We start from the raw sequence: 61,568 nt of genomic DNA, 5'->3' as shown, positions 1-61,568 counted from the left end.
AAGGAACTCCTATCTCCGTCACCCCCACCCTCCGTATCCTTGGCCTTTACTTGCAGGATTCCGAACGCAACGATCATACCCTCAAAACACTCAAGGCCTCCACGCAATCTGTGTTGCAACTTCTACGTCGCGTATCCTCTCTGCACAAAGGTTTAGACGAAGCGGACAGCTTGAAAGTAGTGCATGCTTTTACACTTAGCCGCATTGTATACGCCACCCCATATCTTAAGCTCAACCGCATGGAAACAGAGCGAGTGAACGCCATGATTCGTCTAGCAACCAAGGCAGCCTTAAACTTACCCCGCAGCACTAGCACAGCCAAGCTCATTGAACTAGGCATGCATAACACCTTTCAGGAACTAGTAGACGCGCACCTCCAGACACAGTATGTAAGACTTGCCGCGAGCGCAACTTGCAGGCATATCCTCGCTTCCCTTCGCATCAACATTCCCGCTAATCAGACATCCCTTATATCCATTCCTCAACACATTCATACCCCCCTCGTTGTGAAACCCCTTCCTCGGAACGTTCATCCCCAGTACCACATCCCTCGCCGCTTTGCGCGCGCTAAGGCCCTACACAAGTATTATGGACAAGCCCAGGACGCCATTTGGGTAGACGCCGCGTGCACAACTCATGAAGCTATAGCTGTTGGTTACAATCCAGCCCTAGCACAGCCCCTCACAGACCGCCTTCCCTCGGGCTGTACGCCTGAGGAGACAGAGGAAACCGCCATCGCCCTAGCCCTTGTACATTCCAATGCAAACTACATCTTTAGCGATTCCAAAACGGCTCTGTTCAACTTCGCGAGAGGCAGGATTCACGCCCCTGCTTGGGAGATGTTGAACACCCCCACCAAAAATTTACCACGCAGGGTAGAGCTCCAGTGGGTGCCGCCTCATTCTGGGAATCCGGGAAACGAGGCGGCCGATAAATTGGCCCGAGGTTTGATTTGCCGGGCTCAGGACGGCCTCGATCCCGGTTTCTCGAGAGAACGGGCGCACACCTTTGCAGAGCTCACGCAAATGCCCGTTTGGACCGTCGGACTTACCCTCCTCCACACCCCTCCCTTACCCATTCCCATAAGATCCTCTGGAGACGCCTCCAGACCCCCTCTCTCTCATTCCCTCAGCTGCTATCTCTCTACTGTGGCACCTCCCCTGCATGCACCCTGTGCGGCGACCCTCACGCCACACTCTCCCACATCCTTTTCGGCTGCCCTGCTGATCCTCCCCCGCAGGGACAGCCCGCGTTATCAAGTTGGGAGGACTGGGAGGTCGTGCTCTCGTCTCCGGACCCGCCATCGCAGCTTGCTGCGGTGCTTCGGGGTGCCGACGTCATGTCCAAACACCACATGAACGTTCCGACGTAGAGTGGGACCGTGTGGTGGTCCGGGGACCCAAGGGGGGTCAACACACTTGCCATAATAAAGTTTTTCTCTCTCTCTCTCTCTATTGATGCAATACGGCTGCCGAGATCATGCATGGCTCTCTTACTTTCAACTTGGATCAGTTCTATTGCACTCAACTTGGCCTTAATCGTATCTTGGCCATCTAGGAGCATCTGCAGAGTTTCTGCGGTAGACGGACCTGGGTTAGGCTCAACATCACCACATAGAAGTAGCAGCAACAGATGAAAGGAAATACGACGCAATAACCGAAAACGACGACGCGAGTAACCTTTCGGTTGCGAGCGAGTTCTGAGACAAGCAAATAACACATGGGGTGGAACCGGCAAAACGAAATGCGCGCGAAAACAGTGCAAGTTTGTGCTACTAACCTGCAAAAACAACAGAAGAAACGTGAGCGGCAGTGCTTCAGCCATGCCGGTTCCACGCCCCCCTGGTTGACTGCCGGATCCCGGTATTTGTAGGCTGTCGATAAGGCAATCACTGCACCAGTGTTCATAGACCGGTACGGCACATCTGTCGAAGTCAGCGGCGACGCACGTCGAATCGTCCCTGGCAGCAGGAGACGAACTTGCGTTCCTTGATCCGTCGGCGCATATCCCAGACGAAAACGGTGAACTCGTAGGCTATGAACACGAAACGGCGCAACCGCAACATTCCTTCAAAGCTGAGACGCCATGTGTCCACAAAAACAACAGGAAAAACGTGAGCGGCAGTGCTTCAGCCATGCCGGTTCCACGCCCCATTCCTTATTAGTTTTGTAGTATTATTTACGGCTCATTTCGTTTTCTTCATTCCTTTAAGTTTTGTAGCATTATTTGCGTCTCACTTCGCTTTCTTCACTCCTTTAAGTTTTGTATTATTTACGGCTCACTTCGCTTTTATAAGTTTTGTAGTATTATTTACGGCTCACTTAGCTTTCATCCTTCCTTTATAAGTTTTCTAGTAATATTTACGGCTCACTTCCTTCATTCCTTTACAAGTTTTAAGTATTAGTTACGGCTCACTTCGCTTTCTTCATTCCTTCATAAGTTTTGTAGTATTATTTACGGTTTGATTTGCGTAGTTTGATTTGTAGACTGTTTTGTTGATTGATTTGTTTGATTGCGTAGATTGGTTTACGTAGTATTTACGGTTTGATATTTGCGTAGTTGATTTGTTCCTGAATTGCTCTAACTGAAATTTGGACCATTGTGTCATTTTTCAATTTCTTTGTTTCGTTCGCAGACAACTTTCAAAGCAATGCTCGATATTTCACATAAGAGTTGGGTTCTTGAGATTTTTCTTTTCACTTCTCCTAATTTGTTCCTTTCGTCCTATAGTATGTCCAAACCTGCCAAAGCCTCAACAGACGCTGTAAGAACATTGTAAATGCGCAAAAATATCAAGTAAAATACAGTAAAATGTAACGTGTGAACCAAGCCATCAGCTGGGAGCAGTAGACCAACATGCTATATCTAGTTTTTCTAGTGAATTCAGTGAACAGAAAAAAAAAACAGATTAACAGACCTTGTGCCTCGAATGAAAGCGGCTGTTTTTACTGCACGACCTGTTTAGACGACGGCGTTGCCTACGGCTGGGGGGCAAGTGCGCTCCACAATGAGAAGCGCTGAGCAAAAAAAAGAACAACAGCCTTCAACTCGTTTGACTTTGCCCGAGCTTTATTCCCTGGTGAAGGCGTCGTCCCCGAGGGTATGGAGCACCCGAATGCCACGCGCATTGACAACCTTGCGCAGTCCCACGGCTAAGGCGGCCACAAATCTTTCCACGTAGAAGGGCTGGCGGGGCAATAACCAGCCGTCCACGAACCCCATGTGGCCCCCGCGCGGTGTCACCACGGCGGCCAGCCAAGGAGAGTTGAGCACCTCGTCCTCGGGCAGGGTTCTCTCCGGGTTCAGCGAGTCGTCCGCCGATACGAGGAGGACCAGGGGACGCCGCACCGTGCCCAGCCTTCCCTGAAAGAGATTCGATCTAGGGTTACTATAGGGCAGCAGTACAGCGTGCCTGCGGTTCTTCAGCTTTCAAGTGATCATCTCTTGGACTACAACTGTACTTCGTAGATTCAGACTTCGCGCGGTTAGCCATGATTCTATATCCCCTTTTCAGACGTTTGTCAGTTCTGTCCCAATTTTCTTAGTGAAGCCACCGCGCAGCACGTCCTATGGGCTGGCCCTAGTGATTTATCGCCCCGCCTTCGCTATCTTCAAGGAGCGGGCTTATAGCCACGCCGGCCTGCTGACTTTGGGACACGGGGTATGGGGTCCGATCACCACTGGCCTTAAAGAAATCTGGAGTTAATTATTACATTCGAACTTTAATGAGTCACATCGACTACTGCCGCAATTAAAGTTGCCGTCAATGTTTCTAAAGCGCCGGAAAACTGTGGATCTATATATAGTCGTCTACTATCCTGAGACAAACCGCACACTTACGCTTTCTCAGTTTCGCCCCCTCCGAAACACAGCGTATATTGCGGGGATAGCTTCATGATAGAAATACTTCGCAAAGCTTGTGGCGTTGTTCTTTGTTTATTGTTCCTTCCCTTAAAATAGTGTAACTGCTGAGAAGAAAAACATTCACGTCAGAGGAGAATCAAACTCGCCATCTACTGAAAACTCGCAGAAGAAAATTAAGGTTTTGATGAACGCTCAATTCCTGAAGCCTGCTTTAGAAATTACGCGACTACTCAAAGTAAAAAAGTTCAGTTTCACCTCCTCCTTCTAAAGGGCGTAATTTGTTACTTCCTCCCCTTCACGTACCTTTAGAGTGCACTTTTCATAAAAGTCCTCCACCGATCGACAGCCAAAAGCCGGGGCGGCGTAATGCTTGTCAAACGAGGCAAGTGTCCAACACCGGAACACTTCGTCAGACCGGATGTTCTTCTGCGCAGAAAACATTGTGCGGTCTAAGAAGACTCATAAAGAATTGCGTCACACTTGCTACAAAAAAGGAAATCAATTGAGGTTAATCCTTCTTTAGAAGGAACATCTTGTGCTGTAGATGCCGGATGTGAAGCCTATGTTATCGTAGACCGGATACTTGTTGCTTATTCACGACTGAAAATTCACAGCTCAGCACAGATTATTCATTATGGCTGGCCTTCGCCATTGAAAGCATGCTGGTTTACAGGAGCTCACAACGTTGCAGCGTTTTCCTGCGTTCGCATTGCCAACAGGGCAGCCTCCTACGTTTGAGAGCTAGCTGCCCAGCCGCTTTTTGCGAAACGCGCCACCGAACGGATATATTTTTCCCAGCTTCTCATAGCCGTGCCACACCGGTAGATGTGGTGCCGCATGTACTGCATGGCGCAGGTATTAACGCAGCTAACACGAACCACGCAAGCCAGTTCCAATATCCTAGACCTTATTATGACTACTTCTCCCGATGTTGTTCATTCACTCAATTTTCTACCAGGTCACAGTGACCACAGTGTTATTCTATTCTCGTTTGCAGGCACCGTGACTAACTGCACGCCAGGGCAAAAGTTCATTCAGAATTACAAGACGTCAGACTTCGTTTCGATAAATTGAGAACTCGGAACATTTTCGAATGGATACGTACCAAATTTTTCTGCACGTACTCTCGAAGAGAACTTGCCTTTGTTTAATAAAAAGACAATTCCCAAACGGATTAATACATACCCCTACGTGTAACGTCGGGCAGACAGCGATCCCCGTGGTTCAACATTTCCTTAAAACGGCTACTAAATAAAAAGAAGAGATTGTTTCGTAAGACAAAATTTAGCAGTAGGCAAGATGTCTGGTTTGCCTATGTGAGAGCAAAGTCTATACAATAGTGCAATAAAGAGCGCTAAACAAGAAATTTTTCAAAAGATCCTGCCTACTTGCTGGTTACACATCCTAAAATGTTCTGGAACTTTATTAGTGGCTCAAAACCCAACGTGATAACTTTATATGCGATGGAAATTGCGTTCTTATTCCTAGTGAAAAATGTTGTGATGCAGTTAATGGATTATTTTCAAATGTATTTTCGCGACTGCAGTCTTTTTACCTGCCTGTTATCGATTACATGAATTATCCTCCAAAGGCACTGCACTTACTGACTCGAATTGTGTGCAGAACTCAATTAGGAACTTAAAACTCTCTTCGTCCTTGGCCATAGGCGGTATTAACTCGAAGTTTTTGAAGAGTACCGACCTGTGCTCTTTCATAATCCTTCCTAAACTGTTTGCTCAATCTTTGTATTCTTCAGTGTTACCAAACGATTGGAAGGTGGGCAAGGTGGTACCTTTACTTGAGTCTGGTGACGCGATTTCAACCTCTAACTATAGACCAAGTTCATTGTCTAGCATTCCATGCAAAATCTTCGAACACATAAACTATTCCAACATGGTTAATATTCTTGAAAATAACTCATTCTTTACACCACATCAGCTTGAGTTTCGCAAATCATTTTCATTTGACTCACAGCTCACATCCTTCACTGATGACCTCGTTGCTGCCATAGACACTGGATCCTACATCCACAGCATATTTCTATATTTCTCCAAAGCGTTTGATTTCCTTAACCTCAATTACTTTTTTAGAAGCTCAGAAGGGTTAACAGTTATCCCAACCTTTTAGCATGGATCGAATATTTTCTTCTCAACAGAACACAGTTTGTATATGCCAATAAGTGTGATTCTTCGCTCTCTCTCCAGTTTGCTCCGGTGTACCCCCAGGTTCTCAGCTGGGACCATTTAACAACTTGCCTGACCACACTAACTCTTCAATTATGTTGTTCGCCAATGACTGCGTAATTTCCAGAAGGATCTCTTCTATCTCTGAGTCCGCCCAACTTCATTCGCACATTAACAGTATATCAGACTGGTATACAACACCTCGAAAATCCGCCTTAACCCTAATAAGTGCAAAGCAATGTGAGTTCCCCGGAACGCGCCTTCTGTTTCTGATTGTCTTCTTTGACTACCATGTCGAAGGTATTTCCCTAGAACACGTAACATGTTACAAATACCTAGGTGTTTACATAACCGACAATCTTTACAATCTTTACATAACCCACAACTTCATTTCCTGGAACGTCAATCGCATGCTTAGATATTTGAGGCAAAATTTTACTACGGCATCGTCCATCTTAAAACTTTTACTCTGTGAATCACTCGTGCAATATTCATACTTCACAACTACTCTCGTTCATCCAGTGTCTAAAATATGAAAGCTACTCTGAACCTTCCACTTCTTTCCTTACGAAGAAAAGTGTCTCACTTATCTCTCTTGCTCAAAATTTATCATCACAATCACCATCCTATTGTAGCGCTTCTCGCTGAACCTGAATATACTTCACACTGTGGAGACCACCATCGTAAAGTAGGCATCTCCTTTTGTCACATGAACACATATTTTCATTCATTTATTCACAAGACAAGCAATAAATGGAACCACCTGTCCACCTCAATTGCCACAATTACCGACTCTGTTTCCTTCAGATCTGCTCTTGAAGAATATGTTTACTCCCAGTAATCTGCAGTCTGCTGCGTTGTTGTTGTTGTTCCAATTTATTCCTGTATGTATATTTCATGCATCCACTCCCTTCAGTTATGCCCCCAGGAGCCTTGAAAATATTAAACAAATAAATAAATAAACATTCTCGGCAAAAATTCTGAAACTTGGACAATTGTAGAATACTATCATGGAAATATTGAAACTCCATTCTTCTTTCCTTTAAAGTGTTTCCATCGGTCGCACCGAACAGTTAAGACTGCTATAGAAAACTTATGGAGAACGCTTTAGACGATAGCGAGAACGGCAATAGAAAAAATATATTCAGGACTGCCGTTGCGTGATATACGGCTGCTGTAGTGCAATCTTACACTCTCTGAAAAAAAATGCCTTGATCAACTGTTCCCCACTCAAAAATAGTTTTATCCACAATTGATGGATGCGACTACATTGCAGAGCAACGTGTTTGGCGTTCTCGATAAACAGGAACGCAGCGGTCGGAAACAAAAACTGTCGTGCCTGCAGACATTAGTGGCCCTCCTTTCGAGTGTCTCGACACCAGGCACACCCTTTAAACGGCGGTTTCGATGCAGCTACTCGAAGTTCCAGTGATGTGCACCACTTTATCAAAGAACAGTACCGCAGGGCACAATCTCGAATTAGACTTTGCAGAGAACATAGTTACGTTAATACAAAAACAAAAGCTGGCAGCCTCATTTTAAAGTGGGTGCCAGCCAGGTTGAATTTCAATAATGGGTTCGTATTCCACAGCGACCTGCCGAAGCTGGGATCAGAACAGAGGGTCGTGCTTCTTAGCTTTACATTACGCACAAGAAGAAAAAAACAGTACAGTTGTCCAGACACCTGTTTAGGGCGCTCGAGCGACGTGCTCTGTTGATGTTTTTTGGCAGTCGCGATGAAGCTTTTTAAATGTGGATCATAATTTCACCACCCTTATAATCTTGTTCTTATTCAGACTTCCGTGACGTCATAATGGTTTTATTTTCAAGTCTAACTCCAAATGAGTGTTCCAGCCTAGCACAGACATTCACGGTCGTTGGCGCAGAAGTGAACCTCAAAACCATTTCTTTCGTATTTTATTTAACTTTATCAGCATGCGGAGGTTTTGGGTAAATGGAATCTTCGCTAATCAACAAATTTAGTTAGCTCAGCAAGGAGCAAGTACTCCACAGTTTAATGCGCGACGAGCTGACTCGACACATCGAGACCTCATCAATAAAAAGACCTCGGTGTTTCAAGAGGAAGCTAACAACGGTGACCTCCGTGAGTCAACCATCATTAAGTTTCTAATTCAGCGCGGAAAGCGTAGCGTTACATTATAAATTCAAAACCTAATTTTCATTGCCTAAATCATTTTTCTTTCATATATTTCATGACATTGACGCCAGCGCTCGTGCAGACGAAAGCTCCAATATAGATGAAGAAGTGTGTGTTGCGGAAGTGGTGCGGAAGCGCACATCCTGGACTACGCCGCTGATGACCCTCGGCCACCAACGTGACATCCGGTGCATGCGCTGGGTACGTTGTTAATGTACCGTATGCGCCCTTCGAGCCGCAATTCAAGCCGCGGACAAATACCCCAGTAAGACGTGCCAGTACACCAGGGCTGTCGCTGATTGCAAGGCCTACCTCCCGAATTTGGACCGCTCCCCGCTTCTCATACATCACGAAGGCCAGGGCTACCAGAATGACACCTCCAACCACAGCTCCGTCAGTCCTGCTCCACCACAAGCGGGAGCCACCCCATTTCCACGATCAACCACACGAGGACGCCGAAGAGGGGCCGGACCAGCACGGCCGGGTGGCCTTCTACAATGGTTGTGCCGCTGACTGCAAGATGCGCCATGTTTATTTCGCCCTGGAAGACTCCCCGAGGACACGGTATGAAAACAATGAATCTGTCCATCGAACTTGGGTTATGCTCAAAACCGAGTTCCTCTAAGTCCCCAAGGACAGCCCGTTCCGCAAGGAGAACGCTGCCCTGCTTTTGAAGGCCCGAAATCAACTCCCCAACCAAAAGTGTGACGGTGTATGCCGAGGAAAAGAAGAGCCTCTTCCACGTGTGGACCCAAGCATGTCGGAGGAGAGGAAGGTGAGCTTCCTGATGAAAGGGGTTAATAAACGGCTGCTCACCGGCCTGGTTTGAAGTCCTCCAGTGACTGTGGCTGACTTCGTAAAGGGGCAACAGCATCGATACTTACTACCACTGTGGAAGGAGCCACGATGAATTCCACAGAATCTCTACGCGTGATTATTTGATCCATAGTGCGAAAATAACTGGCGAAGCCCTTTCCGGTAAAGGGAGAGCCTCAGGTTGCCACGCTTGCTGACGTTGTTGGTGAGGAGGTTCAACAATTCTTTAGGCACGAGAGCACCATTACCCGGCCCTGCGCAGCCAATTAATAGCGCCCCAATCTCAGCTACGCCGCCGTCCCACGTCGCTTGATTCCGTCTCAGCCGAACCTACGTTACGACGCACCTGCCTCCGCTGCTACACAAACTGAACTTCTCTAGCCGAACTCTCGCCAGCGCCTAGGACGCCGCAGAACGCATGTCTGGAGAGTGCCAGACAATCAGCCGCTGTGCTACCACTGCGGTGAGACTGGACATGCTTGGCGCCGCTGTCCATACAAAGAGACTGACCTTAGAAGGTCGTCCGTCCTCTGTATTCGTCAGATGTGTGGAGAACGACCGCTGGAGATCGCGGATTAGATCTCTCAAGCGGACTCCGTACAGCGCCGTTTCTCTCTATAACCATCTCCGCGTCGCTACAGTTCCCCAGGACGAGACCTGCAGTCTCGGAGTCCCCGTAGACGAAACTAGATGCAGCGTCCTCTGGAGGTGCGGCTGCTCAACGACAAAATGAGCAAGATCCTAAATCACCACTAGACAATTCCCAACCAACGCCCAATCGCGATGCCGTACCGACGATTCATCACCCGACGTACCTCAAAACTAGCCGATGTTCTGACACACCCCTCCGTGGCCACGACGCCTTTCCTTGAGGCCGTACTCCTTCGACACAGCACAGCCAAGAGCGAATGCCTCCACATCCCCAAAGTAAGACACCATCAACTGCCGACATCTTTATTTCCGCTGACGGCGCCGCTCTAACCACGCTGGTGGATATCGGCGTCGATTATTCTGTGCTCAGTGGACCATTCACCGCGGCTCTAAAAAACGTCCCAACCGCTTGGGACGGCCCACAGCTGCCTACTACAGGGGGACATTTGATCACACCTACGGGAACGTGCGCACGTCGCGGATAACCGTGCTAGCCGAAACATTCCTGGCAACGTTCGTAGGGCTAGCCGAAGGCCCCCGGGACGTCAGACTCGGCAAGGACTTTCTGACCGGAAACAGCCCTGTTATTCATCTGCAATCGAAGTCCATCTAATTCTCCTCCGAAATAGCCATATCCATCAATAGTGTTCTCCCAGCGGCGCTGCACATTCTAGACGAACACGTGACCATGCCTGCTCGTTCCAGTGTAATGTTAACCGTCGGCTCCAAGAGCATGCGGCAAATTGACGGTGTCCTGGAAAGCAAGCAGCTGTTGCTTCTGGACAGAGGAATTCCCGTTGCGAGGGCGGTTGTCTTCCTTGAAGATAGCAAGGTCAAAGCTCGACTCCCCAATTTAAGCAACACCAACACCTTAACAAAGGGACGAATGTGGCTTCTATTGGCGCTCTTAGTGAAACTAGGTGTGTGCACAGTTTAACAACGCTTACACAACAGAGCCTGACACACTTGCTGGTGTTAAGTAGAACATTACCCAGCCCTGGCACTCGGTCAGAAAGACAAGGTGCGGGAACTGCTCAATCGCTACCGTGGTTCCTTCGCGTCGTCGCCACGCGCCGGGCGGACGCATCTTGCGAAACATCGCATTATTGCAGATGAAAATGTCCCACCGCTCCGACAGTCACCTTATCGAGTGTCTACTAAAGAACGTGAACGAAATTCTCGAAAAGACGTTATTCGCCCTTCTAGGAGCCCGTGGGTGGCACTTGTAGCGCTTGTGAAGAAGGACGGCACCTTACGATTTTGCATTGACTACCGTCGGTTAAACCGCATCACTATAAAGGATGTGCATCCACTGCCCAGAATTGACGACACCTTGGATCGCTTGTGCAACACCAGGTATTTGTCCTCCATGAACCTGAAGTCTCCATATTGGCAAATTTAGGTAGACGGAAGGGCCCGCGAGAAGACGGCATTCATCACTCCACACGGGTTGTACGAACTTCAGTGTTGTCATTTGGTCTTTGTTCGGCATCCGCGACTTTCCAAAGGCTCATGGACACCATTCTTGTGGATGAGAAGTGGCAAACTTGTCTGGTCTGCCTGGACGACGTCATCGTTTTCGCCCCGTTTTTCGAAGAGCACCTCCCTCCGTGGCCTCGAGGCGGTACTGCAGGCTTTAACCTCATAAGGCCTTTACTCTAAAAGCCGAAAAATGTCATTTTGCATATGAAGAGTTCAAGTTTTTAGGCCATGTCGTGAATCAAGAAGGGGTCCTTCCTTACTCTGAAAAAAACATAAGCCATGGCAGTTTTTCCTCCGCCGCGTGACCTGAAGGAAGTTCGTCGCTTCCTCGGGCTATGCGCGGATCACCGCTGCTTCATGGAGAATTTCATTCAATTGCCTCACCCCTTACTGATCTGCCAAATGCGCATGTACCGTTCAAGTGGGAACCACCGCAGGAGAAAGCGTTTTAAGTCCCCCCCCCCCCCCCCCGTGCTGGAGCACTTTCATGAGCTTGCAGACACAAGGGTCCACATCGATGCGAGCAACGTTGGTTTGGGCGCTGTCCGCGGTGAAGTTTAGCAAGATAAACAACGTCTCATCGCCTATGCCAGCCGCGCACTCTCGAAAGAAGAAGCCAACTACTCTGCCTCTGAAAAAGGATGCCTCGCCATCGGGTGGGCAGTATCGAAATTCAAACATTACCTTAATGGCTGCTGTTTCAAAGTAGTTACCGATCGTCACGAACTATATGCTGGCTGACCAACCTGAAGGATCCCTGCGGCCGCCTCACACGATGGAGCCTTCGGCTTCAAGAGTTCGATATTGCCTTCATTTACAAATCCGATCGCACACCCGCAGACACCTACTACTTATCTCGTACACCCGTGCAACCAGTTCAGGCCGCCGCTGCTGACGACTAAGTATTCCTGAATTCAATGCATACAAGCGGTTTCGCCGAGCATCATCGCGCCGACCCCGATCTCCGCGATGCCATTCGTTACCTTGAAGGCGCCAGCCGCAGAGTTTCTATAGCCTTCAGGCGCGCTTTGTCGTCTCTCTGCATGCTTAACAGTGTTCTCTTTAAGAATAAATCCGCTACCAACACTAGGCCACACTTGCTGGTCGTCCCCGTGACCCTACGAAGCGAAATTCAACACGCCTTCTATGACGAAGCAGCTTCCCGCCATCTTGGTGTGACTAGAACACAAGCCAGAGTTCAAGACAAGCACTACTGGCTCGTCTGGGTCCTGACGTTGCATATTACTTCCGCACTTGCCGGGACTGCCAGCACCGCAAGGTTCCGCCCGTGAAGCCAACCGGATTCCTCCAGCCCATTGAGCCGCCTTCGCAAGCATTTCAAGAACTAGTCAGAGGAGTTTGCCAAGACAACGTAAAACTTCATACAGTACTTGTCGAAAGGTCGCATATAGTGGGAGCATACCGGGAACGGAAAAACCGGCCGATCATAGCGAACTTTTCAAGATGGAAAGCACGAAAGATTGTGTACTACTTTATTCGCACTGTGCAGGAAAAACGGCGTCTTCTGTGTAGTTATACGAAAGAAAAACGACAAAGCAAGGAATTTCGTGTACGTCTCAAATATAGTAAGGCAGCTATAAATGGCGAACGTATATCTTGCAATTTGACACGAAGCAACCTGTATAACTGAGAACTTCTGCGCATTTCAAAGACGGGGAGTGACAAGCACAAGACACAATGAATATATATCGACGATTTGGCTGGACCTAAAAGACTTTCTGCGCTCTTATTAAACTATAGAAGCATTAAAAATCAGGCTGGCAATTTCGCGTCTTTGGTAGCAACTGTGCAGCCACACGTTGTACTAGGCACCGAGTCCTGTTTACACAAAAGTATCACGAACTGTGTAGTCTTGCAACGGTGGCTTACAGCCTACCGCAAAGATAGACACCGACATGGCAGAGGCGTGTTCATTTCAATTTCAAACGACTTGCCCAGTGAAGAACTTCAATTTGAGAATGATGCGGAATCAGTGCGATGTCGAGTGCACCTCCCAAAGGCCCATAAACTAGTGCCTGGGTCCTTTTACCGCCCCCCCGGTAATAGCGAAGAACCAATTAATTGCCTTCCTGATATTTTATTGGTGCTTTCTGGTGCTGTTGTTATGGGCCGTGATTTTAACATCCCGGACATAACCTGGACCACTGATGGAGCAGTAACTAAACAATCACAAATGAATATTTTATTTCACTGGCTAATCCTGTTAAATAATTACACCAAATACGTATTGTCTCCTACTAGACAGCAGGCTACACAGGATCTTGTCCTCTGCAACAACCCGTACATTGTGGCCAAAGTATCAGCGCAACCCGGCCTCAGTGACCACGATGCAGTAATTACGAACTTAAACATCCCGGTGCTTTCGAGAACTATGCAACACCCATGGCGGTTGTTCTTATATGGCAAAGGTAATTTTGACGCCATTGAGTGAAAGTTGGGGTCATTCTTGCCAATCTTCCGCGTCTGTCCCAAAGTAGTGATGCAGAGTGTTTATAGTCCACCTTCGCAACATTCTGTTGGAATAACTCCTAGACAAATACGTCCCAACAAAACTTCTACGGGAAAAGGAAAAAAATTAGCCGTTGTTTAATTCTGAAATACGTAGACTAATACGAAAAGCTAGAAGCGCGTGCAAAAAATGTTCTAATAATAGCAGTTCAAGGAACCGTCAAAGTATAAAGGATGCGAACCGGATGCTAAAGCTGGCAACCAAGAAATCAAAGCACTTATTTTCGACTGATTAAACGCAGATCTGAGAAAAGAAAACCCTAAAGCCATTTGGAAATACATAAAAACAAGTAGAGCCGATGACACATCCATTCCCGGACTAAAATCGAATGGCGCTACTCTGAATACAGAAGCCGAAAAGGTTGAAATGTTTAATCTGTATTTCAAATCAGTGTTTCCTCAGGAACTAATAAATACCACAACCACATTACTTCTTTCTAACTATGCCTCCGACCGTTAGATGCCCGAAATAAGCTTTGATGCATATGGTATCGACTGTCTCTTAAAGGAATTTGACATCTCGAAATCTATGGGTCCTGATGGAGTGCCACCATATGTTCTGAACAAATGCCACAGTATAATAGCAGAATACCTCTGTATTATATCTGAAGCCTCGCTTGAGACAGGGTTGGTTCCATAGGACTGGAAGGTCACAGTTGTTAATCCGATCTTTAAATCAGGTGATAAGGTATTTTTGACTCCAGCTTCCTGCAAGATTTTTCAGCTTATAATGTACAGACAATTATTCAAATACCTCGAATGCTTTTTTACTGGATTGCAGACAGGTTTTCGTAACGGTCGCTCATGCAACACGCAATTAGTTGAGTTATAACACTTTATAGGTAACTCCCCAGACAAGAATAAATACGTAAATGCAGTATTCCTCGACTCCAGGAAAGCGTTTGACACTGTATCTCATCACTTATTAAATATTTACCTCGCATCTTTTAAAATACGTTATAAAACAAAACTGTAGGCGCCACCACTTAAAGGGATACTGAGGCGGTTTTCGAATCAGCTAATTTTTTAGGGTTTTGAAGTAGTGTCATTGCTGGCGCAATAACCAATTAACCAGTGGCGCAATAACCAATTAAAAACGCGATGTTCAAATCTCCCGCGCCCCGCGCGAGCGTAGGAGAGGAGAACAGCGGAGAGGGAAACCTCGTCTATGTCGGCCAACGTGACGTCACGTTGAGGAGCCGGAGATACTTCGGCGCACCCGAGCGAGCTTTCAGCGCGCGTTGTTTCTCGTGCTGCGTGCGTTGTGACGTACAAAGCGTGTCAGCCGACCTTGAGAATCAGATTGAACACGAGGTACTACTCTGCGTTCGTGTCCATCAACAAATACGGCCGAGATTGTGTCGTCTTCCACTGTTTTTAGCAAGATCAAAAGCTCGCATCGCAAGCGCTCGCTGCTGTGACGAAGAATTCAAGCTGACCAAACCAAGCCTACTCTGCTTGAAGCACTTTCGTAAGAGCGGCTACATGCAGAGCTTATCCCTTAGGTGACCTCTGGAGATTTCTGTCGAAAAGGCGCGGCTGAACCATGACACAGTTCCTTCGATTTTCTCGCGCATGAGAGGCGTGTCACCATTCCGAAGGAGCGCCTCTTTTAAAAGTAGAAGCATGCTCACTTAGCCCCGGAAGAAACCTTATAGAGGCTTAAGCATGTGTCGCTCTCCTCGGCTTAGGTGATGGCCAGACCACCTGAGGCGTGCTCAGTAAGGCTCGGTTAGTGATTTTATACTCGGTTCGACGTGCCCAAGCAAGCAAGCAAGCAAGCCGAGCAAAGCACAATAAAGCAAAGCAAGCAAGCATCGAAGCTCTTCATATGTGGCATCTCGTTTAATCGTAGCTAAGCGATTAAAATGAAAGTGTTCGACGTTCTGATTTCGGATGCAAATTTATGAGAGAAATGAATGCCAACTGAGTTTTTGCAAAAACACACCGCAACCTTACTCGGTTTCTTCATCAAGTTGTGGCAGCGGGCGAGTTGCAGCTAGCTTGGCTTTTAAACACACATATAGTTGGCAACTACTTCATTGAACCTAAACTGCAAATCTAGGAAGGGCGAACGTTTCCGAGGCAGCGATTAATATTTTCTGGCATCTGCTGAACGCGCCACGAGTGAAGCAGCAGCCTTGTGCGCGTATTTGGCTTGGTTTCCAGCGCACAATGATTGCGTCACTATCTTGTGGTCACATGCCTCGCAGTGCTTGGCCACTGCGCTTCGCTAATTTTGACACCAACTTTGTGCTTCTTCATCGTTTCCTTGAAATACTTTCTCGCCCCAACCTGCAACGCCGCGTACTGAGAACAGGATTTTTTGTACACAGTGCTTTGGGCCTTTTCTTTAGGGTGACGCTCTTCCGGGCGAGCCAGGAGGCGTCCGGTGGTGGTAATTGACTTGAGTATTGTTCGCACCCCTTCCTTTCCGAGAATACGAGCCGAGGTTGTGCTGGCACCTTTTACGCATGGTCTGCATCGCGTCTTTGACGCTGGTGTATGCTTGTGCTAGGCGTAGAATTTTTTGCATGTGTCTTTTTTAGTTTCAGGCGATACGTGGAATGAGCAAACTGTAGTATCCTTTTCTTCGGAGGTCATTAAAAAAATATAGTCGCCGTATTCGCTTTTACAACGACACGGAAAGCTGCGATCTGCACTCAACGCAGCGCCAGATCCGCATCGGCACCTTCTCCAGTCCTCAAAGTGACGTCACGACCTCTCTTGACCAATCACGGGCGGCGGCGCGCCGCGCGGCGTGCCCCGCGGCGCAGGCCGCATATTTCGGCTAAAAAAGGCAATTCGCGCTAGTTTTTGCCTTATTTGGATGCGATATTCCAGTATACAGCATAAAAAGCTATAGGATGCCGCTGCCAGCCCTATTTTCAAAAAAAGTGCTTCAGTCTCCCTTTAAACGAGCGTAAACAATGTATGGTCCTGAACGGCTGTAGCTGACGTACATAATGGTATCCTCAGGAGTGCCCCAACGCTGTGTTCTGGGCCCATAGCTGTTTCTGATTTTTATTAATGACATTGTAGACGATATGCAGTCCCCCCTAAAAATATTTGCAGATGATGACTGCGTTGTGTACAGAGAAATAAATTCACCATAAGACGTAGCAATTCTACATAACGACATCCACACAATAGCAAATTGGTGTCTGCGCGGGAATATGAGTATTAACATTAATAGATGTATTTATGTTCTGTTCTCAAAAAAAAGCTAGCACCTCAAACACAATACAAAATTGAAAACATAATCAGAAACACGTCAGAATGCAAGTACCTTGGTGTTTATTTTACGCAGAAACTCAAATGGAATGCACACATCCAGCGGTCAATATCTAAGGAAAGTAATATGTTGTTTTTTATTCGTAGAAATTACTAATCAGCGTCCAAGGACGTTACAGAAACACTATTTTTTGCATGTCAGATCTATTCTCGATTATGTATGCATTATTTGGGATCCATGTCAGGACTACTACATACATTAAATAGAAAAACTGCAAAATCAGGCTGCAGGCTTTGCCTCCAATAATTAGAACCCTTTTCAAAGTATCACTGAAATAAAGGCCGTGCTGTGATGGAAAACTGTAAGCGCCAGAAGAAAAAAAATTAAGGCTCAAATTCCTCCACAGTATCTTATATAATGAAAAGGGCATTGATATGCGCAACTATATATCGGAACCAACCTACCACCAGACTCGGCACGACCACTCCAAGAAGGTGCGCGAACATGACTGCAAAACAAATGCGTTTGCGAAATCATTTTTCCTAAAACAGTGAATGAGTGGAACTAGCTTCCAGAAGAATGGGCTGCAGTCTGCGATAACCATGACTTTTATTCTGCACTGTATTCATTAGTGTAATATGTCTTCATTATTTTTTGTGTGTATTGTTTTGCATTACCTTTATGCTGACCTTGTTTTTTTGCGAGTTATTGTGACAGTTACATCATTCTAAAGCTCTCTCCACTGCGATAATGCCCCTGTGCGACGCCGGTATTCTGCAAATAAATAAATAAACAAGTCGGCATGAACTTGCTCGGACCCTTTCCTACATCAGGCTACGGGAACACGTGGATAATAGTGCCACTGATTATCTCACCCGTTATGCAGAGACAGCGTCTCTGCAGGGTAGCACCGCCATCGAAGTAGCCCAGTTCTTTGTTCATCAGATCGTCTTACGCTATGGTGCTCCACAAGTTGAGGGTGCCTTTTCCTGTGAGCTCCTGCATCATATCCTAGTTTTCAATCCCACCAGTCACCATAGCACCACTTCTTGTCATCCCCAAACTAACGAACTGACGGAACGCCTCAACAAGACGCTTGCAGATATACTTTAAATGTACGTGGACGTCGAACATAAGACCTTGGACGAAGTCCTGCCCTACGTCACGTTCGCGTATAATACACCCGTACAGGAGATCACCAACATGCCACCGTTTATCCTCGGTTATGGACGTCAGGTGACAACAACACTCGATGCCCTCTGCCTCATGGCGGCGACCACCCAAATGGCGACGTTGCAACCTTCTTAAATGCGCCGATGCTGTCCGCCAACTCGCACGGCTTCGCATTCAGGACCAACAGGGCCAGAATGCTACAGCCTACGGAGGCTGTTCGATACCCTCCAGTTGATCTTGTCTGGGTTTGGCCAACAATACGACGACGCGGACTGAGTGGAAGGCTAGCGCCGCTATTTCGGTCCGTACCGAATTGTGCGACGCCTTCGAGCCCTGAATTATGAAGTCGTTCGGAACGAGACTCAACCATCTCGACGCCACCACCGCCCCGAGGTGGTCCACGTGGTTCGCCTGAAGCCCTACTACGCAAGGACACCCCAACTCTTCTCGACACCCCTTGTTTTCGTTTCAGCATCGGGTGGATGCTTACGGAGGAGGGGGGCTAATGACGCGAGCGCTCGTGCAGACGAAAGCTCCAATCAAGAAGAGAAAGAAGTGAGTGTTGTGAATGTGCTGCGGAAGCGCACGTCCTGGACTACGCCCCTGTTGACCCTCTTCCGATTAACACCAACGTGACATTATATCAGGAGATGATTAGCTGATGAAGTGGTGCGCGTGCTTGCCAAATCATCCCTTTGTTCATCTATAGGGCACTCACCGCTCTGCGGACGACATCTTCGTTCTCTCTCAGGCGGCCCACGAGTCCGCGCGTGATCCAAGCGTTGAAGATGACGTTGGACCTCCAGGGGTTGGTCACGACTCGGGCAGCCACAGCGGGCTGGAAGGGCGGCGAAACGGCCAGCGCCGCGTCCAGCTGCGCGTGTTCACCCAATATCGACAGGTAGAGGGCGACCAGCAGGCCGCCCAGGGACACGCCCACACCGAGGAGGCACTCGTTCGGGTAGCGATTGCGAACCATGCGTACCACCTGCAGCGACGACCGGTGGCCATGTCATTTAATGGCTGTCCCGTACTTAATCGCTCAAGTTAATAAAACGGTGAAGCTGGAAAGCGCGTTCCTGGTTTCACTTACGACCATGGAACCCATGCTCGCGATTTTGGGCGGAGCCTAAGTGTCTTAAGTCTGCCATCGAACTTACAGAATTTATGTATGTGGGGTTTAATGTCCTGGATATGAATGGGGGTATAGACGCCGAAATGAAGGGATTTCGGTTACTTTAGACCACCTGTTCACATTGACGTGCGCTTACGTCGCACAGCACACGGACAATTTTCGCATTTCGCCTCCATCGTAATGCAGCCGCCGCGGCCGACAATCGATCACGCGACCTTGAGCTCAGCAGCCGGACGCCAAAGACACTGAGCCACAACGGCGGGTTTAGTTCTTTGGGAACATCTTACTAACCTGCTATTTAATACTATTAAACTGTTTTGACTTTGGCGAAGCTGGAAAGTTTCTTTAATTGCGAAGACTGCCGGGGGTATACTTTGATCTGTGCTTTCCACTGTTATTTGGTAGCCATGGAGCTAAGTGGTCAGCTATGGACTGACTCCTGGTATTTGTTCATGAGTCGCTTTATCTCCCAGACTTTGTGCAGCGCTGCCAAACTTTTACTTTTCTCCGTCTCAAGTTTTAGAAAACATGTAATGGTTCTTACTAAAAATCACGGTGAAATTTTCGAAACAATATTGTTTCGACACGCTATGACGAGAAAAAAAAATGATTGCCTGCTTCTCATTCAGGCAGTCCCTACATTATAGCACGGGGTTCTGAAATCCCTTGTCAGTGCCCGGGAGTCCCCCGAGGCTCCGCTGAGTTTAAGCACTGCAAGTATAAAAACTTTGTCCCGTCGCGGTGGCTCAGTGGTTATGGCGCTCGGCTGCTGACCCGAAAGACGTGGACTCGATCCCAGCCGTGACAGTCGAATTTCGATGAAGGCGAAATTCTAGAACCCTGTGTACTGTGCAATGTTAGTGCACGTTAAGGAACCAAATGTGGTGGATATTTCCGAAGCCCTTCATTACGGCGACCCTCGTAGCCTAAGTCGCTTTTGGACGTTAAACCCCCATAAACCATAAAATTAAAAAATTCAATTTAATTTCGTATTATTCTACCTTGTATCGCAACGCATGTTTTCAGTGAAGGATTTCCGAATAGTAAGAAGGTGCTAACAGACGCGACCGGAAAATAAGCTTCCACTCCAACTGCCAGAAACCCTCCGATTACGGACATTAAAAAAATTAGGCAACAAGAAAAAATGCATTTTCCGTTGCTGCGAAACAAAAGAAAAACGCTGCTTGCGCATAGGAGAAATGCTATACAGTGGAGCAGGCATATCCAACTGCGATCCCCAATGTCAAATACTCTTTTCTTCTGCTGACATTCCAACAAATATTTTGACTTATAATTCGAGAAAATTATGCCAGGAAATAAATGAGTAGAAACCGAGACTTAAATCCATAGACTGATGCTGTTTTTCTGGCATTTTGCAAAAGCATTGGGCTAAGTACCCAACAGGCTTTCATTGCTAAAGCTAGCCCAACTAAATTAAATCCTAATGTTTCATTGTGGATCGAAGCAGTTCTCACTAATCACTCCCAATTTTTCCTCCTTAATGGTCGCAGCCCTCTCCCAGTAGAATCAGGCGTTTGCCAGGATTCTGTACTAGCATTTCTCTTGTCCTTATGTCTCTATAAACGACTTACCCTGAAAGCTGTTTTGAAATTTACGATTGTTCGCAGACGACTTCGTGCTCTACCAACACCTTCGGTTAATGGCAGCTACAAAATCACCTTAACTGCGTGCTTCCATCTAGCGATGGCAAGCTAAGTTCCTTGGTTCCCAACAAGCGAGAACTAATGTCTTTTCATCAGCGGCTTAATCCCAAAGTTTTCACTTACACAGTTGCTAACGTCCCGCTTGAATCTGTACACTCATACCAATACCTAATCGTCACATCGGGCCAGGAGCTCATCTGGCGCACACACGTAACGATTGATTGATTGATTAAAAATATTTCTATTTATTCAGTATTCTCAGAACATGTGGGTGAGCCGCCTAGTCCGGTAGTCCATTGGCTGCTGCTGCTGCGCTGGCCCTCTCCACCAGCCAGTGCTGACGGTCAGGATCATCGCTGAGCAGAGTAGCCTCCCATTGCTACTCTGAGGGGTTGGCAATGGGGTCAACTAAGGGATTAAGTTGGCATGCCAACACCATATGGTAGAGGTTAGCTACCTCTCCACAGTGTGGGCACTGCGGAGAGTATAGTGTAGGGTACCACTGGTGTAATTTAGCTGGTGTTGGGTATGTGTTAGTTTGTAGTCTCCTAAGGGTGTTGTCTTCGAACGAAGCGGCGTCTTCTAACCGATCACTGTTTTTTGTAGCGTCATCTACGGCACGCCTCTCAAACTCAACTTCTCGCCTTCAGATCACTTCAGAGACCAACACTAGAATACGCATCTGCTGTCTGCAGTTCGCACAAAGAAATTCTCATCAGCACACTGGAATAAGTTCAGAGTCACGCCACATGGTTCATTCATCGTCGCATTTCTTTTCTTAGGCAGTTTCATAACCTTTCTACAGTTGACTTGGCCCAGCAGCTCACATAACCCCACCAGCTGGCATAGCACCGCGCCAGCCATTTACTACAAGTTACTTGCTTACGGGCCCGCAACGTCACGTTTTCCGCCCTTTTTTTTGCTCCTAGTGCAACCGACTGCAACGACCTTTCCCACGAAGGAGCTACCATCACTTGTATATCTAGGTTAACGCTTCAAGGTGCACTGAAGAGGAATCTGAACTCGTGTTTTTCCCGCGGGGACTCAATCTACACGTTCCCAGCATTCTTAGCAACTTCGATTTATTGCCCTGTGTGGCTGATTTCCCCAATTAAATCGGATTACCGTCCGTCTCCCGCCTTTTCTTTCCCCGCATGCGGTGGGAGAAGTCGAGCAACGCATGGAGTGCCTTTCAGGCAGTCGCGTGGTGACTTTGCTTTCGTTTTTGTCTTGTTTCTTTTGGTTTCCGTGAATAAATAGGTCTAGTCAGAGACTACATAATGCAAATTAGACCCATAGAAATAAAAATACGCGTGTGCTCTTTGCTTTTGCCGATCACTACGTATGAACTCGCCGATGGCAGAGCGACAAGCCGCCACGGGATTGGTTGAAAGGTTGGTCGACTCCACCCACCGTTTGCGGGGAATTAAAAAAAAAATGCCGGAGCCCGACGTTAATCCGGTTTAAATTCGAGAAATCGGCTGCACAGGGCAATAATTCGAGGTTTCCAAGAACGCTTGGGAGCTATAGATCGAGTTCCTGCGGTAAAAATACGAGTTCAGATTCCACTTCAGTGCACCTTTAAGTAATCCCTTCAATGATTCCATGAGGCAGTCATAGTTATACAATCCTTCTACTTTCACCCAGCCTTTAACACCACCAAAGTGGGATGTTTAAGCTAATAAACTGAAGTCAAATAGAAACTGTGCTCCAAAGAGCCACCTTCGCTAGCCTTTACTCGTTATAACCGGGGTGCTTTGGGTAGGTTCGATCAGCTGGCGTCCGGTGTCGGAGCTCATGCTTTTAAAGCAGTCTGCATCTAGAAAACGGACATGACCATATTGCACCTTCACTATAATAAGGGAGTAATTACTCATTGACATCCATCCGAGCGCAGCCATACGGCAACAAAGGAAAGCTAACACCTTTCTGAGAAACATCGCAGTTTCTAGCAGTAAGAATTCTTCCTGGTCCGGGGTTCGATCCAAGGACCACCGCTACACCGGAGCAGTCGCTCTACCAACTGAGCTAACGGGGTCGGCAATCTTATGGTAGGGCGAGAGCGAATTGATCAAGTAACTGAAGTGGGAACAGTGTTGGTCAAATGATTAGGGGAATCCGCCAAGGCGGAGTAGACTTGTAATTAGAGAGTAATTACTCACTGACATCCACCCAAGCACAGCCATACGGCTACAAAGGAAAGCTCTACTTTGTAGCCGTATGGCTGCGCTCGGATGAATGTCAATAAGCAATTACTCCCTTATTACAAATATTCTCCATCTTTGGGGATTCCCCTAAACATTGGACCACCTTGACTCTAGTGCTTATAGCTCTCCGGATTGGCTAGCACGTAGGCACCACCTGCCCACAAAACGTACCGTCGAGCAAACACTGAAAACTTTTGGCTCCGATTACCCGACCCTGCTGTCCTCCACAGAGCACCGCAGTGCAGCAGGGTAAGGATCGAGCAGACACCTTCGAATGTAGTACCTCGGCGAAGTCTCTGGCGCTGGCCGCATATGTGATGCGGTGATTGGCGAGGGCCAAGCCTCCGCAGCCGCGCCCGTTCACCACCACGCAGGGGAAGCCAAGCGCGGCGAGAGCGGGCAGCAGAGAGCGCCACGGCCGGCTCTGGCTGTCCGTGTATCCTCCTGCGACGAGCAGCACCACGGGGCCTGGCGCCTTCTCGTTGAGCCAGTCGAGCGCCACCTGACCCCGGTCCGAGAGGACCATCACCTCGCGGCGGTAGTTTACTCTTGGGAGCCGCCACTGCGTGAGGGTGCACATCGCATCTGCTACTATAGGGCTGCATTTCTTGCTTGTGTCCCGACCACGGCAAGCTATATATGCCGTAAATTTCTAAGATCGCGCGTCCTAATCATCAGTGTACCTGCGTCCATTGCAGGAAAACGGTATATCTCTCCAATCGACCCTCTCCTCTCCCAGCAGCAACCATCTTATCTACGCATCCTCATCTCATCCGCTTGCCTGACTCTGTCGCCCCTTGCTACGCTTCCCGTCTCTTGCACTCCGTTCCGTTACAGCAAGGAAAGATCGGTTACCTTGCCTTCGCATTAAATGCACTGCCATTCCCGGGAATGGTACGTTATTGATGCAGCTAGACAGGCGACTCGCTCTAGACGAATGACATCATGTCGGAAGTCGCTGCGGCTTGAAAGCATCTATTGACCCTCCAGGAAAAAAAATAAAAAGTGCCTGCTCCCTATCTTGTGCACATTCTACACCCAAGTCACGTTCCTCCTATCTTGATATGCTCAGCGTGTAATCGTACCAGAAACGCACTCCACCAGCTTTTTTTCCCCAACCACTTCAAATCTGCCACCAGCAGTGAGTGCGAATGAGCCCTGAGCGCTGGTAAGCCACGGTTAGGGCGGTGTCCGCCTCATCGGCCAAGCGCGGCATTGATTCCCGCTGCTGAGAGGCGTGCGTTGCACTCACGTGGTAAAGGTGCCCCACAATGCGTTGGAGGTTGGCGCCGACGCACCAGACCGGCGTGCGGTAGTAGCTCCTGACCAAGTCCTCCATCTGGACACTGATGAAGCGGCGCATGTGGCCGCTGCGGCACACCAGCCGCGGCTTGCGCACCACCGCCAGCACGTAGTAGACTACGTAGGCGGAGCACGCCAGACACAGCAGCAGCCCGGCCTTGGGGGGCGCCTTGAGAAGTTGCACGACGGCCATCGCCGGCTGGATCGAACCGCAAGGTCGTCTCGTCTCGAGCAGCAGTCGTCTCGAGCAGCAGTCGTCTCGAGCAGCGAGCGCATTGGCACGCGCCTGTCGGCTGAATAGCTTGCAATACGTGCTGGCAGCGACGCCTGCGGAAACAAGGCATGTCCATCATTACCTCTTTTCTTTTTCTTTGGGTGAGTGTGCCAAGGAATAATTTAAGAAAGAGAGAAGGGTGTGTAGGACAGAAATCTAAGTTAGAAATCTAGAAATGTTCAAGAACTCACGCTGCTTTCCCGCGCCGTGTAAAATCGTTGTAGAACAGGAACACGCTTCGCGCCACCAGGGTCGCACTAAAAAATGCGCTTGGTGTCTTTGTGCCTTTCGGTTCTGTCTCAACAATACCTCTACGCGCAAGTCTTTTCAGGTTTCGCGCCTTTTTCAGGTTAAGGTTTTGCGGCCCACTGCTGAGTCACATTACGCCCTCACATAAAATGTATGGCGCCATCCTTCCGCCGCCCTGTGTCGACATGGGCCAACTCATCCTCCGTAGAGGGATCGGGCCACCTGAATAGGACGTCAATAAAAGGCATATTTTTATTATAAAGCTTACGAACACTGAGTTTTACCTTACCTACCCTGCAGACTAAACCTCGCGCCATCACATTTCAAGCTGTTTAATAAGATCAAGAAGCACCAGACGCTAACATGACTCTAATGCAGCGAAGTGGTTCAAGAGTGCAGCGAGCCACTAGTGACAACACGACGCATCGAATGCCATGGTGTCATGTCGAGAATTGAAGTCCCCCTGCGGAGACGCTCCGAATTTCAGAAAGACGCCGCTAAATAGGAATGCCAAATCAAATCACCTTTGATTGAAAGAGTGGAGCTCCAAGGTTCGAATTCTGTCAATTTTACCGAAAGCGGAGCTTTGACGAGCCAGAAAACTGCCTAAAAACGAAAGGCTGTAGCTACGGCTGTCGAAAATGGCGGTGAGCGCACTTGGTCATCTGGATTCTTCGCCTTTCATCATTAGCGCATTGCTTTTGAGTGCAATTCTATTTCGACATGGACAAGAAGCATCGTGATGTAGCAGCGCGCCGAGTACTGTTGAGGTACACGAATAGGGCCTTCGTGAAGCCTCGTGCGCGATATCTGCTGAAGGGCTAGATAGGCGCCACTGTCAGTGAGGTTCAGGCTTTTCCCGAACAGTGAGGCAGGGATTGGCGCTGATGATGATGATGCTAGTGAAGATAATGTCGCGCGCATCACCTTTGCCACAGGTAGGCATATGACAGGATTATGACAGGCTAAAGTACACATTAGACAAGAAAACAAAACTGACGATGATCATGGCGATGATGATGATGATGATGATGATGATGTACTGTTATGGACTGGTCTATAACGACTGGGGCAAGACAGTGTGATAGCGCCATCTGGTGGTTAATAATGTAAAAACTGGTCCATGCGGTCAGCGGGAAATTCGGTGTTGTCTTGGCATGTTGCCTCCGATTCGTGGAAATTGTTTTTTCCGCTTTGCCAGAGGGATGACGCCGCGAAACCGGGGTTTCACGGCAATTGAAATGTTTTAAAACGGGGAACGAACAACTGTTGAGAAATTTACAATTTTTTTTTTACCACCGCTGCCCCCTTTTTCACGCATTAAAGAACGCCGGTAATGTCCCATTAATTCAATCTGCAGTCTTACTTCACTAGCTCTATCAAGGACATGTTCCGAAAATTTTTTGTCGCATCATTCCCTTACGGCTGAAGGCGAGCAGACTGCGTAGTACTATTTCCTGAAGCCATAGGTTGAGAACTTTCCGGAAAACTTCGCCTCTGGGGCTTCCATGAAGCTAAAAGCCCGCAGTCCCCTCTAATTTTGAGGTTTGGCACACTGAAGTTCAATTATACATTTCGAGTGGCGCGACAGTTCATGTGCATTTGCGAGGTTGACTCCTAACAGCTTGAGATTAGAACAGAGACCGAAAACGCCATTGTAAAGGATATCGCATTTGAAAGCAGAACCTAAGCAAAGAAAGGGGAGGCAAAACAAAAACTGCAGAGCTCAAAAGAACCTTTTAATTTTGATGCTCATCACCCATCTGGCCCATCTCGAATTGAAGCCAGGGGTGGCTTTTCATGGCTCAGAAGAGAGAGGTGTACCCCATGATCATTTTCCAGTGCCCGCTTCCGAGGGCTAGAAGGAAACTCGTGGGTTAAACGTGCCCAGGAGCGGAGCCCTCCTGGCTGGCAGGTCACGGCCATTCGCACCATGGCTTGCGCCCTCCTTGCCGGGCCACTGCTCAAGCTCCCTACATGGCCTCGTCTTCCTGATCCTTCTTGAAAGGCTGATCACCTGGCATTTCGGCCGCCTGGGCAAGACTGTCCAATCCTGCGTAAGAAGAGACAGCACCGGTTACGGCAAGTCGTGAGAAGTTGTACGCACCTTTCGGCTCAAATGTTGCGCTACGGAACTAAAAATGGCACACCGGATGTCTAGGTAAACGGTACACTAGAGAGCCAGATGTACCTCGAACTGATATTTGGCAGTAACAACTATATCAAACATACTATTAGTGCTCCTTTATCCTCTTATGCACATTTGATTAACAATTGGATTTGGAGACGCTTTTCTTTCGAGGTTTCCTTTCTCATACTTAATGTAATGAAAGTAAATGACTCATGTGCTTTCGTATTTCCCTAACGTGGATCCTCACTAGCGCAAGTAACCCACCATATATCTCTATAGGCTGTGCTGTTCGTTTCACTTCGACGCTCCAGCGGTAAAGAATAAGGAACGATTACAGATGAGAGCTTCAATTACAAATGACTTTCATGTCTTCAAGGTAACAGCATTGGTCAGGACCAGCACTCATCGCCGCCGTCGGGCAACCGTCGACGAAAACATGACACGTGTGTAAATCGGCGTGGGTTATTTCGTGGGAACTCCACGGTCGTGTCTGCAGGACATAGTCATGTCGTGCGCAAACATTTACCAAGGGATGAGCGCAGTGTGCACCTCATGGCCTCCTTTGCTCACATTACCCCCAGAGTGGCATCACTGCGGGACATGGTCCGTTCTCTGCCCACTCTTAAGCTTCAACTGCTCATTGCCAGCATTGTGCCCATGTTCGCAGTTTGGAGTCAAATTACGAAAATTGCTTAGTATTTGGAGCCCAAGGACATTCTTCTATGTGGCTTGCGCTACAAAGAGACTGGATTTGACGAATTTGGGCAGGTACTCCAGATGAGGTGCTCGCAGTGAGAATCACGCACTGCTGGCGCTAGTCTACTTTATAATAGGTAATACTAGGCAGACTATAAGTGGCACTTTCTTCAAAAGTTTGCACCCTCAGTGTAGCTATTTACAGTATCTTGCATCGTGAACATATTGCCCGGAGTTGTTAACTCTCCCCATGCCGCCGCCCCCTTCGTCAACATCAAGACCACTGCACGCAAATACACTACCGTAATGATAACGCGTAGACAGGAACGTACGCTTTCATTTTTCATTTATGTTTAAACGCGCTATGCAGTCTCATTTACTCGCCCCCCGAAGGCGGCTGAACATCACTGCGTCAGCCAACGTGCGTTTCGTGATTCATTAACGATGGGCCCGTATTCACAGGAGTTCTTACTTTATACAGGTTGTTTCACCTCACTCGTTCCAAGCTTCAAGAAACAGCAATGCGCTGCACGAAGATTGAACTAGCTCAGGCTTTTAGGCAGAGGTAGTAACCAGGTCATCGTTTTAAGGCGAACGCCTTTCATGCCTCATCGTTGTCGACAGAAGGTTGTCAGCAGAGGTGTCACGCTTTTTCTAGTCAGACCAGGCTACGCGACTTCCTGCCAACGCATATGTAGTTCTCCTTGTCTCAGACGCTCGAGAGTGTTTGCAGAAAGGCGCCGATTAAGCCGGATGGCTCCCAAACACCCTCCAGTGTCTCCAGCATTTAATATTCACAAAGAATTGTGTGCTTAATTGACATCTTAATCACATCACAGACACAAGCACAAACACCGCGCTAATGGCTTACGCCTCTCCGCAGTTTAGGTCAACAAAATGCCACCCTGAGTTTTTCTCCTCTAATCCGTCTGATTTCCCGTTAAAATCAATTACTTAACTGTTGTAGCGTAAACTTTCCAAAAAATTGTTGATGTAAAATTTGTCGAAGATGTGTTGAGAATTGTCAATTTCTATAGTTTTCTTCGCTCTAATTTTAGCGCAGTTTCTTTGCAAGCTGAAAGTATAACTTGGGAGTGCGCTACACTCGAAACAGTGGTCTGTTCCGAAGTTAGCGCTCCCCTATGTCATTATGAACGACCAAACAGCCGCCTTCAAAGCACTGCTGAAATGCACCCCACGCGATCCCCAATTTTCGCGCGCCTCTCCGTTCCCGAGACGCGACCCTCAAAACCCCAAACGCGCCCCGATTCAAAAGCTCGGCTATAGAAATCCGCATTGAACAGTCCACCGGTCACAGTGACGGCCTCGCGATGAGGGCGAGCACTTCTATTTTTTAAACGGATGGCGCCGCAGCGCGACCATGCCGTAGCACTGAATATTTGTTGCTGTCCAAGGTGGTCGCTCCTATGCTGTAGCATAATGGTTCTAGCAGACACCACGCTCATCGCAGACGCATCGCTGTGAGCGGCGTCCTGTTGTTCATCGCGGCTTTGTGTAACCAGAGTAGGCGCTGCTAATGGCGTATTCCTATCGGTGATCTGGAGCAGCTGTCCAAATCCGTTAAGGAGAAATATACAGGATGTTTCACCTAATATTTTACACAATTTTTAAAATTGGGCTTTTTGACTTAAAGAATCGGCTTTCTCGGCATAGCATTGTTAGCGGTGCAGTACATCAGAATACAGTCAAGACATGCTAGCTAGCAGGCAGGGTAACTAATATTGAATAGTTATCTTTTTAACTATTACTGTTATTCAGAGGCCTGTAGCCCACCGTAAGTAATATTCATATGGGCCATTATAATTTCCAGAATGCTGTTACCATCGGTGCTGTGGCCCAACAAGTGTTGGCTATTTCGACGAATTGCTTGCACTAGACAGGTTGATTGCCTGCAAGCTTCTCGAGCGCATATATTTTGGCGCGATGTCGCTAAAATTTGATGGCCCACAGCACGAAGGATAGCCGCGTTTTCGCGATTCTAAAAACTGATGTGTATATTATTTACCGTGGTCTACACGCCTCTCAACAATTCAGGAGGTTAACAGAATTGTTTAAACGATTACCTAATGAATAATTGTTAACCATCCTGCTAGTTAACACGTCTTAACAGTATTCTGATGTACTACGCCACTACAATGCTATAACAAAAAAAGAGCTGTTCTAACTCAAAAAGCCTATTTTTAAAAAATTATCTAAAGCCCTAGGTGAAACACACTGTATATCCGCCGCAGTCCAACTCAGGATCTGAATCCAAATTGCCCCCTGAAGCACACTCTTCGATATTGCGGAGCAAGAAAACTTGAAAACTTGCTCACGAGCGCCGACTGGAATGGAGTTATTTGAGGTACTTACATGGCAAGCGGGGGCGCATTGTCACCCGATAATTTTGAATTCTCGCGGGTGTCTTTATAAGCTAAGAAAAGGAACCATGCTGAAGTCATTTTGAAAGAATTGAAATGGATATCTTTACAAGTGAGCATTGAGTCAATGCGGCATCGTTAAAATGAATGGAGGGATGACTCCCCGAATGCAGGAAACTCTTTAGTTACGAAGAGTGCAATCTCTTGAAGCCACACGTTCTGGGCAGTCATGGCAGTCAACGAGACCGTAGCCCTGTCATGACAGCAAACGATAAAGGCCTCGGACAGTGACGGCGCTATACAAGGTGTTTTAGCTAAGTTGCATGAAACTTTAAAACCAGTGCACAAAGACTCGGCTAATGCAGGGTTTCAGACACTTATCTCGACCAGATCAGCATATTTTTATGCATCTGATTATCTCGTTATCATACACAAAATATCTTCCTTATTAAGGCCTCATCGTTGTAAGCAGGATTTGTCGACAGAAATTTCACGCTTTTGAATTGGTCGAAACCGGTCGTGACGTCAAAGTGCGCGAATTTCAAACGGGGCCAATTGTGCTTTTGGCTAGTAACCATGCAACCAATTAAAGGGATCGTATAGTGATGCTCAAAGTAAGTGGGACTGAGTTTAGTTAATTGCTAAATTACCCAATTAGCCTAATTAACCCTTGTAGTCACGCCAGATAAATAAAACTGAGAAGAAAATTGGTCGAGTTCGGGATTCGAACCCCGCTCTCCGGAGTGCGAGGCGAGCATGCTAACCACACCGCCATGCCAGCTCGAAGGTTTGGAATAAACAAAGGCGCGTCTAGTGAATACGGTATCTTCGTTCACTCCCATCTTCCTCCCTTCCCGTTACGGCGAGGTTTAGATGTCCACCAAGATATGCGAGACAGATGCATTTCCTTTCCTCAAAAACCAATTTACCGACGAGCTAGGCGTAGAACCGAACGGGCGACGGCGCTCTGTGTACTCCCTGGCTGCGTTGCAAGACGCTGACGCGTTTCATTTTTAGAGGCGGCGCCTAACATCTTCACAACGTTTCAGTGACACAAGCAGCAACACCGCGCTTAAGGCTTTCGCCTCACCGCACTTTAGGTCAACAAAGTGCCCCCCTGAATTTTTTGTGAAGCCTAGCGCAAAACTTTTGAAGTAAATATTGTAGATTATATTGAGAAATCCCCATTTGACTTGTTACCTTCAAAGTAACTAGCATGCGTCATTTTTTTTTTTTGAGACTGAGATAAAGCGCTTGGCTTCACTCGGTCTCGATCGGTAGATGACCAACTGGCCTTGCCGGAGCAAGTAATCCTTCTTTACTAGGCTTTATCACTGACCCGGAAAATTTTTCGCTCTTTCTTACCTTGTTCAAGGCACATCATCGTTGCATACGCTACCTGGCCGTCCTCAGCCATCGTCGTGACATCAAGGTGGCTGGAGTGGGTGGAGGCATGAGGTGGCTCTATTTCCAAGGATAATACTTGGACTGCATCTACGAGTTCTTCCACACTCTTGTCAACTGCAACAGGCAACACTTAGTTGGTTACCTGGGAAGCAGGCTATAAAACATCGCTTACCATATAAACTATCGAAAATACACGTTAAGCCTGAACTTCACAGGTGTAAGTGCGGTACAATTCCGGACAAAAACTTGCACGATCCAAACTGCACATTTTTGCCCTTGAACTGCAAACAGGCATGATTCCGGTAATTTTTGGATGTGTTTCGAGTAAAATGCATTTTTGCTGCTTCGACTGAACCTGTCATCCTGAGCGAAAAATACCTCACTAATGAAGACCAAGAAGACCCTTACTGAGTGCATACTAGCTAATACTCGCTTGGAAATGGACTTAATTCTGAAATAAATTTCTGAGGAACCAGACTTTCTGGAAGCGCCCAATCGGACCAGAGCACGCACAATACGGCGCTCACTGTGACTCCCACTCAGTCCTGATTTTGCCTTTTCCACCCAATCCTTCATAGCAATACCTCTTTTTAGCTGAAAGTTTCATTAGTTGATTTACTCAAGCGTATATAGCACGACACGGCCTCACCACAGTAGTTCCACCGTAAAAAGGCACCAAGCGAAGCAAAACGCTAGAGAGTTTATTCATATACACTGCACGGAAAACAGAAGGTTCCCGATGAACGTTAAGAGTTCCATCGCAATGCAAAAATAGCATTTTGCAATAACAACCTATTATTCTGTGTGAAAGGCGGTATGCACAAGAGACGCAGTTAAATTTATGATGTCACCGTCATTGAAAACTTGGCTTTAACTGCCTCCGGCACTTAACCGACGCCTCTATATAGAAACACTAGCATCGTTTTCATGATGGCCCAGAAAGTATAATTCCGAACTGATTCGTGATGGCGGCTGAAACTCAGAGCCTATGTGATGGAAATCAGCTCTTGGGGCTCCCCATAGGGTACATTCTGGAGAGAACAGCCCTGGGTGCATTAGTGCTAAATGGGCGGAGGAGAGAAAGGTACGATATTGTAGCTGGCGCCACGTCACCTGCTCTAATTAAGTGAGTGATTTGTGAGGCGTAGGATAGTGGAGTCGTTTCTCCCTGTAGTGGAGTCAAACCTCGTATGTGATCATTCGGTCGTGGGCGCTCCCTGACTCGGCGGCTTGCCCTGCTCGGTTGACGTATGCTCGAGCGGTGTCATGGGCGGCTTCGTTGCCTGGATGGCCCGCTTGGGCAGGCACCCATATGAGTTGAATGGGCTTAGTGGGGGGCTGAGAGGAATTGAGAATTTTATGGGCGACGGCATGCGTCCGCCCTTTGGCGAAGTTTCTGATCGGGGTTTTTGAGCCACTATATAAGAGTGTGGCAGTGTTGGAGGAGATCGCTAGGGCAATTGCAGCTTCTTCGGCTTCTAGCGAGGTGTACGTTAAGACCGATACAGGTGCTACGGGTGAAATATTGTGGCCGACAGCGCTAATGGCAAAGGCCGGCTGAGTGATGGCTGAGAACCTAGCTTCAGCAGCCGAACGCCTTAGCTACTGAGCCACTACACTGGGTCCAAATCTCTCACGAGTTTGGAGAAAAAAAAATTACGAGGACCTTTAGCGGCTAAAGTGGTGAAAGGCGAAAGCCTGAATGCTTCATTCGGCTACGCCATTGTTCACTTCACATTCTGTTGGTGCATTAATTAACTGTCAATTAATGACGCTTAATCCTTGCCTTTAGGAGTGTAACGCGACAGCGTTTTGTAGCGCTGCCAGGGAGTCAACGGAACGCTACCACCCGTTTGGCGCGATGCGTTGCCCTTTGAACGCAACGATTTTTGAGCAAAGGAAATGGCGCTGTAATTCTCTGTCATCTCGGTGGACACCTATTCCGCACCGTACAGGAAGGGAGGAAGTGGAGAGAAAGAAGAAAGAGAAAAAGGGGCCGTAATGAAGAAAATAGACATTGTATTTGAGGAAAGGAAATTACGCAGTAACTGTCTCACATATCTCGGTGGACACCAGTCGAAAATTGTATTTGAGGAAAGGAAATTGCGCAGTAACTGTCTCTCATATATCGGTGGACACCAGTCGAAATTCGCGCGCAGTGACGTCACGACCATTTCGACCAATCTGAAACGCGGACAAATTTGCTAACGCGTCTTGGTCACGACATTATGAGCCATTAAAGGCTTTCGCCTTAATACTTCCCGCTCCTCGCAAGCGCACCACACATGTACAGCGTGTTCCGAAAGCCAAAAGAAGCAAAGACCTCTATAGGTAGTCATTTGAGTGAATTCGTTCTTGGAACATTAGCCGCATACAAAAAAAAAAGCGCTGCGGAATCCATGGCATGGTGCATGCAGTGCGTCTGCGCCAAGTTGGGTCACGCAGAAAGAAATGTGGCACCCACTTTTGTCCTCGGATTCCTTGTCCGTCTCGGAGGCGTCGTGGGAGCCCTCTTCTTCGGGCGCTTGGCGCTTCTTTTCTCGATCCGCGCTCGGCGACTGCAGAGAACAGCGCTGCTTGCCATAGCTGCACACTCAGCATGAAGCACCCAACCCTCATCAGTGCAGTTACTTCAGCGGCGAAAAGACAGTGAACGTACAGTTTTCGCTCAGAGGTTTGTGAACTGTCTACGAAGCTGCCTAGCAGAATATAAGAAACACAGGGCGTGGAAAAGACGTACGGAGCGAGAAACAACACGACGAGCGCTTCTCCTGTTTCTAGCTACGTCTCTTAAAATGGCACCTTATCAACGCGCACAGCTGTTTCCACAATATAGTTGAGGCCTTCTCTATTAACTTCTCATTCGATCATGAAACACTGCCTGCAGAAAGACACCCCGCTACAGTTTATAAGAGTGAAGCTCGATAATTCAGCAATGCGTTATAGGTATCCGATGAAGAGTTGACGCAAGTGCAGGTAGGTTTTTTAGGCTTAAACGATCCAGTCGCGGTCATAAAATGTACTCAAAATGCTCTGAAATACTCCATTTGTTGGCCCTTGCACAGCATTCGCCATGGCCCAACACTAGCCCGCCAGCAAGAAGGAAAATCATCCACCAGTACCTCCCGACCTCATTGGTCTTCGCCCGCTGAAAAAGGCTGCTAGTTGAAAACAGACACTTTTCGTTTAGCGCATCACGACACGAACTGTGAAGGCATGCGTAAGTGACCGCTACCAAGAATGCAAGTCAAGTATCCTCTGCCTCCTGATTCTTGACAGATCCCCAGTGTGTCTATGCGCCATCTTTTCAAAGGCAAAACAACAACAACAAGTCAAGTATCCACAACTGTGTCATCATTTGCGGCAAGGCGAACTCAAGATAATGTGCCTAGCTGCAGCGTTCGAAAGTGAGTGGTACATCAATGGCTATATTAGCCAGTCTATAAGGTAGTAGTTCGCAGTGCAGGCCTACTATATACGCCGAACTACTAATCGAGACCGCATCAGGCCTACGCGCCTCGCTCGTGGAGGCACATTAGGCCTCATGTGAGCGCGTAACTCTAACGCGAGGCTACCCAGGGCCGAGGTGCGTCTGAGGCACGAGGAACGCGTAATATGCCACCTATAACTGTCAACTTCATTTTCAAGATGCAGCAAAGAGCCTGGGAATTCTTTCTCACAAAAGCTGTATGCCATCCTAGACGGCTCCGGGTTCATTCTTACCGCCTGAATGTTTTCACGCAGTCCAAAGATCACTAGACTCATTTACATTATTTGCTTTTTCCATCTCTCCTTCCCCAAAATACTGGCGCCGCAGTCCGGAATCGAACACGAGCTCGTGCTCCGCGCCATGAACGCCATTCCCGCAAAGCTTCCCAAGTCACGCTGAACCCAAAAACTGCGTGCAGGGCGCCTCAATTATCGGGCTTCCCCGGTCGCCGTAAAAACCCTCTGATTCGGATGTACCAGGTGCCACACGTCTGACGCGTTTCCTTAGTCACGCGCCCCACAGAGCCGCAGAGGGCGTGTGCTATCTCGCACAGTGGTACAACGACAGAATAGCGGGCCAGAGGAGCTGCTTACCGCCTCCAGGGACGAGTCGTCATGCATATCGACGTGCGCGCTGACCTCGGCAACCTTGTAGGCGCCGCACCCGTCGTCGCCTTCCATGGTCTCGGGAGATCAGGTCTCCGGCTTCGATGGCACACGACGTAGCTGGCGCGCTCATGCCGCGAGACTTAGGCGCACCCACTGTCTCGAGCGAGTGTGGTTCTTCTTGTTCTTCAGCCTGGCACTGATGAAGTAATACTTCGCGACTCAATAAACGCATGTTATCTGTAACAAGGTAACAAGCGCTAGTCAATCAAACATTATTCTAAGCCTAAGCCATTATTCTGCGATTACGGCGACATTACAGTAGCAACAGCCTCCTGATGCCTTACATGCCTCTGCCGCTGCTCCACAGTATCCAGCCACAGTCTCGAGCCAGTACCTGGATAGATGCGTGCCGCTTCGCATCCGAATACAACTTTTATGCCAAGCGCTCTAGAATTCTCACCTAAACGGGGTAAAATTCCGTAGCTAGGTGCTTTTTTACGCTCTCGAATCCAGTCATGAGTGAAGGTTTTTACATCCAATCAACACTGTCCCGTAACAAGGGCAGCACTCATGGTAGGTCGGTTTTTTTTTTGCAGACTTGATGCCCATGCCCCACCCCCCCTCCGAAAAAAAAGAAAGAAAGAGCTCGGTGGCGACGATGGTGACTCGAACAGTCAACACTCATCTGGATCAGAACGACCCACTCTCTCAGCTGCGCTCGATCTATACATCGCTACAAGTCTTCTGGACAGCGGCCGCAGGTTTTCATGAGAAGTTGCATGTGGCGCCAGAGCACCTGCGTGTTGTCGCGAGTCTTTGGGAACAGGTTTGTGAAATTTACCACAATGTTTTGGTGGTTGGGCCCCCATTTCAGATAATGCCTTCCGAGTAGTGAAGAAAAGAACGATGAGGCTGGTCGCTGGAAGTGACAAACAAAACATAATGTTAAAAATAAGGCATAAAATTCGTGTTGATATGTTGAGAAACCTCTCTCAGTGTTGGCAGTGTCGATTTTTTTAGGGCGAACTCAGCTCACCTTTTGGAGGCATGCTCCAAAGATCCATTCTATGGCGCCGTTTACGTTCAATACACAGAGCGTATCCACTACGTATGATTTTCTGCTCTGCAGAGCTAAATTTGTTTTGTCTCGATAATCCACTTCTGTAAGGGATGACAAATCGTTCATTTTGAAACAATGTTATTGCATGTAGTTACCAAAGCAAGGGGATTATACCACCTTAATACAACTGCTGCTTTACAAGTTGCAACAAGTTTGGCTGGTAAAATTTTTGATTCAACAACGTAAAATTTGCTGCCCCCAAGCAGGTCTCACCGCAGTGGCTCCGTACCTTTGGCGTTCGGCTGCTGATTCAACATCACGAGTGCGACCCCGGCCGCGGCGTCCATACTTCGGTAGAGGCGAGATACAAGAAACTAAAGGGGAGACTTGAGCTCCGCCTTAAGGATATGAGGCGGTAGCGTTGACGAGTTACTGCCCATATATGCGCACTTTTTCATTCTCAACATTGCATTCATATGTCCCTGGGGGGGGTGCTCATACCACTCCTGGCGCAATGGTGCAACGGCTAAGGGATGCGCCACCGCCCTGCGATGGCAGATGCTGCCCTGATGGGTCTTGTGCGACGCAGGTTACCATTCCCGTGCAACATTTCGCGATCAAGCATTAATTTAACTGCCACCAGTCAGGGTAGTTAGTTTGCTCACAATCCGGTGGGTAGGTTATGACACAACCACAAGGTCACGCGACCCAGGTTGCTTCTCCGGCGGTGGCTGCATGAGGCACCCTACACCAGCCTGCTTATCGATCGCAACGCCGACGCCGACAATGGCGGCACCGGGTTTTCTGCGTAACGGGATCTTTAATGGGAACGCCCTTCTGCACTGCGATGTCCGCGCACGTTAAAAAACCCCAAGAGGCCGAAATTATTCCGGAGCCCTCCACTAAATCGTTCTTCATAGTCCATATGTTGCTTCCAGAGTTCAAACCCCACAATTCAAAATTCTTATTTCGAAAAGGCGCAAATGGTTCACTGATAAAGTAAATCGCGCCAAAGTATGCACGTCCTACACAGCGGCAGCGTGTACCTTTGTGTTCAATAGGATTGTGTGTGATTCACTCGAATTAGTATGAAGTCTTGCTACTACGATCATAAAAATGAAAATAGTACAGTGCAGCAAGAAGAATTACAATGAATCCAACAACTGTAACGGGCAACCGTACGCAAATCGTGCACTGCTTGACACCTGTGCAATGCATGAGTCAGCGAGATACAAGCAACAGGACATAAGACGTATCACAGGCGGTTGGCATTATCACAGTGTATCCAAAAAAAAACATTTTAGACAGTTTCAAATTTTCAGAAAGGTTAAATATTGGTCTTGCAATGATATGACTAAACTGCACTAAACTGCACTACACTGCAACGGCAAGCATATACAAATTGTGCCTAGTTTGACTCCGGTACTGCATAAAACACAATGATACAAGTAACACGGCGTAAGGTACGCCATCGGCTGTTGGCATTATCAGTGTGTAACAATCAAATTTAAACATTTCTGAAATTTCACAACAGTTAAAAGTTGAAGTCTTGCAATAATGTGATTAGGGAAGCAACCTTTGGAGAGTGGTTGTGCTGCTTTTTATTCGTGCGCTCTTCCTTTGTTCCCCTACCTAGACTTAAAACCAACAATTGTCCTGAAGCAAGGATAGAACATCGTTACACTTGGTGCATTGAAAATGTCAATTCAATTCAGTTTTTATTTTCTTTCCATCGAAAGGTGGAGCTGACGCTAAAGGCTAACTTGCCTGACGAAGGCCTCAGCACCCATAGACTGTTGGCAATGCAGTGGCAAAAAAAATTTGAGCAAATGTTATTTGTAGTACAAGTTAGGAAAAAAAGAGGACGTATATGCAGGTTGTAGCATAATCATGCAGTAACAATAAAACAATAATGCATCCAATACGACAATAATGCATTTGTGTGTTAATATCCTTCAAAAAATAAAAGATTGCAAGGAGACTGCTCTCTCTTGAAAAAAAATAAATGCCAACCTCATTTCACTTTATGTAGAGCAATGAATATAGTCAGTAGCTCTCTTAAAAAAAAAAAAGAATGACTCCTCTGCAACCCCCATCTCACTTTCATTACGTACAGCAATAAATATATTGAAAAATCACTAGTGTTCCATACAAAACCAAAGACTCCAAGACGAAATGAACCATTCCGAAATTATCATTTTGATAGGTTTGTTTTCTTGCATTAAAACTGCTCACTGAACACCACCACTGCGTGTGAAATATATACTGAGAACAACTCCATGCAATTTGTTGTTTTTAGAAATAATTCATTTTTTGGCACTCAAAATTTGCTGGTCGCTCAATTCAGTTTTATGGTGTGCACCAAAATGGGCTCCATGAGCAATATTTCTAAGTACTTGCAAGGTAGCTTAAGGCCTCTACGATCCACAACCATAAATGTCTCAATGCACTGCAGTCGGCTTACAAAATAAGCCAGTGAGGACGTGTATTTTGTTTCTTGCTATTTTCTAGGCTATAAAACCATATATAATTTCAGTCCGCGTCCAGTCACACCCCAATAATCTTTCAATAAAGGCCAACAACAATTTGTCCTCAGTGTCCTCTCGAAAAGTTGTTTGACACCACAGCGGAAAGACTGCGTATTTAAAGAAAAAGTAGGCTGAATCATCAGTATGCCTATTTTGTGTTGCACGAGAGCACAGCTCTGAGCAAAATATTTTTTTACAGAGTGGAAAATTCCGGGCGCACTTTAACTGTCTAAAGTGCGTAGAGGCGAAAGCGTTTTCCGCACCATTTTGCCTGCATCTGTGGCACTGGTGACGTCACTACTGGATGACGGCACACATTAAGAGTTACTAATTCCTAAGTGATGAAAACTTATTAATTAATGACTAATTACTGATTAATGACTAATACTAATTAACTGCTAATTAATGAAGGTTAAGCTTCGCCTTTAGATGTGGAATGCGACAGCGTGTTGTAGCGCTGCCAGGGAGTCCACGGAACGCCACCACCCATTCGGCGCGACGCCTTGCCCTCTGAACGCAACGCTTTTTGAGGAAAGGAAATGGTGTGAAAAGCGTGACACCTCTGCTGATAAGCTTCTGCTGACAACCTTCTGTCGACAACGATGTGGCATCAAAGGCTTTCGCCTTAATAAGTTTGCAGGACATACGCGCTTTGTCCTTACTAATTGCAATTGATCTACATTGGTGACACACAAATGTGCAGTTTACTGAAGGAGGAATTAACTCAGCAAAGGCTTTCTTGTAATACTGACACTCTACTAGTGAAACACAAATTTAAAACCACCTCATGTGTGCAGAGAAGGCTGTTCTGGGAATGTGTCACCATTATTCTGTATCACACAGCTGCCATTCATATGCTGGATGCTTCATCTAAGATAATATAGAATTTTTCAAAATAGCCTTTTTGAGTGAGGAGGGAGCTTTTTTTTCGGCGAGCATTGTCATTGGTTTATCACATCACAATACAGCTTAAACGTGCTAATTGGAAGGTCTTTAACAAATATTCAATAGATAACCTTTTAAGCATTCCTATTAACCTCCTTATTAAGCATGAAATGATTTTAGCTCTCGTTGTCGGCAGTGTGGTGACGTCACGCCGAGACCGAGAGCCAACATCCGGGCACTGAATTCCACACACCCGGGAGCTGAAACGAGAGCATCCGGGCACCGTACGATATTTAACGAGACTCTCTAAGAGAGAGGGCCGCTTAGAGCAAGAGGGGAGCTCCAGGGCGAGAAGGGCTTTGGGCGGAAAAACTGCTTCCGCGCCGTCCCCAAGGGTGGCGCCGTGGGCCCACACTCACTCATGTAAAAGACTGGCCGCTGGGCCTTCAGCTCATGACGTTTCCCCCTTTGGCAGCCAGATGTATACATGCTCGCGGAGTATAAGAACGCACTGCATATACATTCTTGTCACGCCTGCGTCTCGCCGTGTCCGCGTACGCTTCTACATCGTCCTGCATTTTAAGGCCGCCACCGTCACAGCTGCTGAATCCGAGCAATGGAGCCTGACAGAAACCGGATACAGCTGACGAGGCAGAGCGGAAGAGATTCCCCAGGCACTCACAGGAAATGATTGCGTCCACATGGGCCAGTGCACAGTATGTGTGGTGTGGTGTGTTGAGCACTATACCCATTTCAAGATTTGGACTAGTACCCTCTACACCCAGTGCATTATGCCCGTAAACATTTCATGCTTACTCTACTCTCGGTTACGGGAGAGGCAGAGATTTTTTACTGAGAGGCACGTAGCCCTGCGTAAATAATACTCATATTAGTTTTTAGAATTTTTTAAAACGCAGTTACCCTTGACGCTGTGGCGAAATAAATTTTCGCTACCTCACGGAAAATACATGCGCCTTCGAGAAGCCTTCAGGCAAAGCAGCCGCTCCAACGCATGTAACTCGTCGAAATAACCTAAATTGGTTAGGCCACAGAGCCGAGAAGTGCTGCGTTATCGAAATTGTAGCACCTGGAATGAATATTACATACGAGGGGCTACAAGGCTCTCAGTAAATAAGGAGACTAACAGTAATAGTTAGTCAATTCAATGTTAGTTAACCAGGTTGCTAGTTGCATGTCTTAGCTGTATTCTGATGTTCTGCACCGCTGACAATGCCAAGCCAAAAAAAGCGCTCTCCTGACTCCTAAGTCTATTTTTAACAATTGCAGAGCAGCTTAGCTGAAACATCCGGTATATGTGTACTCAGTTCCACTGTCGCAAAATACCAACTGCCCGCTGCCCTGAGAGGAAAACTTTTAATGCGACTACGTTAAGGCTCCCGCCGTTGTGTAGAAAATCCGTAGAAAGGTACCTATTTCACGTGACCATGTGGCATCATCATAGCCTATTCACAGGATTGTGAGCAATCTGTTCTTCTGTTCTGCCATTGCAGAACAGTGGCGCATCGCTGCACCACTGCGTCAGGAGCGGTATGAGGACTGCCATGGATCTCTGCATGTGAGGCCGAGAACGACCAGTACCACATATATGGGCATTAAATCATCAGCACTCTCACGTCATACCTTATGCGGAACTTAAGTGTCCGCTCAAAATTTTTAACCAGGTGTTTGCGGTGGGTGGCGGAGACCATTGTCAACGTTGGGTCGCAGAAGAGGGTGTGTTCGCTTTCCGGCGAGACCCGAAGAGAGGCGGCGGCGAATAAGGGCTTCCTTCGCTTAAAATTTTGTCGCGGCAGTATTCCCGGCTTCATCGGGTGTGTTGCTGACACACTCATCGCCACCAAGAAGCCGCGGGCCAGCGCTGCGAGCAAGTCTCAAGGGGTTCTACGCTGCGCATATGAGTGAGTAGACCACGGCCTCTGTTTTCGTCCGCATGAGTTCGGCTACAAGTGCGGGATTCGGCAACGAGAGTAAGTTCGTGCTGTGCGTGTTTTTTCTCAGATCTGTGGTGCGACCATGCGTCTTCTGGCCGTGGACACGCGCTGACCCGGATCCTTCCACGACGCGGTCATCTGGCGCCACTCCGAGGCGGAGGAAGGCCTGCTGGACGACGGTGATGTTTTTTCTGGGTAAGCAGTAAAAAGGCCCTGTCGACCATCGGGCGACCTCACTCACATATACTGAGCTCCAGCACACTGCATTTGCCCTGATCTGCAAAAGCTACAAGAATGAGCCTGGCTAGTTGCACCAATGCAGACACTTTACAGTATGGTACAGTGTATTTTCACCCAATTGCAGCAGAAACACAGCACTCATATAACGTTGTTGAAATACATGATATTTTCTGTGTAAGAAACCAAGGAAAAATGCACCTGACAGCGTTTGTGTTGTGTAGGCAGTCATAATGCATCATTTATATCAGTAGGATGGTAGAATACTGACCTTATAGCAGTGCTCGCTCATATATCGCCATCCTGTCTTGTCTGTATGCTCATGAATATGATGTTCTGCAGAGCCTAGCTGTGGACTACTTGGCATGAGTCTTCCATTGTATAGTAGAGCGTACTGTGAGGCTGTTGAGATCACCGAGAAAGGACATGCTTAACTGCATACTTTTTTTTGTTATGCAGGAGACAGTATCTATTCATTGGAGCCAGCCATGGCTGCTTGCACCAGTGGCGTGGCATCACAGTCCCTACCCAGCTGAAGACCTGTACAATATGCCACATTCTTTCGTGCTATTTGTTGTTGAGCATTGCATCGCTGGGCCGAATAGCTACTCTCAGTGCTTTCAAAGGCACCGGACGCACCACCACCAGTGGGAGTGGACAGTGTGCATCATCACTGCGTGTGCCACACTTCACAACCTCTATTTGGATGCATCCATGCCAGCAGAGAGCACAGGCTACACTGACACTGACTTAGAAACAATGGGCTACCTCTACATGCTGACCCTAGTAGAGACAGGATCCCTCCTCGCCTACCTCCAGGGGAGATCAATGCACTACTGTATTTTCGGCCTCTTAGGACGACCCGTCCCTAGAGGCAGGCGTACTTTGAGATGGTGCAACTATAGTTGCGGTGGCAACTCTAGCGTGGGGCAATGACTCACCACTCTGGCATGGAGAGTCACATCACAGCCACTCTTTCTGTTGCCACTGTGATTGCCTCGGGTCGGTGCACAACACACATATGCAAGTGTGTGAGCAACTCTGTGATGTGGTTTTGCCCTTGCCCACAGCCAGCCTCGTGGTCTGAATGGATTGCCAAATACAAGCCTTTATGACTGTGTTTAAACAAGTGCCCCCCCCCCCCCTAGCTGCCACTTTATTGACAGTGTGTGCCAGTGTACTTCCCAGTCCCTCAGCAGTGTGTTGAAGTCTCTCTCTGAAAGCGGAATAGGTGTTGAAACAGCTCGCCCTGTGTGTTAAACGCATCAGTGTGCACTCTCTTTTGCCAATGCTTGCGTCGATCCACCTGCTCCTTCCCTGCTATCACTTTCCGCCTTGGTACAGTGCCTGTGGTCATTACCCGTGCGACGGACATGCATAAAACCAAGAATGTAGTGCTCAGTTAAGGCACTAAATGTTTGTGATAGCCGTTGGAATCAGAAAGCACCACCCATGCTTTTTTTAGTGCGACATACATTCAGTAAGTGCGTTTATTGTTTTAGCCACAGCATTTCACATGACAGTTCTTATTGCAGAAGAAGCAGTGTATATACAAGCATACTTTACCTTGATGTACAATGATCATATGGCATTTTCAAGTGCAATTAAGAAAAAAAAATTCGAGTTCAAAGTGCCTGTTTTCTTTCACACAGAGGGCGCCTGTTCACTGAGTACTGCATGGTAGAGTGTACATAATGCATTTTCAGGACTGGAAAACATTTCGCATGTATCAAATGCGTAAATACCAAAGATAAGCTTTTAGCTTGATGGTAGGTGACTAGGGGTTTTGCTCTTCGGTAAAAGCTAACTACAGCAAGGAGAATACTGTAAAAAAATTCATAATAAATATTGTAAGGTGCACTGGCCACAGTGAATGCTGAATGACTGGGAAATCCTTACTGATAGACAAAGTTGCGTCCACTGATAAGATGGTGTGTGAGCAGAGTTTGTTGTACAATAACAAATCATGCAATACCATTACTGGGAATGCAATGCTCTACAGCTCGAAGAATATACAGGCCGCTCCATTATAGGAAAGTTGCAGCACTCAATGATTGCCCCCATAACTGACACCTAGCTTGGTTTGCAATAGGACATTATGAACCCCTGAGTAAAGCAGAAATTTGGGCAAGTTGGTACGTTATAAAAGAAGGCATTATAAAAGAAGGCATTATCTTGTCTTCCCTGCAATCTTTACTCAAGAAGTCTTGCCATGAAATGATTGGCGAGAGCATTGCAGCTCAATCAAACAGATTATGCGCGAATGGCTATCCAGCTCACCTCATTTCAAGTGCAGCGGAGAAGTTGCTTAGGCAGGTGAAGTATGGGGCTCGGCCGAGTGCAAGAAATGAAAACAAAAATAAAAGACCGGCAGTGGTTCCATATGCGCACAGCATGTGCCATGGGCTCAAAAAAGTTTCAGGCAGATATGGCGTTGACGTCGTGTTTTCTGCCCCGAAGAAATTAGGCAGGATGTGCAAACAGGTAAGGCAGAGGCAGGAGGGAAACAAAAGGGCTAGTCAGGTGCGCCATGTTTGCCCTTATGTACCTTGCGAGGTAGGGGTAGTATACCGAATTCCCTTCTAGTGTGGCGGCACATATATTGGCCAAACAGGAAGATGCATCAACAAGCGATTCATGGAACATGAGAACACCAGAAAAAAAGACCCCCTGTCACACGTGGCGGTCCACTGCAGAAACTGCAAATGTAAACATGAAAAAGATTACGAAAAAAGAAAATCAGAAGGAGAGCCTCTCGCTAAATGTGCATTTCATTGCAAGAAATGCAAATGTACCCCCGACTATAAGAACACCAACATAGTGATTTTCCAGACGAGCGCTCCTTGCTAGTCGATCTTTGCAGACCCACGGTAATCACTGCCCTAAAATAGATTTTTCCGCGCACTTAGGACATCCGGTCACTACCTTGATTCTAGACGACGTGTCAAAAAAAGCTGCACAGCCGTGGAATCAGCTGTTTTTCTTTGTGGCTGCCATGTGCACGATGGATGCATATGTGGGTGGATGCATGAAGGGTGGGTGGATGAATAAGGCTGAATCCTTTGAATCGGGGGGCAGTTCGCGCCACCTAACCGACGTTTTTTCGTCAATAGCGCGCCCTTGCGGCAGAAAAATTGACTGAAGAGCAAATTTAATTGCAAATCTAAAAACGGTTCCTGTTTTTCTTCAAATTATTGAGTTTAAAAGACACCTTGTTAGCAAAATAAAACAATATTCATTTTATTCACTGCGTCTTTACAGCAAGACGTTAGCATACGGTCCCTTGCCGTGCAAATAAATGCTGCCGGGACAGAGTCCTGCTACTAGCCGCTAAAGCCCCTAGATAATCTGATCTAGATACTTCACTGGCCACCGCTGATTGGTTGATTCCGCGGTTCGGATCTCGCGGTGTCGTCATTTTGACGTCACGCTCTCAAACTTGAGAGCGATATTGAGAGCGGTGCAGAATAGGGCCCCTGAAGCCATATTCAGTCGGCGTTCATTGTGTTCAGTGGCGTTGGCGTTGACAACGTTTTATACTCCGATTATTTTAAGGAAAGAAAATGAGCATAACTGGCTCCCTGGGTCAGTGGACGCCTGAATCATGCTTATAGGTACGTGGAGTGATGAGAGGAGAGATGTGGGCTGCGTGCGTTAGCGCTGACAATGTTGTCGCAGACACGCCGCACTGCTGCAGTAGGCCGCAGCGTTCATTGGGTGAACAAACTCTCGCGATCTGCCGCCTGCCAGGGTGGCAGGGTTGTGCGCTGCGTATCCAGTGCCCAGAACGCACTCAATGTTACAGACACCAAGCCGCCTATAGTTGCCCTATACGCCATAGCTTTCGCTCTCTAGCCAGGTTCAGCAGTAGTTGAACAGAATCATTTCTTTTTTTTTTCAACGGAGATGTCAGCGTGACCAGTTGTTCGGTCGTATGGCGGGTAGCGGCTCCGAAAATATAGAAAATTACTGTTTTTTTCGTGAACGGATTTTTGTCAATGGCGTATAATAAACATTCTTTGCATTAGAACAGAAAATTTTCTCAAAAAGGACTATAATTTCACACACATTTCTTACAGCGTATTTTTTAGGGCGCCATTTTTTTTCGAGACTCAATGTTACGCCGCCGCGGAATGATTCCTGAAGGCTTGCTGCGCCCTCGACCCTTTCAGATAGGAAATTGTCGAATACAGCTGACAGGCGTAGAATTATTAATTGAGAGAAAAATTTACATCCTTCTTGGCTATGGGAGAGGTCTGCCAAGCGTTTTCTACCCAAAATGGCATCTTTCTAGTGAAAGGTAGGTGTCACCATCCTTAACGTCGGCGCCGGCTCTGGAGGACCATGTAGACCGCGCCAGTCTCCCGTATTTGCTTAACCGCGTCCTCCGGCAGGGGTACTTGAACTGTGCATGCAATCTTTAGTCACTGTTCCCGGAAATACTCCGTCTTTAGTTCTGTGGATAGGAGAAGATTGAAGAAAATAGAGGACGAGAAGCAGCTAACACTTTTACTGCTATTGCGCCAATGTACCGTGCCCACGGGCTATACTCGTTTAAAAGCTGAAATTTTGAAGTTACTTTGCAGCATCCTCGGAGAGAATGGCACTGAATTCCACCTTCATATTTCCGGCAGCATTTTTCCGCCAGAGAGCTGTTATTGTTAAGGGCACGTATAATAATTAGCGCATTATCGCTAAAACATGGCGCAAATAGCGTAATTGACAATTTCAAAAACAAACGAAAATGACGTTTCAGGTCCATGGGTGACTGTTGTTCACAATAAGACTGTCTCGGAAAGAGGAGTGGCCTATATAGCCTTCACGATTCCTCATCATCTTTCATCTTAGATATGATGAAGTATGCCTTGTTTCTTGTTTAATGTGTCCGGCGTCGTCTGGATCATTGAGGAGTCTAGATGTAGTCTTGTTACAGTGCTTCTTTCTGTTGCCACGATGACAGCTAGAGGCGCATGATACATCGAGGCACAGGCGTGGAGTTTGTAAAGTTAGTGAAAGGACAAAATCTCCCCGTTGTTCACTGTGTGATCCTAACAAATATTCAGAACGTTAAAGCGGAAAGAGTCAATTGAGGCGATCAACTTTCAACACCTCAGCAGCCTCCTTAACGTCTATTATGTCATTCTGGTAAGCAGCTCATATAAATAGTTACACCGAATGATGCGGATGTAGGGGTTAAACATGCAAAGTAGAATGCCAGGCCTCAAAATTCGTATGTTTACAATAAAAGCACTTCTGAGGTCTGTCAAAGAAACAACACTTTGTAACACGTAATAAGGTACTGTGAGTTGTTAAGAACTCTTCACATTCTGGCCAAGTAATCAAAGAAGACTCAGGGCATGAGAGAGCAGTTGAATAAGTTGGTGTGGACTGAGATATCTGGCCGCCACTACCAAATTGTAAAATGTTGCTTGAGGATATCCCTGGAAAGAAATGTATACAACCTATGTACCTAATCAGTCGTCATCTTACCGGCTAAAACTTAACGGATCACATAAATATCGCTAATCAGGCTATGAACTGCATAGCGTGTACGGGAAAGAAAATGAATAATGTCGCACATAGGGGACGAGAGAAAACGCACTTGACGAGAGAGTAGAAATGAGTTCTGAATAAATAAATTTCAGTTGAAGTTTGAAGAAATGACATGGGAAATTTCCGGGAGTAACGTGACCATAATAAACGAAAGACAGGCAAACTGGGAAATTTGGGGACTTTTCTGCAGTCGAATCAACTCGGCTGATGATGATGGTGGTGGTAGTAATGATAATTATCATGGTGGTGGCGGCGGGGATAATTATTATGTTGATGGTGAATAGTGTGTCTCGGATCCCGACTGACAAAGCCAAAAGGGCATTGAGCAACTCCCAACGTTGACCAAACGCTGAGTGATACCAGGGCTATGTACTCCAGCGCCGGTCGCCGAATAAGTCGCCAAATCCCGGCAGTGGTTTGTTCGGAAAGGGCGATATGTGACTGGTGCGCGAGGGTGGTTCGTCGCAATCACGACGGTTCATCGTGCGGTAGCCAACGCGGCGGCAAGTCAGAGACCATTAACCAAGACAGTTTTGAGGATTCGACGTCCGGTGTATGGACGCCGGCGCTAGCTTCAACGACGCTCTCAAAGTTAAGGGCTACAGTTAAGGGCTTAGGGCACTCTCCACAGCTTTGGGCACGCAAGTGAGATTTCAGCGCTGTTTTAAAAGGAATATGCTTACATCATAGCGTGGATTCGGGCGTAATCCATTCTTGACAACAATGCGCGCTGAAAACGACGATGACAAAGACGAGTGCTTGTTTGTGCCTTTTTTTTGTCTTCGCTTTCTTCGCTTTCTGCGCGCTTTTTTTGTCAAGTGTTGAAATGGCATGTAAGAATTTGCACTTCAGTAACATTTAGGGCACTCACCGTTCAGCCGCTGCAACTTTCCCAACACCGTTCCAATGACTGCCGGAGTTATGGTATAAACTGCTGCGTGGCGAAGAAAACAAATTTGGCAGTGATCATATGGCAGTGCTTGGCCTTCTGCACCGACTGACAATGCTAAGCTGTGGGAGCAGTGCAATATCGTAAAGAACCCCAAGCTAACAGAGTGTCTCTGCGGTGTCAAAACAACAGCGCAGCTAGTTCCATCCTAGTGCTATGAAAACAAATAAAAATACAAACGACTGATGTTTTCTCTTTTTCAGTCCCGCGTTTATCCCAGCGTGGCCAGTCTGTGAGAACACAATGCCCGAAAGGGGCGAACTCTGAGCAAAAGACGCCGTGCGTAGCCGTGGGTTAGCCCACTCGACAAGGTGGCTGTGGACAGGTACGGAACCGGGCGAGGCGCCGATCTTGTTCGGACCACAGGCATGATGAGCGGGGCGCCCGCTTCTTCTTCCGGGAGCTACTCAGGCCTAGAGATGCAAAATTTCAAGAAATTTTGAATGGTATGAAAAGAACGGTTTTTTTTTCAGGGTTTTTTTTTCATGCAAAATTGGAAATTTTGCGAAACGTGACATAAAACGGATTCATTTGCAACGGCACAACGATCAGTAATAATGCTCCGAAGTTCAGTCGAATATGCAGTTATAGATGTCATATTGTGAAACGAACTCTTTGTTCTATTGCACCGAGAAGATAATGATTTGCACTTCTGGCGAATATGGAGATATAAATATATTTTTGGAACGAACTTCTTGTTCTATTGCACCGAGAAAGGGAACATGAAAACTGATTGTAAGGGATCGGTAGTGTACGCGGGGTCATCGGAACGCGGCTGGGGGCGCTCAAAGCGAAGCGTCTCCTATTTGGAACGCGGCCGCTCGCGAACGCGCCAAGAAGTACAGGTGTCCACCCCGCCCCCCGGTACCGATTCGCGCATGTGCTGGTACGAATGCATATTTGTGTTTGTTTTTATGTTTATTGTGTGGCGGAGAGAATGTTCGACTCCACACGTGCTGGCACGACCATGCGTTTGTGTTTGTGGAAAGTGCGTTTTGCCCTACGGAAGCTGGAGGGCTGACCATGCTCTCGGTAAACCAATCATGTGAGCAGTGCAACATGATTGGAAGCTACCAGATGTGGGCCGGGCCTTTAAGGCTTTAAAACCGGGCCCCGGAGCCGGAAAAGGGGTTCTGCGCTAAGGTGAGATGCTACGCATCTTCGGCAACGCCGAGTAGGGGCCTCCCCTAGTGTTAGCCAGTTCCACCCTTTTTCATGTTTGTCTTTTTGCCGTTGTATCTGACTTGTATATTCTGTAAATATTTGTATATAAATCTTCAGTTATTCCTTTTTTATCCCTGCATCTCAACTGATCACAAGACCGTCTCTGACGGGGAACCCCTGGTGCGAAGAAATAAGCTTCAGTCTTCGAGTTACCAACCGTCTCTGGCGGGGCACCTCTGGTGCGAGGACGATAAAGAACCTGTGAAACTTTACTGGCGCAGTCGACGAGGATCCTGCGGCCATCGGAAGACGGCGCAGGAAGAAGATTGAACGCAGGGAGAAAGGCGACGGTACAGCAGAGTTCGAGAAAGGACCTGCGGAGAGACAGCGGCAAGGATGCAAGGACAACGGCAGTAGTCCAGCGACGCGGGACTTCATACGGTCCAGAAAAGCAGCGCGTCGATAACTTAACGGTCACCGGCGGCGGACCAGCGGCGTGCGACAGCTCATCGCAGCGTCCTGTGAAAGTGGCGGTGGACTGCGACGCCATGGAGCTGGCAATGCGGATCGACGCATCGAAACTGTGAGTTTCCTTCGTCGCATTGTTCGCGTCCCTGTTCATGTGTGCGAGCCGGTAGGACAGTTGAGGGGTACAGACGGCCAGACGGCGGTATGGCGAGTTATCCATGCCGGCCCTCACTTGATGTGAGGTACCGTGTAGAATTGGGGAAGGCGCGCTTAGCTTATTATCAGGCTGAGCTTGCAAAAGTGAATGGAGGAAAGGCGCCGCAATGCGAGGAAAAACCTCCGGATTTGCAGGCGTTGGAAGCAAGGCGCCAGCAGATAGAGCTCGAGCTGGCTAAGCTCAAAGAATCTAGGAGAGCTAGTCAACTAGCCAGGGAGAACTCCGAGTCCCGAGCGGAGAGGCCGCCAGTGCTGGAAGGCAAAGGCATATGCCTGTCAAGCACAGGTGAGGAAAACAGCCAGGCAGAAGTAAAAAGTGAGCCAGATTTCTGCGAAGCTGGAGTCGCAGTTCAAGAAAGCATCCTGATGGAACGCAGCGTCGCGGTGTTAGAGGCGGTGAACGCGCACCCCGACGATCCAGCTGCACAGGTTATCTCTACCCCAGATAAGACCAGGGACGAGGGCGCGAAGTCAGGAATAAAAACTCGGTCTCAGGCAAGCTGCGAAAAAGAGCAGTTGGTCCAGCGTGAAACGACCAGTGAAGGCAGACGCCAGATCGGCGAGCGAGTGAAAGAAGGAAGTCTAGCGTTGCCGCAGCGGCACACTGTGTCGGGCATAGGGCATAAATTGTCCCGTAGCGCTATTGATGCCAGGAACCTTCCACCCGAGGCAAAGAACGAAGGTTGGCCTGATGAGCCGACGGGACCGAGCGCCGCGTAGTTGTTGAACGCACTCGGTGTGTGTCCGGCCAGGTCGTTTGAGGACCCGGAAAGGAGTGGCAACTTGCCGCAAAGCAAGCTCGGGTCAAGTGAGTGCGAGGGAGCTCATGGAGCCTCGGAGTTAGACAGTGCCACGAAGCCGACAAATGCCTATCCAGCAGAGAACGGCAACGTCAGTGTTTGCCCGAGCAGGAACGGGGCAAACGGCTCTAAGCGAGGCGAAGTGCCAGGAGGCAGGTGCGCGGCTTTCATGTTCAAAGTCGGTACGTGGAGCATTACGTTCCGTGCTGCAGGTCGCCAAACCAAGCGCAGCGAGACCGGCCGCATTGGTATGGTTAGACGGGGCAAGGGATATGCTCCTTGCGCAGCACGCGGTTCGTACCGGCGCGCCGGAGAGAGCGTGCCCTTAGGTGCGTTGTGTGATCAGGGGTTTGGACCCATCAAGGACCGGGATGTGTTTGATCCTGGAGGGCACCAGCTGTTGAGTTCTTGCCCCGCTGTGGCGCCAGCCTAATGAGCATAGCGACCATTAGGTGTTAATCGGGTCGATTGAGACACGTGGGGGCTCGAAACGCACACAGGGACGCTCGGTGCGACTAAGGAGGCTCACGTGGCCACTTAAGGACATCGTACGAGTGTCAGTGAACGCTCCAGTTGCGAGTGTCGGTGTGTGTGTGCTCGTTGGCGAGCTGGACGCGGGTGTGCATGCAAGTGAACTGGGTTCATGGACGCCGTGTTACGGCGCACGCCAGGCATGCCACTGTATGTATTTGAGTGTGCATTTTGCGTAATGTTGTGTTGGTGCCCATCGGCATTATTTTGCTTTTGGTTTTGTTTGTGCCAGTGCTAGTGTAGCTGCGGTATGTCACCCACAGGGTGGTTTTGTGACCCGTACCGATCCCTTTGTTATAATTCTAAAAGTGGCATTTGAGCCCTTTGTAGAATCTTGGGAAGGGCGTGTAAGGGATCGGTAGTGTACGCGGGGTCATCGGAACGCGGCTGGGGGCGCTCAAAGCGAAGCGTCTCCTATTTGGAACGCGGCCGCTCGCGAACGCGCCAAGAAGTACGGGTGTCCACCCCGCCCCCCGGTACCGATTCGCGCATGTGCTGGCACGAATGCATATTTGTGTTTGTTTTTATGTTTATTTTGTGGCGGAGAGAATGTTCGACTCCACACGTGCTGGCACGACCGTGCGTTTGTGTTTGTGGAAAGTGCGTTTTGCCCTACGGAAGCTGCAGGGCTAACCATGCTCTCGGTAAACCAATCATGTGAGCAGTGCAATATGATTGGAAGCTACCAGATGTGGGCCGGGCCTTTAAGGCTTTAAAACCGGGCCCCGGAGCCGGAACCGGTGTTCTGCGCTAAGGTGAGATGCTACGCATCTTCGGCTATGCAGAGTAGGGGCCTCCCCTAGTGTTAGCCAGTTCCACCCTTTTTGATGTTTTGTCTCTTTTTGCCGTTGTATCTAACTTGTATATTTTGTAAATATTTGTATATAAATCTTCAGTTATTCCCTTTTTTATCCCTGCGTCTCGACTCATCGAGAGACCGTCTCTGACGGGGCACCCCTGGTGCGAAGAAAGAAGCTTCAGTCTTCCAGTTGGAACAAACCGTCTCTGACGGGGCACCTCTGGTGCGAGGAAGATAAAGAACCTGTGAAACTTTACTCTGATCTATAAGTCACTCCATATCGGACTCAGTCACCGTCGCTGGATGCGGCACTACACGCAGCAGCATGGATTGAAGCTGTGTCCACAGCTAGGTTCGACTGCACATACACACGCTTTCGAACGCGTTCCACTGAAAGCCTGTTGCCAATCCTTGTATGGACGTTTCCGAAACGTGACCAATATCTGCAGCAGTCGGCAGGCCAGACGAGTTAGCGGCTGGTTGGTGCAAAGGTTTTGCCACCAGGTAGATGGGGCCATGTGCTTCGCTGAAGACCCCTGTCCCGGACCAAATTTCCGCGGATGTCTTGTACTCTGCTACGTTGGAAATCAAGAAGCTAGGCTTGTATTTGGCTAAAACCGCTTACATGCACAGCAGCCTATGTTATTTATGCCATGTGTTTAGCCCTGTGGAATTCGCAGCCATTTTGTTCTACTTCAACCGTGAGTTCAAGTATTAGTGTGTCTTTAAGTCAAGCCTGGAGCTTATATGTGACCTGCCCTTCAACCCGCGTAATCGCAGCACGAACGTTTTAGAGCACTACCTTTCACTGGCGATGACGACTGCTCTCCAATCGTTCAACGACGCACGCTGTAATGATTTTCAATGGAAAAACAAAAAACCTAAACAAAAAGCAAACAATCATAAAACCTTTAAATAGCATTGTGAAATTTTCGATGTTTCTTTCCATTTTTTCTCGTCTGGAAAAAACGAAAAAAAAAACGTTTTTTTTTTCCAAAATTGGAGTGTATTTTTCAGGCCTTAGCATCTCTACTCAGGACTCCCCGTCGGAGCCACCACTGCAAATACCCTGGTGGGACCGCTCCTCCTCGGTGTCTGCGCAATCGTCCTCGTCAATGTACAGGTCGAAATCCCTGTCCCATTAGGTATTGATCGTGTCTGTTCCTGAGTCCAGGCTGTCCCTCATCTCCGTGCAGCTGTCCGAGCCGAACCATTCCCCAGCTTCGTAGGCGTCAGGCTTCTCTGAAGCCACCTCCGAAGCTTCATCCGCGAACTCTGCAGCCGCAGCCTCTTCTGCGGCCTTTTAATCTAGGCTTCCTCGTCGCACCCTGCGAAGCAACGGCAGCCTTTCAAACCGGCAGTTGTTGCATTAACCCTCCTCCCCGTCGGTCGCTTTAGCCACCACGACAGCGTTTTCACTGAGGATGTTGCAAACTGTCTCATCCAGAATGAACAGCGCTGCGCCCGGTGTTACGCAGTTGCCCTTTGTTGCGAAATAGAGCGCATTTTGCTGCTGTAATCGCAAAGTAAAGAAAGTTGAATAGATATAAGCGTTGTAATTTTTTATGTAGTAGCTTGAAGAAACGTACGTTTGCTTCCACGCAAAAATGCAGTATGTTTCCGGAGCCTTTTCGCCCGTACTTTGACTACGTTTTCTACCCGGCTTCAGCGAAAATATTGCATGTAGGAAGGCCAGAAAAAAAAAACTTTCGGGGCCTTAAAGGGAGACTGAAGCACTTTTTTTGAAAATCAGGCTGGCAGCGGCTTAATATAGGTAGTTTTTCATGCTGTATACTGAAATATCGCATCCAAATAAGGCAAAAACAAGCGCGAATTGCCCTTTTTAGCAGAAATATTCGTCCTGTGGCGCGGGGCACACCGTGCGGCGCGCCGCCGCTCGTGATTGGTCAAGAGGTCGTCGACACATAGAGGACTGAAGAAGCTGCCGATGTGGATCCAGCGCTGTGTTGAGTGCAGATCGCAGCTTTCCGTGGTGTTGTAAAAGCGAGTACGGCGTCTATTTTTTTACTGACCTCCAAAGAAAAGGATACTACAGTTTGTTCATTCCACGTATCACCTGAAGCCAAAAAAGACACAAGCTAAGCATTCTATGCCTAGCACTAGCATACGCCAGCGTGAAAGACGCGAATGCAGACCATGCGTAAAAGGTGCCAGCACAACCTCGGCTCGTATTCTCGGAAAGGAAGGGGTGCGAACAATACTCAAGTACATTACCACCACCGGACGCCTCCTGGCTCACCCTCCTGGCTCGCTCCTAAAGAAAAGGCCCGAAGCGTTGTGTACAAAAAATCCTTTGACATCAACAAAGTTGATGTCAAAATGAGCGAAGCGCAGTGGCCTAGCACTGCGAGGCATGTGACCACAGGATAGTGACGCAATCATTGTGCGCTTGAAACCAAGCCAAATACGCGCACAAGGCTGCTGCTTCACTCGTGGCGATTTCAGCAGGTGCCGGGAAATATTAACCGCTCCCTAGGAAACGTTCGCCCTACGAAGTGAGATATTGTTTGCAGTAAGAAAGACAAAAAAAATTGGCAGTGGCTTAGCTGTGGTTAAGCCTGGATATATAAGCGAAAAGGTTCACATACGCTTGGTTTGACGTCATGGCTGTAGCAGTTCGCGCACAATCCACTGCGAGCACCACGATAACGGTGGAGGCGCTCGGCCGTCCACACACTGCCTGTACAGAGGCGGAGGAGGAGGCGCACGTGTAGTGAATACGGTGCTGTCTTAGAAGGTTGCTTTAGAGACATGTACTGTGGTGTCCATTCCTTTCGGGTGTACACCAACCCAAGCAGCACATGACATCGGTCCAATGTAGGATCTGAGTTGGCAAACGACAGCCCTGTGAAGGCCCCGCGTTGCCTTTGTTCTCCCAGCCTTGGCTCAGCCATTTTTAGAAGTTGGCAGTATTGGACCAGTTTCTCAGACGTTCTCCCAGCCTTGGCTCAGCCATTTTTAGAAGTTGGTAGTATTGGACCTATTTCTCGGACGTTTCACCCGCCTTGGCTCAGCCATTTTTAGAAGTTGGCAGTATTGGACCAATTTCTCGAATGTTTCCCCTGCATTGACTTTGCCATATTTAGAAGCTGGCCAATTCCTGCAATAGGCAACGCAACTTTGAAGTGCCGACTACTATGGAGCATCATGCAGTTGCTATTGTGACTTCTTAGTTTTCTCAATTGCGGCGATAGGCGCGATATATATATATATATATAGCTCGCACATTGTTAATTATTTATAAGCATATATAGTTCGGGGCGCAGATAATGATATCTTCGTAAAAACCCGCATAACCTCCTGTGAGATTTTTTAAATCTCAGTTTTTTAAACTAAAATATGCAAAGTTGCATGCATGCATGCGATTATTTCTCCCTTCAAGGTGTGGTCTTCGTTCTGTGTAAATGTAAAAAGTCCAGTCGTGCAATGAAAGAATGCGAGTCGGAGAAACATATATATGCAGCACCGATTTTCAGGCCTGAATTTCAAAAACTATAAATAGCATTTTATAAAAATAACTTCTCGATTCTAACGTTAAATCCGCTGTACCTTGATGTGCTTGGGCGTCGCAGTTAATGCGGTATACCTGCAGAACAGCACCAAAACATATATGCATGGCGCAACGTGTCGAGCACTCCATTAAAGCAGGAATGGGTAAACAGTAACGTGCGTTTGCTCCATGATAGAACAGCGCTGACCATGCGCTTATATAAGAGATACATATAGCTTAAGAAAAAAAACGTTACATCGTCTGCGGGAACTCGAATTGGAAGAATGCGAAGGCACTGCGCCTCCACGGTACTCGTTCTCTCCCTTTGCCTCGTATGCAGCCCATATGAGTTATATGTGTCAGTATATGTGCCTCATATGAACACATATAGGCTTCATACGAGTTCATATGTGCCTCGTTTTACTCATATGGGCACCATATGAGCCATATGTGTCGACAAATGCGCCTCGTATCAGCACATATACTTCATACGAGTTCATATGTGTCACAAATTAATGTGTCTCGTATGAACGCGTATAGGCTGCGTACGAGCTCATACGCGTCACAAATGTCACAGATGAACACATCTGCTGCATATATAGTAGTTCACGTGCTACGGAAAGGTGACTTGTATGGACTTATTACATATGTGGCATACCTTAACTGACACGCGACACTCGTGCGTACACAAGAGCTCCGATATGCACCGTATCAGCTTACATCAATCTCGTGCGAAACACATAGCCGCTGATGAGTGCCTCTTATAGAGTGGGCCTTGCTGTTTGAAACACGCGGAAAAGAAGGGATGAACAAGTGATTAACAAGTGCCCAACCAACGCATAAAAAAAACTCTTGGCCTGTTTCAAATATTTTTCTCCTTGATTCTCTCCTTGTGCCCTCCTGTTGTAAACCGCGCCTATCCAAACAGTATGACGTTAGGCGTTTCCAATGTGCTTGGACAAACGTTCAGCCAGAAGGCAAATGTTGCCTTCTGGGCTTAGTTGAGCTAATAACGCCAGGTATTTTCATGCAAGAGCTCCGACTGTAGTTAACAATATGTGCGCAATGAGAGTACTACGATCAATGGTGCAGGCGCTGTGAAAATTAAAATACATACAAATATCAGATCTTTCAGTGCTTATCACAGAGCACATCAAGATCCACAATATCAGTGGAAGTGAAATCGGCTGTAGTTCAGCTCCTTATACCTTAAAAATAAACATTTGTCCTCGCACCTAACCGTCGAATTTAGCATAAGTCTTGTCATCGAAATGTAAAGCAGTTATTGCCATGTGTGGTGTAGTGGGTAGTGTAGTGAGCTGAAGATCTCTAGGTCAGTGGTTCGAATCCGGAACGACGCGTAGTTTTTTTTTCGCGTCCGAATTTTTTTTTACTTTCTTTAGTTTACTAACTTCAATGGAAGCTATTTTATTGTTAATTGCCTTATAATTCCACCCCAGCCCTTCCCTTTCCTTTCCCAATAATTGTAAACCAGACACATATGACACATATGTGTCATATGACACATACGAGATATTCCATAATCTCGTATGAATCAGACACATATGACACATATATACGAGATTTTTCGATAGGGACGTATTAATCGCTATCGGTTAATCGTCTTCATATTGATTACGGTTATAGATTTCAATCACGCGTCTTCAGCGCGCACTTCGCTTCTGCGTCGCGTGGTTGCTTCGGACGGTAGCAAGAGTTGGGGGGTGCGTACGTCGACTGATGTTTCAGAGTGCGATCGTTTCCTGCCGCCTTGATCCAAGCTTGAAGACGTAGATGCGACCGGCCGTTGTGAAATACCGAGATCTTGCAAGATCTCACGGTATTCTTTTTCAACGATACGGTACTTGCGTTGCTTTGCATTCATGGCGAAATGCAGAAGCTTTGCGGTGAAAGACGAGGACCGCAACAGCCGCACAAAGGGACAGCAGACAGGCAGTACGACCAACACCTCCACACCACAAAAGAAAAACAAGCGCGAGCACTCGCGGTACAGTGAATTCCAGCCACTGTACTCGCGGCATGACTCGCGGGCAGGGTTGCCGTTGGGAACATTTTAAAAGGAGCCAAAACTTGAGCTGAAAGTAGTCAAAAGTAGCCATGCCATTCCATCTTTGTTTTGCTCATTAATAAATTGAAGTGTAAAAAAATTGATAAAAATTATTCTTGGCGGTGTTGTCAACACTAAGCTTCAAAGAAATTTTCCGAAACTAAACGTGTATTTATCCACCGCTTTACGAATAAACGTAGGCATCCGCTCTCGTTCCCACGTGCGTTCCAAGCCAATCCCAATCCATAGCTTGTGGTCATTTCGTTTGGACCATGGTTTGGACGTTTGGCAGTGGCAGCGCGCGCTTGTGAATTTTTATTTCTTCAAGCTTTTTAAAGTTTGGTGGCGGCACGCGTGAGTCACCGAGGGGAACCAGAAGGCACTGCTTGCGTAAGTATACATTCTGTCCTTTTTTCCCTTTCATGTTAGTTGTCAGCTAATATTTACTTGTGAACTTGTCAAGAGTGAGGACAATGAGCACGCCTCCTGTGTCGCCCCTTTAGCTAACTTGTCTGTAGGCCTCTGTCAGCAGTTGTCTTTTGATTAACTCAGCGGCGCATTGCAAGGTGTAACTGCGTGTAAGGGTTGGGGTAATATGAAGTAACACACACGTACACGAAGGGAAGCGCTTCTAAATGTCGCGTGTGTTTGTGTGTTCCTTCATCAGGGTGAAAGCACTATCCCGGCAAATCTTGTTGGCGCATTGCTTCTGAGAGGGTTTGTTTCTCACGGCACATCATACATTTATGTACGTGTATAGATATTATGATCATGATCGCAATGACAGTCGTCACGTGGTTACGGCGCTCGGCTGCTGACTCGAAATACGCGGGTTCGATCCCGGCTGCGGCGGTCGAATTTCGATGGAAACGAAATTCTGGAGGCCCGTGTACTGTGCGCGATATCGATGCACTCTAAAGAACCCCAGGTGGTCGAAATTTCCGGAGCCGTTCTCTGCGGCGCCCCCCATGACCAACCAGTTGCCACGTGCGATGCAGTTGAGTGTTTTTCATCGCCAATTTTTGCTTTTGTGACGCTAATCGCTTGGTTCAGGCATGCATGTCAGACGTCATAGAGTCGCAGCCTGCATGCCTTGTTGTGCTTGTGCTTCCATGGCAGTGTTGACATTGTTGCGTTGCGAGTCTCCGTGCGATGAGAGAAATGCGACAAGAACAGGATGAATGAACACAATTCTTCTGTACTACCGGAAGTAATGCTGCTCCTGCCAGTGATCGGTTACAGAAAAAAAATTGAGAGTACTTTTTATTTATGTGTGTCCCTTCCCGCTACTCAGAGCCTTGTATTACAAAGTCTAGATCAGTGTGACTCTACATATAGCGAGTGCTAGTTTCGAGCTCGCTAATTGAACGCGCTTGTTTTCTCTCTTCCTCATTTGATCAATCTTGCGTTTTACTGGTTTCTTTTTTCATCACTATGCTCCTGGTAGACTGCACTCAGTTTGATGTTCAATGCAGTGAAGTTGCACGCCACTCTTTCTGGCTGTTATTTGGTTCACATGACAGCAGGCACAGAAATATTGTTTAAATAAGTCCCAAATTGCAGGCGCTCGTGACACTTGTAACTCTCAACTCATGAAAGTTCAGAAGTGCGTTGCGAAGTAGAACGAGATGGTTGTAAGAGTACCTGTCAGTTGTCATGGTAGTGTGAAGTTTTCGGCACCCAAACAGGCAAGTGCCAGTAGAGTATGGCACAGACAGTGTCTGGTAAAAATCCTTGTTTCCCCATTAATCTTTTGTCGTGTTTCCTCTGTGCAGCATGTCAAAACCATTCGCTGTGGTGAAGTTTCCTCTTGAGGACGACTGCCTAGCAGTCATTCCTGTCGGATGGCTCACAGAGACAAAAGAAGAGTGCTACTGGCCTGTGGCCAGGAGCTCGGAGGTGACGCGGCTCGCAAAAGCTGAGGCCGAGCCAGCTCTCGGAGGGGAGTGGATGCGTTGCCCAGTGGTCGTCGTTACCACTTGCCATAAGTAGTCTTATTGCAGACATATTGATGGTAGCTTCATCAGCGATTGTAAAGGCCTCTTTGCTAGATTCTGTGAGTCTGCACCTCTGCATGGCTAAATTATGACTAAGAAGTCATGTTGATAGCCACCGCTTAGCCAGCTGTCAAAAAGAGGAGCAGAATGAACTGTTAGCTATTGCACTTGTAAGCTGATGAACTACTTCTGAAACTCATTAGTGCCTTGTTTTTGAAGACCTGTAGTTCCCAGAATTAGTGCTGCACTCAGTATGCTTAATAATATTTAGTACAGAAAGGTTTAGTGTGGTAATTGTTTTTTTTTTGCATTATGAAACATTTTTGGCACACAAAAAGCACAGACGAGGAAAGAGGACACAATACAAATGCCAGACATCAATTGATGCTTTGCGTTGTGCGCTCTTTCCTCATCCATGTTTGTTGTGCACTGAGACAGTGTTTCATAATGCAAATTCAGAACCAACTCATCCAGCTGTTCACGTTTAGTTCAGTTTGAATTGTAAGCCTGTCGCAGTGGCTGAGTGGTCCATGCTGCTGAGCTGAGGGCCCAGGTTACATCCTGTCTGTGGTGAAATGGAGCAGTGCAGAATGCGCTTGTGCTCTGTAATATCAGTGCATGTTAAACAACCCCATGTGGTCTAAATTAATCTGGAGTCTTCCGCTACGTCATTCTTCATAGCTTAAAGCTGTTAAATCCTAGAAATCAGAATCACACTTTTAATTGTAAATAAAACAATGCCTCTGCCACATGAGTGTTTCACAGGCTTTCAAACTGATGGTCTGTTGGCCTGAGTGCTGCTATACAGGCAGCTGAACGGGCATCAAGTCAGCAAAGCAGCCCAGAACAGCGTTTACATGCAGTAGTGCTGTGCACTCTCAAATGGCAGTGTTGTGGTTAGGTGCTGAGGAATGAAGCCACATCAGTATTATTAGTGAAATTGGAAACAAAATCCCGGTGCACTTGAAGGGGCTATGACAGGGTCATTCGACATATTGGTAAATTGGTTTTTGAGGAAAGGCAGTTTTGCGCTTCTGGGAATAATATGAAAGTCTGATTCCACTCCTGGAAGTATTAGTACGTGGGGCGCTTTATTTTAAAAAAAAATGCGATAGAAATTGTGATCGGGAAGCTGTTCCCACTGAGAGTGGCCACCATATTGAACTGCTCATGTGATGTCACAATAGATGGCAGAGTGTCATCTGCAATGCAGGC

The 61,568-nt window shown here is 47.5% G+C and overlaps 2 protein-coding genes and 1 pseudogene across 2 annotated transcripts; 1 reads left to right on the top strand and 2 right to left on the bottom strand.

Annotated features, from left to right (window-relative positions):
• Nucleotides 1-3,069: 3,069 nt before the first annotated feature.
• On the bottom strand, nucleotides 3,070-24,592 carry LOC149354078 (protein ABHD1-like). Its single transcript, XM_089575921.1, has 5 exons — nucleotides 24,350-24,592; nucleotides 23,381-23,659; nucleotides 18,810-19,079; nucleotides 4,168-4,290; nucleotides 3,070-3,363 (listed from the first exon to the last, which is right to left on the bottom strand). The coding sequence occupies exons 1-5, from the start codon at nucleotides 24,590-24,592 to the stop codon at nucleotides 3,070-3,072; spliced, it is 1,209 nt and encodes a 402-aa protein (XP_089432047.1).
• A 2,303-nt stretch (nucleotides 24,593-26,895) lies between these two features.
• On the bottom strand, nucleotides 26,896-35,707 carry LOC149354077 (uncharacterized). Its single transcript, XM_089575920.1, has 4 exons — nucleotides 35,621-35,707; nucleotides 34,002-34,095; nucleotides 31,496-31,651; nucleotides 26,896-26,975 (listed from the first exon to the last, which is right to left on the bottom strand). Exons 1-4 carry the CDS (start codon nucleotides 35,705-35,707, stop codon nucleotides 26,896-26,898), a joined length of 417 nt encoding a protein of 138 aa, XP_089432046.1.
• A 6,435-nt stretch (nucleotides 35,708-42,142) lies between these two features.
• On the top strand, nucleotides 42,143-43,051 carry LOC149354076 (uncharacterized; annotated as a pseudogene).
• Nucleotides 43,052-61,568: the final 18,517 nt, after the last annotated feature.

This window comes from Amblyomma mixtum, chromosome 3 (genome assembly GCF_055824585.1).
Source record: "Amblyomma mixtum isolate Tamu chromosome 3, ASM5582458v1, whole genome shotgun sequence".
Lineage (NCBI taxonomy): Eukaryota > Metazoa > Arthropoda > Arachnida > Ixodida > Ixodidae > Amblyomma > Amblyomma mixtum.
This window is presented reverse-complemented; position numbering and strand designations above follow the sequence as displayed.

Excerpts from the sequence above, each read along its gene's own strand:
- LOC149354078 (XM_089575921.1), bottom strand. The coding sequence starts at position 24,592 with ATGGCCGTCGTGCAACTTCTCAAGGCGCCCCCCAAGGCCGGGCTGCTG. Across the intron at positions 23,660-24,349 it reads TTGTGGGGCACCTTTACCAC|TGGCGGCTCCCAAGAGTAAA; the intron begins GTGAGTGCAACG and ends ACCCTCACGCAG. Across the intron at positions 4,291-18,809 it reads AAGATGTCGTCCGCAGAGCG|AAGAACATCCGGTCTGACGA; the intron begins GTGAGTGCCCTA and ends TTTTCTGCGCAG.
- LOC149354077 (XM_089575920.1), bottom strand. The coding sequence starts at position 35,707 with ATGGAAGGCGACGACGGGTGCGGCGCCTACAAGGTTGCCGAGGTCAGC. Across the intron at positions 34,096-35,620 it reads ACGACTCGTCCCTGGAGGCG|TCGCCGAGCGCGGATCGAGA; the intron begins GTAAGCAGCTCC and ends TGTTCTCTGCAG. Across the intron at positions 31,652-34,001 it reads CAAGGAATCCGAGGACAAAA|TTGACAAGAGTGTGGAAGAA; the intron begins GTGGGTGCCACA and ends TGCCTGTTGCAG.